Source organism: Zea mays, chromosome 10, assembly GCF_902167145.1.
Source record: "Zea mays cultivar B73 chromosome 10, Zm-B73-REFERENCE-NAM-5.0, whole genome shotgun sequence".
Lineage (NCBI taxonomy): Eukaryota > Viridiplantae > Streptophyta > Magnoliopsida > Poales > Poaceae > Zea > Zea mays.
In genome coordinates, this window is record NC_050105.1 from 115,727,255 (window position 1) to 115,798,460 (window position 71,206).

At 52.0% G+C, this 71,206-nt stretch overlaps 1 protein-coding gene and 1 pseudogene across 3 annotated transcripts; one reads left to right on the plus strand and one right to left on the minus strand.

The window, feature by feature from the left end:
* Nucleotides 1–12,923: 12,923 nt before the first annotated feature.
* Nucleotides 12,924–13,145, plus strand: LOC111590409 (uncharacterized; annotated as a pseudogene).
* A 17,921-nt stretch (nucleotides 13,146–31,066) lies between these two features.
* Nucleotides 31,067–39,283, minus strand: LOC100279961 (uncharacterized). 3 transcript variants are annotated; one of them, XM_008663599.4, is made up of 13 exons: nucleotides 39,057–39,283; nucleotides 38,687–38,934; nucleotides 33,405–33,542; nucleotides 33,183–33,264; nucleotides 33,001–33,077; nucleotides 32,780–32,886; nucleotides 32,535–32,646; nucleotides 32,337–32,453; nucleotides 32,147–32,238; nucleotides 31,965–32,031; nucleotides 31,777–31,855; nucleotides 31,435–31,670; nucleotides 31,067–31,355 (listed from the first exon to the last, which is right to left on the minus strand). In XM_008663599.4, exons 2-13 carry the CDS (start codon nucleotides 38,885–38,887, stop codon nucleotides 31,329–31,331), a joined length of 1,335 nt encoding a protein of 444 aa, XP_008661821.1. In that variant the 5' UTR covers nucleotides 38,888–38,934; nucleotides 39,057–39,283; the 3' UTR covers nucleotides 31,067–31,328. The 3 variants fall into 3 exon arrangements, with proteins under 3 accessions (XP_008661821.1, XP_020400604.1, NP_001146383.1); XM_020545015.1 differs by lacking the exons at nucleotides 38,687–38,934; nucleotides 39,057–39,283 and adding an exon at nucleotides 33,842–33,935; NM_001152911.1 differs by lacking the exon at nucleotides 39,057–39,283 and having other exon boundaries at nucleotides 31,083–31,355; nucleotides 38,687–38,976.
* Between the last annotated feature and the right edge of the window lie 31,923 nt (nucleotides 39,284–71,206).

The following is a 71,206-nucleotide window of genomic DNA, read 5'->3' on the forward strand; positions in this document are numbered from 1 at the left end:
CCCCAGGCTCATGGCAACGCACGGGCACATACCTAGTAGCTGATTAATTAGATGAACTTAGGGGTGTAGTTGGATTTGCCAGAGGGCCGTCAATGGAGGCCGGGCATAGTGCTTCCTCTACTAAGGGTGGGTGCCGAGATTCATTTGTTTTGGTTTTGTTAGTTACCTACCTTAGGGAGGAGTACCGTGTTTGTACGACTAGCGAAACCTAACAACCAACTGCACACCAGGAGAATCTTTATAAAGGCTACGTAGTGATACCCTACCAGGCCACCTAGGTAGTGATCAATGGGGAGTAACGCTCTTCGGGCAGAAAGGGAGTCACGGCTTGTGGGTAAAGTGTGCAACTAGGGATGGTAACGGGTTGGATTTTGTTCGGGTATAATAATACCCGACCCGAAATTGTACCCAAGACTTCTACAAATATCCATACCCACCAAGCCAATCGGGCGAGAAACTATACCCATACCCATGCCCATCGGGTATCCACCGGGTATCGGATATCCAGTGGATATGTTATTGTAGACTAAATAGCATTTGGTCAGTGTTATAGTTAATGCATAAAATATTTTAGTTTCCATCTAAGCACCAATGCAACACGAGAACGACTATATTTGGCTACACGTCGATACAATTTCCCAACTCAAAATTATGACATCCAATAGATTTAAATTCGAGTACAGAGAATAAAAACTTAATGAGTTCATGGCAGTTGACAGTCATAACATTGTCAATGTCTCATTGATCTCGATTACATTACAGTTGACTGTTAACACAACACAAATTAATATTCATTAATCAACAACACATGCGGGTGAGTTTTTCTAGTGGATGTAGCACATTTTTAATGGATGTAGCACATTTAAAGAGGTATATTGATATCTCGGGTATCCCTTGGATACCCATGGGTAAAGTATTTTACCCATACCCGACCCGATAGGACCCGCGGGTGAGTTTTTCTACCCATATCCATATCCACCGGGTACGAAACCCGCGGGTATCCATACCCACGGGTCCTACTGCCATCCCTATGTGCAACCTCTGCAGGGGAAAGAAACTGATATATCAGTCATGCTCACGTTTATGAGCGGCTGTCACACCTAGTTTTGGAAGGTAAACCGAATGCGGACCATGTACGTGCCAGGATCAGAACTCACGTACACAGCGATTACATAATTGGACATCATCACACAATGCTCGAAATAAATAGCAGAAAGGTACTTTATTACAACAAGATGTCCAAGACATCCACATAGTCTATTACATAACCATTGTCTTTAACATAACTACCAAAGTGCAGAAATATGGAACGTAGAAGCTAAGCCTACACAGGCAGCTGACTAGGGGTTTGCCACTAAGAAAGAACTAGAACTCGTCGTAGTCCTAAAACTCCTTGAAGTCATCCATGTTGCCAGCATCACCTCCTGAGCACTGAGTGCAGTGGGGACAACCTGGGGTAGGGTGGTTTGTAAAGCAAGGGTGAGTACACATCAACGTACTCAGCAAATGTCCCATTTGGCTAAAGTGGACTAGCTATATATGGGGTTGAGGTTAAGCAGTTGCTTTTAGTTGGTCAAGTATTTATTATCATCAGTAGAGCCAAGTTTTTAGTAATAAACCCAGTTATTACCCAGAAGTACCCCCCTCAAAAGAGGAAATACTGGAGATCAGATTTTATAACATCATTATTAATCATCATCATAAAAGTATCCAAAGTTCTTCTAATCAAAGAGGATCCCAAGGCTACTCTTAACCGTGAGCTCGGCTGATATACCAGTTTCTAACACTCTGCAGAGGTTGTACACTTTACCCACAAGTCGTGATCCCTTTATGCCTCGGGTCGATCAAACCCTCAAACACTACCAAGGTGAGTCGGCAAGGTTTCACTACATAGCCTTTACAAAGACTCCCCGAGTGCATAGCTGCTCGTTAGGTTTCGCCAGTCGTACAAACGCAGTACACCTCCCCAAGGTGGGTGACTAACAAAACCAAATCAAATGAACCTCTGCACCCCAACCTTGGCAGAGCGAGCACTACGCCCCAGCCCCATTGACGGCCCTCCGGCAAAGCCAACTACACCCCCAGGTTCATCTAATTAATCAGCTAAGGGTGTCCCATGCCACCCTCATGGTTGCACTATTATCCCGGGTGGTCACTCCACGAACAGGTCCTTACGGAGAGGTACTCAGGAAAAAGGCCTGAGCCCCCTAGAGTATCACAAGTTCATCAACATAATCAGGATAATCGTATCGTATCATAAATGTTCACATCATGTTCATTGATTGAAGTTAAGGCAATAGCAAAATGCTAACCATGATAACCCAAAAGGTAAACAAGGATAAGTAAATACAGACTAGTCAATCCTTAGGTTTCATAAAGTAATATGAGACAGTGAATCATAAAGTATGTAGGACATAATAGGTTAGAGGACACTAGCCTTCACCAGGTTGTTGCTCAGGGAGGTCTCCAACAACACAATCAGGAACCTCGGACTGCTCGTTGTCTAAATAAAGCGAGCATGCATTCAATACATTTGGAAAGTACAAATGAACATCACACCAAACATGTACAAACATTGGAACTCGTCTTAAAAGGGACACATTACTACATAACGGGGATGAATTCAAAGTATAACATGAATTATAGCATAAATTAACTTCATTTGGTAATAGATTACTATTTTCCCTAAGTGTTACTTACAAGTACATAATCATAGTTCAATTTATTTTATTTGCGACCTAAAAATTAGAACAGAGGTGAACTCATGTAATACACATTATTAATCTCATAAGCTTAAACATGTCTAAATCCATAAGGTTTTCCCTTTTATTTATTTTATTAAATAAATAAATCTACATCTACATTAGTTCAAACTTAGTCATAAAAATTAGAATGTGCAGACAGTAAATGAAATCATTTTATTTAGACAGAGAATAATTCTATGAACATTTGGCAATTTGAATCACTAAATTTGGAGTTCATATGCAAAAGTTATGAAATAAACAAGTTTGGGGATTCAAAATATGAAATTAGGTCTAATTCTGTGAATATTTAAAAGTTCAGGGTTAAATCTGCAAGATTACAGGGGCCTGCGCACACCAGGGACGGCGGGTTGATTTCCAATAAACCGAGGGTCTCTTTAATAAAACTACCGCGCGAAGGGGTATCGGGTGAATCTAACCGTCAGATCTAAAACCAACGGCTGAGATTAGATCCGCGGCTGAGGGCGCGCGCGCGGGGGCTAGCGAGCACTGACAGGCGGGCCAAAGATGTCAACGACAGAGGGGGAGGGCGCACTGACCAAGCAAGCCCAGCGCTAGGGGACTTGGGCGCTGACAGGCGGGCTAGGGCGTCAGGCGCGCGTGCGCGAAGCGTTATCCGTGATCTGAGCCGTGCGATGAAGATCGAACGGAGGGGATCAGACCGGGGAGGGGTGAACGGCTACAGGCGGTGCTACTCTTCTCCACGGCGGTGAGGTCACCAGAGTTGAGGCTGGCACGAGCTAGGGTGGCTCCGGGGTCGCCGGAGTCGGGCAGAAAGGGAGAGAACGCCATGGCGAACTCAATGGTGGGGAAGAGGCCATGAATCCGAGGGCAGAGAGGGGAGAACGGCGGAGAGAAGGTCTCGGGCGGGCCGGAGTAACTCCGGTGAGGCATTCCGGCCACGGGGAGGGGGCTTAAGGTGCGCTAAGGCCTGGGCTAGCTTTAGCAGAGGCAGAGGCACCTTAGGGACTAACGCCGGGGAACTAGACCGGGCTAAATCGGCCGGCCACCGCGCGAGCACGGCGGTCCGCCGTGGCCGAGCACCGGCGAAGCCAAAATTAGCCGAGCACAGAGCACAATAGGGAAAATTGGGCACGGGGACAGGTGTCTCACCTCGGGACGGAGCTCGGGGAGGCCTGGCGCGGTCTCCGGTGGCCTGGACGGTCGAGAACGCGGGCACGGTTCTCCGGCGGCGGCTGGCGGTGTGGGCAGAGCGCGAGAGAGGGTGAGGCTGTGCGAAATGAGGCGAGGGGCGAGCGCGGGGCACTAGCGGGGCTCTAAGAAGGGAGCTGGGCGCGTGGGCGGGCATCGTGGCCGAGAAACCCGGCGACGTGCGCGAGTGCGCACTCGCCGGTCAACGGCGAGAGCGAGGGGGGCGGAACTTACAGGGCAGGCCCACAGCGCAGAGAAAGAAAAGGGGACGCGCGGGGCAACGGCTCGACAACTGGCGAACCGGGCCCGCGAGGCAGAGAGAGAATGAGCGCGCGGGTGAAGGAAACTGGTGCCGACAGATCGGCCCCACTGGGCAGCGAGCGAGAGAGGAGAGAGCGCGCAGGAGAGAGGGCTGCCGCTAACAGGCGGGGTCCGACTGTCAGGCGGCGCGGGCGCGCGGCCTGGCTGGGTCGAGTTGGGCCGGCTGGGCTGCATTTCCTTTTTCTTTTTCTCTGGATTTTATAATTCCTTTTCTATAGGGTTTTCAAATCCAAATTCAAACTAGGTTTCAAATTCAAATAAATTCAAACATGTGCAACACTTCAAAGAATATTTTAAGCTCAGCATGATGCAACATGTCATGACCCATAGTGTTTTGGCAAAAATAAATAATTAATCCTCCACTATTTTAAGCTAATTCTACTTAAAAGGAAGAGAGAGAGAGGGAGAGAGACAATATAGAGATAGATAGAAACTAGCGAGAGAAGAGTAACACATGATTTTGGGTGATAATTAGAAAGAAATTTTATATCCCCAAAATCAGGGTGTTACAACGGCCTTGGGATCCTCTTTGATTAGAGATACAGATGATCTAAGATACAATGGTTCTATTGATGGTTTTGGTTACGATGATGATAATGATGTTCCTCGATGAGGAAATGATTCACGGGTTGGTTATTGCTAAAACTTGGTTTCCACTAATAATAAATATCTGACCAACTAAAAACAACTGCTTTTAGGTTAACTCTGTTAGAAATATGCCCTAGAGATAATCATAGAGATGAGCATATTTCTTTGTATCCATGATATATATATTGCTTAATTGAATATCCATGGAAGGCACCTTGTATTGATTAGCAATTATGTGAATTGTTTGTGAGATTCTTTACTTATATGGTTATTCTAAATGATGTCCCTAGTCAGAGTCGATGACTAGCACATGTATTAGTTGATGACTACATTTCACAAGTCATGAACATGGAGATGTTAAATTAATAATGTGGGCGCATGTATGACATGAGGCTGGACCGACCCAACGTGAGATATTGTAATATAGTTCTCTTCTTGCAACATGAATACTGTATCCTTAGACCTGAGATTGTCGCATGTTCTCAAGATGTGAATTGACTTACTTAGGGACTATCAAATGCTATCCCGTAACTGGGTAGTTATAAAGGTAGTTTTGGGTTTGTCAGGAAGCATGCTATGAGGCATGGTCAGTCAAGATGGAATTTGTTCCTCTCTTTGTGAGAGAGATATCTCTGGGCCCCTCGAGTGATTGGATCAAGAAATGCATGGCCGTGCTAGGGTTAAGGGTTAACCGTTGAAAGGATTCCAATTCACAGTATCGAGAAAGAGAGGTCAGCTTAGAGCCAGACCAAATATCGTGCGACAAAGGGAACAGCATGTACTTAATGTCGCAATGGTTCGTCTGATATGATCTTTACGTACACATAGGAGTTGACATGTCTTGCTAGAGGCCGCTGTCAATTATTGGGCCAAGTAAGAGTACTCGGGCTATGTCTATTTGTACGTGAACCTATAGGGTCACACACTTAAGGGGAAGGAAGCCTAATTCGGATTAGATCCGAAATTAGACTGGGCTTTAGGGTTAATGATGGGCCTCGGCGTCAGAAGCCCACCATAACGCCTATATAATGAGGGGCGGGGGCGCGGTTAAGGATAACCTAATTCGCCACCAGCGAACTAACAGCCGCCGCCCACCTCTCGCCCTCGCCAAGCCGCCGTCGCGAACCTAGCAGTTCGGTACGCGGCGCTTCCTCCTTGTACGTGTGGATACCTCGGAGGTGCTACATCTGGAGCACTTGGACGAACCGTGCGAGGACGTGAAGGACGCCGGCGACTGCACGGCACTGCTCGACGCGTTCGTCTACATCGAGACGTCTTCCGCTGCTCTGCGCATCTAGTGGTAATTCCATGACCTATAACCGCAGTAGTTCTTGGTATTATGGGGATGAAAATTTTGTTTTGCGCTAGCGTAGCCTCCCCGTAATCCTACAAACTCCACGTAAAGCTAGTCCACCTCAACCAAATAGGACATTTGCTGAGTACCTTGATGTGTACTCACTCTTGCTTTCACAAAACACCAGGTTGCTTTGATGCAACCTATGCTCAGGTAAATAAGAAGAAGAATACGTCGAGGCGAATCTCCAAGAGTTCCTGGATTTCGGCGAGTTCGAGGATTAGGCTAGCGACCTCCCCCATTCAACTGCTTGTGGTGGGTTTGTTTATGTTAGCTACGTTTCTATTATGTGCACTTTGATTTATATTATGTAGATGACTCTAGTCTGTAGTATTATTACTTACTCTTTACTGTTATTCGAAGCATTGTGCTATGGTGAGTCATTTATGTAATCGCTGTGTACGTGAATTTTGGTCCTACCACGTACATGGTTCGCATTCGGTTTACCTTCCAAAACCAGGTGTGACACCAAACCTTGTTAGTCTCTGATCGGCAATGAAGCTAAGGGTGCAACGCTAGAGACAATGAAGACAAACTTAAGAAAACAAAGAACCAAACTTAACACGGTGGTTTTTGGAGATGCGTACAGAACCGCAGCATTTTCTATAGATTGCTCCTTTTATTCTCTGATTATAAGAAAACAGGAACACATGGTGGCCAGCCGTACACAGTGGCGGCAGTGGCGAACCTAGGATTTTTACATAAGGTGTGTCGCAACAAAATTTTCATGTAGAATTCTATCTAATGTACGTATAATTTCATAGTAAATTTGGTGAACAATTTGATATATAGATATAAAGTTTGACACTCAACAAATAAGCATGAAAATGACATACATTAAACATAAAGATTGCAATAATACTACTTATCTGGCCTGCGCTTCCTCAACGCCATAAAAGTTTCAATTATATCTTCTTCATTCACTTCGAAGAAAATATCCCTCTCGATGTATGTAACAAGACAATCATCCAAAAGACTACCACACATCTTGTTTCTCAATTTAGTCTTCACCAAACTCATTGTAGAAAATGCCCTTTCAACACTTGCTGTCGCCACCGGCAAAAGCAATACCAATTTGAGAAGCAAATAAACCATATCAAACACCTTATGTCTCTTTGTTTCAACAAGCTTAACTGAGAGGTCCACAAGATTAGTTATGTCTTTGAATCTATCATCTTCTCTTATGCCATCAATATAATTGTCAAGTTGCAAGTCAAGTTTTAACAAGTTAATGCTTGACATGTCATTAGGATATAAATCAGCTAGCTTTCGTACCTTGTGTGCATCAAAAGAAGCAAAAGAGTTGGAAGGATCTAAGGCTGACATACAAGAAAGCAGCTCCATATTAGCCTCACTAAACTGACTATCAAGCTCTAGGCTAATTTGATCAATGACCCCAATATATACTTCTCTTCTGAAGTGTTCATCATTGGTTTGGTTATGAACAAATTGTGATGATCTTCCATAAGGCTTATAATTTCCATCCATAGCAGGAACTAGGATATCATGTTTGTTGCAAAATGAAGTGATTCTTTGAAGGAATTGATCCCAACCATCAAACCTTAACTGTCACATTCTTCTCTTTGCCACATTAACAAGTGAAATTGCATTAATAATATCTTGCTCCCTTCTTTGCAAACACACTGATAAATCATTTGTATATCCAAGAATAACAAACATTAAGTATGCATCAAAAACAAAGTCAAATGACTCAAATGCTCCAAGCATAGAATGTATCCCTGTCCAATCACTTCTAATTGTAGTATCCTCTCCAAGAATCATGAGAACATCTCAGATTACAGGATACATAGTAATTATGTTGCATATAGTTTTGTAATAAGAGCCCCATCGAGTCTCACCAGGCCTAGGCAACCCCATCTCTCGATTAAATCCTCTCCCAATTTCAAGTTCACCACATTCAAGCGATTTCATGAGATTCTCAACTCTAGCATCTCGAAGCATACCATGATGCTTACAAGAAACTCCAATGATATTCAATAAGAGTTACTTGATCAAAAAACCACACACAATCATTATTTCCCTTGGAAACAACAACAAGAACTAGTTGGAGTTGATGTGCAAAACAATGGACATAATAAGCAGAAGGTGACTCTTGCATGATCAATGTTTTCAATCCTTTAATATCACCTCTCATGTTGCTAGCCCCATCATAACCTTGTCCACGAATTCATGTCAAAGTCAAGCCATGACTAACAAGTAAAGATTCAATTGCATTTTTAAGTGATAAAGAGCTAGTATCATCTACATGAACAACTCCAATGAAGTGCTCACATGGCCTTCCCAATGCATCAACATAACGCAAGCAAAGAGCTAGTTGTTCTTTGTGTGATATGTCACTAGACTCATCCGCTAAAATTGCAAATGGCTCTTCCCCAAGCTCTTCAATGATTTTCTTTCTAGTTTCTAAAGCGCAACACTGAATAATCTGCTTTTGTATCTTTGGGCTAGTCAAAGTGCAATTACCTAGAGCGTTGTTAAGAACATACTTGTTGATCTCTTCACTATTTACAGCAAGAAATTTCAAGATTTCAATAAAGTTTCCTCTGTTGCTAGACTCTTCACTTTCATCATGTCCATAGAATGACAATCCTTGATGCAAAAGAAACTTCAAAAATCAAAGTGAATATGTCAACCTTATCTTATAAAGATTGCGATCATCATCACTCCACTTCTCAAATTTATTATCAATTGCTGCATTAGGATTTATAAAGCCAAGATATTTCTCTTCGGTTGTCTTATGTGACATAGAACCCACATGTTTTAGAAGTGCTTCGGACCCTTTATTCAAATTGTTCCAACCATCTGAAGTAAATGCAGAAGTCCCTTTGCCCCTATTTGCTTTAGTTTTGAATAAGTAGCACATAAAGCAAAATGCATCATCTTTCTTGACACTATATTCAATCCAAGGAAAATTTTGAAACCACACAAAATTAAAATGGCGATCTCTATCTCCAATTTTCCTATTTGTGAATTCATGTGCATATGGTTGAAATGGACCTCTAAGAATATGTGCTCTTCGAATTGCATCGTGATCATTAGCATGGTAACTTGCAATAGGTTGTCTCACTTGGATCATGTGGAAGACGACTGACATCATAAAGTGTTGGCGGTGGCGGTGCAGATGGCATTGGATTCACAATTTCTTCATTTATTCTCTCTTCCTCTTGTTCTTGAGGTGTTGACGCTTGAGTAACATCCGGAGATAACGAAGAAGCAATAAACTTCTGTTTCTTTGCAGCATGATTGCGAGAAAGAGAGGCAATATATCCTTGCTTCTTTATATTTTAGTCACTACAAAAATAATGGTAGTGAATCAATAATCAATAAGACAAAAATCAACAATAATATATATAGACACACACATTGCGTTAGACAAAATTCAACAAAAATGAAAAAGTTCTGTGACATAGATTTCATAGCCAGAAAAAGGCCCATGGCAAAAAAATCTCGTTGCACTTGCACACGAACACATCAACAAAACTCTATCCATTAATCCATACGGCCACACAAGTAGCAACTGGAGGACAGTATGGCTACCTCTTCAACATCCGTGACGTCTCCTCAAGGCTCAAGCAGACAAGCTACCAGTCAAGCTCCTCTTCCGGCCTTCCGCCAGACTTCTACGGTAGCAGGTTCAGCACGCCATCAAGTAGGTTCAGCGCGGCAGCGCGCTCGACTCTAGCGAGAAGCCGAGGACTCGCTAGCTTGCCCGACTGGCCATGCAGGAAGGCACAAGGCAGCCGCCAGCCCGTCGCCAGGAATAGCCCGCCAGGAAGCCAAACTGATCGGAGAGAAGTTGGAACGACCGTCGAGCTCGGGCATCGCGTTGGCCAAACGGGATGGCCAGGTGGGGTCCCCGGTGGGCCTAGCTTAGGGTGTGTCAGGGCCCACCCGGACCCTCCTGTGGGTCCGCCCCTGGCCGTACATCGCAAGATGAACATGTCCACCCCCATGCCCACAATGGCGCTAAAACACCGGAGATCCTAGGGTCATGCGAGCTAATAATTTCGTCATGCCCTCCTAAACACACGGCAGCCACATGTTGGTGCTCCTATGCATGCAAACTGACTGAACCTGATAAACATGCAACTTCTAACTAATATGTGTACATGCAACTAACGTGTCTCCTAAAAACACGGCAGCCACATGAAGAAGTTGAACTATGAGTGGTTCTAATGTTTGAATAAGTTCTATTTGCTCTTAGGATTTTTTTGAGCACTTTAGATTGTTTAATAATGCATATTCTCGAGAAAGTGTCTTTTGTTGCTTGTTTTGAGCTAGAACAATTATCTGAGTTGAAGAATGAGCTACAGGTATTAGACACGTTCGACATACTCTAAATATGTTTGTCTAAGTCATATGAAGCTCTCTAGCACAACCAATTCGAATTGGAGAATAAAAGAGCAAAGTTGCACTTTTTCAGCTGTAATGTGCCCCCACCGGGCTAGTGTCTGTCTAGAGAGCCTTGAAGAAGACCAGACGGCCTTGTGCATCGGGCTGTCTACAACGAACTCAACGCTCTCGACTTTGAAGATTAGATCATAGGACCTCGTTCCGATGGTGCACTAGACCTCAGTCCAACATCTACTTCTGGCTCTAATAATAACTGCAATGGCTAGATGACATGGCACACGGTCCGATCTAGTACCAGCACAGATGGTAGGTCCTAGTCAGGATCCCGAAGACGGTGGCACTATTGAAGATCTAGTGGCGCACCAGACCGGTCCGGTGCGCCTGTGCAGAGTAGAATTTTAGCAAATTTTCTAGCAACATTGTTGGATATTTGGGGCTATAAATACCTCCTCCATCAGCCATGTCGAGTACCCAAGCATCCCTAGAGCAAAGAAACACTACCATACACTTGCACAACACCTTTGATTCATTCTAGAGAGATCTGAGCACTCATTTTTGAAGAAGTAGACATCCTATCGAGAGTGTTCTCCTAAGATCTGTGTTTTGTATTGTGTGTTGTATTCTTGCTCTTTGTGTTGTGTTCTACTCCTCCATCTTGCTTCCATTGAAATAGACACCTCAAACTCTTGGTGCTTGTATGCACCATTGTAATCCATCTGCACTTGTGTGTGCCATTGTAGTTATAATGGGAAGGGTTGTGTCGTGCGGGACCATACCAACTGTGTTTGTGTTGTGATTGCCAAGGTGTACCGGAGGGAATGAGACCCATGACGTTTTACTCATAAGCTTGGTAGTGGAAAAGGCAGGGATCATCTAAGATGGTCTGGAATGGGAGCACCACTTAAACATGGAGAAGGCTCGTAACGGAGCACCACTTGTGCATGGAGATGGCCTACAGCGATCTACGAAATTATCTGACTGGGTTCTTGGCCCTCGCGTGGGCTTACCATTGCGTACGAGAACCAACGAGTATTAGTAAGAACCTAGTGTAGTTTTTGGTACCTCGATAAAAATACATGTGTGTCAGTCGAGGTTCGCTTCTCTATCCCATTTAACCTTCCACATTTATATTGCTACCTTTGGTTGTGTTATTTTACATTTCCTAGCTTCGCTACAAGCTAGTTGGTAAGACTGGAACTTAGGTTGCATAACTCTGTTTTGCGATAGAGATAACAACACTTAGACAAAACCTCAGTTGCACTAGCTTGCTTGGTTATCCTCATACGTTTTGTTTAAGAGGTAAAATTAGATGTCTAGATTAGCGCGAAAAATAGTTGTCCTAATTTACCCTACCCGTCTTAGCCTCTTAGGTGTCCATGTTCTTTTCAACTGGTGATAGATCTAGAGGTTTATTAGGAACCTTTTTGGTTTAGTCGTGGTTGAGCCGACACTTAACTAAGGGACCAATGGATGCAAGTAGGTCCTTCACTTTAATAGCACTAACTTCCCTTACTATAACGATTGGCTTGCTACCTAGAGTTCGGTTATATAGGTATTTGGAGAGTCACTCACTGTGGGAGTAAAACCCTCTAAAAATACTAAGAAACGGACCACAAGTGAAGAAATAGAAATTTACTTTAGTGCTTGTGCTCAAAATTGTTTATATGAGCTCCATGGTATTGATATATTTAATCGAATGTTCACATTGAAATTTGATAATGAGATTTAACTTAAATTGAGCTCCATGAATTAGCGGACTGCAGCTTGAAAACTCATCGGAACCAGAAAACTAATCGGAAACTACCGTATCGAACTTGTATCTTTTCATCCGCACAAGTAGCTAGGGAGAGATAGAAAAAATAGGTGTTTTTTACCTTTAATATTAGACTAGGCTGTGCCATTGCTGCCATTTGATTGGAATCCCATCTATTATTTGGATGGATCAACCTCTCTCTCTTCTTGTTTCTTGACGTCGCTTTGCTTCTGGAAAATGGGAGGGGAGACACTGGAGGTCATGCATGGGAGAGGTGAAGAAGAGGCTTGTTTTCATTCGGCTATTCTTAGTTGTGTGGATGAGAGGGATAATAGACGGGAACATGCATCTAACGTATATAAATTTGAGCAAAATTAGAGATGCAGCATCCCCGTTTTGTCCGGATTTTATCAGTTGGGCCAAACTAATAAGTATAGGAGGCAACAACGCCCGCTGGGCTGCGGCCCATCAACATAGCACTAGACACACACCGCCGCAGTGAGCGCTCAGCCGGATGCAGTGCGGTCGGCTTCATCCGTTTAGTCCCACCTCGCCTGGGCAAAGCCGCGCGGAGGCGCGAACTCGCTACAAAAGGAGACGGAGGCTGGCTGCTTAGAGCATACCTTTCTCGACCTTTTGGCTAAGATCAAGTGTAGTATCTGTTCTTATCAATTTAATATCTGATATGTGGACTATGTGTTCACTTTGATATTAAATTTATTTTTTGTGGGGGAGAGTCCACCACCGTGGCTTGCCACTGGGCCCCTTGAGCGTCGCTCGGACTGGGCCCCTTGAGCGTCGCTCGGCCGTTGCACTACTGGCTGAGCCTGGCGCACCCCAACCAATCCAATTCGAGATTTTTTCCCCAACCAATCTAATTTGAGATTTTTTATTAACTAGCTCAGTGCCCGTGGGTTGCAATAGGATCATATAATAGTTTGATAATTTATATATATAAATGTATGTTATACTATTATAAGATAGAGGATGACATCCACGAGCTGTTCGGGATGACGTTGAAGAGAAACTCGGGCGTGAGACGCACGAGCACTCACCTAGTCATGTAGTATACAATATTTAACAAGACAATTTAAAGGCAAAAATTCAAGAATGATCTTTTATAGACTACTATAAATTCTTAGCTCACTGTAATTGACTTGTTTGAAGAACACAATAATACGCACGAGCACTCACCTAGTAATGTTGTATACAATATTTAACAAGACAATTTAAAGGCAAAAATTCAAGAATGATCTTTTATAGACTACTATAAATTCTTAGCTCACTGTAATTGACTTGCTTGAAGAACACAATAATACTACTGTGAATATGTGATATAACTTAATCACAGTAGTAAAATTACATCTGATGTTGTATTTGGTAAAAAAAATATTTTTTCAGAGTTCAGAGCCAACAACTAAACTCAAGTGTTACAAGGTATAACGAACCTTACTATTCAGATTATTAATATAAAAACTCAAGACAGGTGTAATCCTCAAATAATCATAAGCAATGTGTATAGGAATTTTAGACATAATGGTGCCTACCACATGCTTTAGTATTCAGATTATTAACACAAACTCATGACATAATGACCAAAAAATATTAACACACAAACATAGACATAATGTTGTTTAGGAATTTCAGACATATATAGAGGTCAAATAGAGGAATTTCAGACAATGAACAATTATCATCATCAATAGGCTAGAGTTCAAATTCTTAATATATGAACTTGACATATAATAGTGCCTCTAGCAGTGTCGCTCTAGTTTAAAAGCAGTAATATGGCATAGAGAGGAGAGGAGAGAAGAGAAGAGAAGAGAGGAAATAAACAATATCTATTGCTTCCCATATAAACTCACAAAGTTATATATATTCTAATCCCATGGAGAGATGAGGGGAGGAGAGCTACAAAAATCAATCCTGGTCTGTTTCTCCTTTCCGGCCTAACCCTATGCAGCAGCATATTCATCCAAGAAACCAACAACCTGTAACATATCCCTTATTATCCTACCCATTACAAACTTGTCATTAAAATTAAATTCAGTACTGACTAATATTATCTCGATCAATCTTCAAGGATATCGAGCTTGTATTTTGCTATGCCATAGAGAATGGTGCATGTGGACCATTCTTTCTTATATGCATCAGGTGGTCTAAAGTTGGCTTTAACCTTTAGCCCATCTTACATTAGAGATTTGGACATCAAAAGAAAGCTAAAACATTCTAAAACTTTTAGATCTCTAAGTTTAGAAGAGGGAGGCAAACATGCCCTAAAATATTGGAGATCGCAGCTGCTGCTATCACCAAGTAACACACTAAGATATCGAAGACCACAACTGCTGCTATCACCGTTTAAAGTACAGGATTCAGTGGTGGTGCTTTTGCTTCTACCTTAACAACTAAGATCTGTACAAGATCCCCTCCTATCTGATAGAAAAGGGTCCCATGATCCCAAGCCGGTCTTATCTTGGCTCGCAAACCCCAAGTTTGTCTATGAAGAGCTAATCTAATTGTATTAGTTTCTATAATGGATTTCTTATGTGGAATACTAATGGATAGGGCCTCGTTGCTAAGTGCTACAAGATCTAGTGCACTGGAACTCGTGGTTATGGACCCGAATCCTTTAGTATGGAACATTGTCTTTTCCAAGTAAAAACCCCTAGTATATGAAAGAATGAAAAGGTGCTTTCGTTCTTGTGGAATAAGAAGCCCTCGTACCTTAATGAAAGGAAAATACAACCGAACTCTGAATGAAAAAAGGAATCGCATTTTAGGAATGATTGACGAGTTAGCACAATGCAAGTTCAGAACCTTTGGTTATTTCCAAAATAAAGACTTGCATGTATGGCTATAACAATTTATACTTTTAAAAATGGATACTTATTGAGACCTGATAACCACATTTAGCTAGCTTAGTAAAAGGGAGCATGCTAACTCATAATGCCTTGTAATTACTGAATACTGATGAACCAGCGGAGCCATACCTCATTGACATCCTCAAGTAGCTCTGACAAACAAATTAGGGGACATGACAAACAAATTAGGGGACACTACCTCTGCGTATCTACACAAGGGCCCAAGAGAGGTGGGGCCTGGCCATAGGAACGGAGCTCTCAGCTCTCACACCGTGCACCAGTGAATGCGAACAGCTGGTCTGGCCTTCTAGTAATCCGATCTGCATGCAGTGTGATCCAGGATTCACGTGGATAAGGATGTGTCGGCGTTTCGAGACAGGGGGGTCCCTAAGCCGACGAGTGAGTGTGCTGCGTGCCCCAGCCCAGATGGGTCGAGCGCGTGGGCGAGCGCGAAGGGGGGAGAGGCGAGGTGGCCGGAGCCGAGCGTGAGAGAGGTGGAAGTCCCGCGGCCTTCGTGTTCGTCCCGCGCCCAGGTCAGGTGCGCTTGCAGTAGGGGGGTTACAAGCGTCCACGCGGGTGAGGGAAGCGAGCGGCCCCAAGAGAGCGCCTGTCCCGTCCTCGGTCCCGCGCGGCCAACCTTCTCTGAGAAGGCCCTGGTCCTTCCTTTTATAGTCGTAAGGAGAGGATCCAGGTGTACAATGGGGATGTAGCAGAGTGCTACGTGTCTAGCGGAGGGAGAGCTAGCGCCCTAGGTACACGCCAATGTGGCAGCCGGAGAGATCTGGGCACCCTGCTGGCGTGATGTCGTGGCTGTCGGAGGTGCGGCGGAGCCTGATGGAGGGACAACTGTTGGAGCGGTCGAGTCCCTGCTGACGTTGTCCTGCTTCCGTAAGAGAGCTGGGGGCCGCCGTCGTCATAGAGCTTGTGGAGCGCCATCATTGCCTCTCTGGCGGAGCTGGCCGGATGAGACGTCGGTCTTGTTCTCCGTGACCCGAGTCGATTCGGGGTGGGATGATGATGGCGCCTCCTGTTGACGTGGCGGTCTGTGCCCTAGGCAGGGCGACGTGGGGTTTCCTCCGAAGCCGAGGTTGAGTCTGCCTTCTGTTGCCGTGGCCGAGCCCGAGCCAAGGGGTCGGGCGAGGCGGAAGTCGTTCGGCCGAGGCCAGGGCGGAGTCCGAGCCCTGGGGCCGGGCGAGGCGGAGTTTCGCCGTCTTCCGGGTCTTAGCCCGAGTCCGAGCCCTGGGGTCGGGCGGAGCGGAGTTCGCCGTCTTCCGGGTCTTAGCCCGAGTCCGAGCCCTGGGGTCGGGCGGAGCGGAGTTCGCCGTCTTCCGGGTCTTAGCCCGAGTCCGAGCCCTAGGGTCGGGCGGAGCGGAGTTCGCCGTCTTCCGGGTCTTAGCCCGAGTCCGAGCCCTGGGGTCGGGCGGAGCGGAGTTCGCCGTCTTCCGGGTCTTAGCCCGAGTCCGAGCCCTGGGGTCGGGCGGAGCGGAGTTCGCCGTCTTCCGGGTCTTAGCCCGAGTCCGAGCCCTGGGGTCGGGCGGAGCGGAGTTCGCCGTCTTCCGGGTCTTAGCCCGAGTCCGAGCCCTGGGGTCGGGCGGAGCGGAGTTCGCCGTGGCGCCTTTGGCAAGGCCTGACTGCCTGTCAGACTTACTCTGTCGAGTGGCACTGCAGTCGGAGTGGCGCAGGCGGCGCTGTCCTTCTGTCAGACTGGCCAGTGGAGCGGTGGAGTGACGGCGGTCACCTCGGCTCTGCCGGGGGCGCGTGTCAGGATAGAGGTGTCAGGCCACCTTTGCGTTAAATGCCCCTGCAATTTGGTCAGTCGGTGTGGTGATTTAGTCAAGGTTGCTTCTGAGCGAAGCCAAGGCCTTGGGCGAGCCGGTGATGTGTCCGCCATAAAAAGGGGGCCTCGGGCGAGACGGAAGTCTCTCGAGGTCGGCTGCCTTTGGCCGAGGCTAGGCTCGGGTGAAGCGTGATCGAGTCACTCGTGTGGACTGATCCCTGACTTAATCGCGCCCATCAGGCCTTTGCAGCTTTATGCTGATGGGGGTTACCAGCTGAGAATTAGGCGCCTTGAGGGTACCCCTAATTATGGTCCCCGACAGTAGCCCCCGAGCCTCGAAGGGAGTGTTAGCACTCGCTTGGAGGCTTTTGTCGCACTTTTTTGCAAGGGGACCAGCCTTTCTCGGTTGCATTTCGTTCCGGTGGGTGCGCGCGAGCGCACCCGCCGGGTGTAGCCCCCGAGGCCTCGGAGGAGTGGTTACACTCCTTCGAGGTCTTAATACTTCGCTTAACGCTTCGGCTGGTCTGGTCGTTCCCTCATGCGAACTGGCCGTAGCCCGGGTGCACGGTCGGGGCCCAAGCTCTCGGGCTGGTATGTTGACGCTGTCAACGATTTGGCCGGAGCCGGTTTTTGCGAGAGCAGCCCCCGAGCCTCTGCACAGGGCGAGAGGACGATCAGGGACATACTCGGCTTTTTACATACGCCCTTACGTCGCCTTTCCGCAAGGAGGAGGGGGGAGCGCGCCATGTTACCCTCGATGGGCACCGAACATGGTGTCTCCAGTGAGCTGCAAGCGGGTAATCCGAGTGGACGTCCGTGCCCCGTTCGTTGGGGGTCGGCTAGGGGCCTAGAGGCACGCCCAAAAGTACCTGCGGGTGATTTGCCAGACCCGGTCCCCTGGCGACGGGGTCCGAGGGCTCGATGCCTCCCTCCGATGGGATTCCGTTACAAGATCGTTCCCGCTGGTCTCGGAAATGTCCTAGGGTACCTCGGGAGCGCAGCCCGAGCCTCGGTTATGTATCGAACGTACCCCTGGTCATCCCTTGCTCGGCGTCTGAGGCGACTGTGAACCCTTCGGGGGCCAGCCTTCGAACCCCTGATCAGTAATGGGCGCGGAGCCCGAGTAGCCTGAGGCGGCCATGGAGCCCTTCGGGGGGCTGGCCTTCGAACCCCTGACCAGTAGTGGGTGTCGGGCCCACGCGATCTAAGGCGACTGTTGAACCCTCGGGGGGCCAGCCTTCGAACCCCTGATCAGTAATGGGGGGCTCGGAGCCCGGTTCCTTCGCGGAGAGGGATCCCTTTCGGGGTATCCCCCTTTCCCGGTCCCTGTTGCAAGAGATAGAGAAAGAGGAAAACGGAAAAGGATACGAAATCGGACGACGTGGCGTACCTTTTCTGAAGCGGTCATTACGGCGAAGGTGAAGCGCCGCGCGCTCCTCCTGCCAGAAGCGCCGCGTGTCCTGCTACGGAGTTAATGCGACGGGGCGAGTGGTTGGCGGGACGGCCGTTGCGCGCGTGCGATCCGTTCGAGGAACGGGTCACGGGTGCACCGTCTTCACGCCGTGAGAGGAGGCTCTCTCGCTGTCTCAGGATGGGACGTGAGCCTGGCTGACGACGTGACCGCTGCGCCCGCCCGCCTGCCACCGCTATTACTGCCGGCCCACTTTCGGTCGCTTTGACCGGCGCGCCAGTCTGGCGCTGTTGGGTCGCCTCGAGTCGTGGCATAGGCTTCGCAACCGAAGAGGCGCGATGGTGGCACAAGTGGCGGTGCGGTTGCTTGCATGCAGCAACTGGCGCGCCGATTGCTCGACGCGTGGGCCTGGGTTCCAAGCTGGCGTGTCAGAAGTCGGAGAAGCGCGTCCATCTGGCGCGGTTGCATGCCGTCTGCATGGCTGCCCGCTCCTTCTGCCCGTTGGTCTGGGCGAAAATGGGGGGTCGCCTGTAACCGCTGGACGGTCGTGCGCACCATGCGCGGCGGTTTAGCTTCTTCTGCCCTGAGCCGGCTTGCATGACATGCGGGACCCAGCCCCCGAGTCGCAGGGGAGGGCCTTGGGGCGTGTTGGAGAAGACTCGGCCCGCGGCGCCTGGGGGCGCACGTAGGGGGAGTTGCCTTTAAAAGGAGGGAGGCTCCTTTCGTAAGGCAACCATGTCTTCTTCCTCCCTTAAGCGTCGGGTCTTCCCGTCTTCCAAGCCCCCGGATGGGGGGTATCCGCCGCCTTTCCGCCTCCTCGTTGGAGGAACACAACTCCATGGGAGTTGGTACCTCTCAGCCATCGTTCGGCTTCAAGGATTTTCATCATGCTGCCCGGCTGCTTCCCTCCGCCGGCGGTCACCTGAGATGGCGACCTCCGACTCGATGGTGAGGGAAAGCGAGTCGGGCCGCGGCCTCTTCCCCTCCCTCAGCCTCAAGGATTTTCATCACCAGGGCTGGGGAGGGGAGTGCGCCGAGTTGAGGTCGGCCCCCGCGTGGGCGGCGGCCCGCTCCTTCACTCAGTGGTCGGAGGGAAAGGCGGCCGTCGTCCGCGGCGCTGGCAGCTGCAGCGTGCCTGGCCTTCAGGCGCGAGTGGCTTCGGAGCCACTCGCGGTGCCGACATCCGCCACGGCAGCTTGAAGAGGTTCTACTGCCGGCGAGATGGCCGGGGCCGGCCACGGGCTGACCTCCAACTCTATGGCCTTCTGCCCGTCCTTGCCTCACAAGTTTTGGCACGGGCGGGGGCCTCCTGGCAGCGGCATCGAGCCTGAGGTCGGCGTTGCCGCTGCTTGGTCCCTCGGAGCAGAAGGCGTCGTCGTCGCCGCTGCTGGAGCGGGTGACGGCGCGCCATTCGTCGGCCTTCCGTTGCTCCGCAGGCCTTCCCCCTCGGAGTGGGGTTGTTCGTACCTGCGGAGGGGGAACCGGAGTTCCGTTGGTAGTGGCATCTCGTATGCCAGTGAGTTCGTTCATTGTGGCTGTCGAGGCCTGAACGTGTATGTAATTTTGGCACGGAGCCGTGTTTTTTCCTCATTTTCGAGCACTAAGTCTCGCCTGTTTGATTATCTGAACCGCTTTACCAAGCATGAGTTGCCCCGTGTCAAGGTGACGGGTGAGGTATCCGTATCCCGGAGGCGTAGGAATCCCTCGGCCCGTTCGGCCTTGTTATGTGAGGCTCCTCTAGCTTAGTTGAAGAGACCCCTCGGCCGCCCTTCGGTGGATCGAGGCCGGGGGTAGCGATATCAGTATGAACAGAGGCGGAGTTGGCTCGAGAATGGGGAACCTGGTTGGCCGGAGCCTAGCCGTGTTGTCCGTCAGCGGAGCCGACGCCAAAGTCGGTCAGTCGAGGCCTCGGATCGGGCTGGCGCCCTTGGAAGCCGGTTGACCGAGGCCCCAGGGGTAACCGGTTGAGCCGCCTGCTCGGGCCGGATTCCCGGAGGAGCCCCTGGACCGCGGCGCCGCCCGAGGCTGGGTCGGGCTTTGCTGAAGACGTCGTCGATGCCGAGGGTGCTACGGCTCCCTTCGGCGTGAAGACCCGAGCCTGCAGGATCAGATCATCTTGTAGCGTGTGCTTTCTACGGCCGCCGAGGCCAGAAGAAAACGCCCTCGCCGCGCTTGCGAAGCTGCGTCTTTTTTCCTCCTGTTTCAAGCATCTGGACTCTGTCGGTAACAGGGATGTTTGTGTGAGCGAGAGTTGCTTTTCGCGGAAGGGACGAGTGAGGTATCCGTATCCCAAAGGCGTGGGAATCCCTCGGCTCGGTCGGCCTTGCCGCTTACGCGTACTTTCACCCGTCCATGAGGCCCTGTCCCTGACTTAGTCGAGGAAGCTTGAAGGACTGCTTCGGCAGGAGAGCTTCCGAACGTGATGACTCGTTCGGTCCACGGAGTCGCTTTACCCGAGCGCAAGTTACTTGTCGCAGAAAGGGACGAGTGAGGTATCCGTATCCCGGAGGCGTAGGAGTCCCTCGGCTCGGTCAGCCTTGGCTGCTTACGTGTACCTTGTCGTTTCCAGGATCCGCTTTCCGAAGTAGTCAAGAAGCACGAAAGAGATCCTGCTAAAAAGAGATCCTTTTTCGAGGAAAAATTCGACGCAGAGGGGGTCTCCCCCCTTTTAGCCCCCGAGGGAGGGTCGGGCTTTGCCGAGGCTAGGCCGACCCTTCCTTGACAACTAAACTTTGCGTAGGTGCGAGGTATATGAACAACTTGAAAACATCTTAAGGGTAGAAGCGACGTAGCTGTTTGATGTTCCAAGCGTTGCCGTAGATCTCGCCTTGATTGCTGGCCAGCTTGTACGTTCCGGGCTTCAGAACTTTGGCGATGACGAATGGCCCTTCCCAGGGGGGCGTGAGCTTGTGCCTCCCTCGGGCGTCTTGTCGCAGCCGAAGCACCAGGTCGCCCACCTGGAGTTCTCGGGACCGGACCCCTCGGGCGTGGTAGCGTCGCAGGGACTGTTGGTACCGCGCCGAGTGTAGCAAGGCCCTGTCCCGAGCTTCCTCCAGCTGGTCCAGCGATTCCTCTCGGCTGGCTTGGTTGCTTTGTTCGGTGTAGGCCCTCGCCCTCGGGGAGCCGTATTCCAGGTCAGTGGGCAAGATAGCTTCAGCCCCGTAGACCAGGAAAAACGGCGTGAAGCCCGTGGCACGACTCGGCGTCGTCCTTAGGCTCCAGACCACCGAGGGGAGTTCCTTCATCCATCGCCTGCCGAACTTGTTGAGGTCGTTGTAGATCCGAGGCTTGAGCCCTTGTAGAATCATGCCGTTGGCGCGCTCTACCTGCCCATTCGACATGGGATGAGCCACGGCGGCCCAGTCCACCCGGATATGGTGATCTTCGCAAAAATCCAAGAATTTTTTGCCGGTGAACTGGGTGCCGTTGTCGGTGATGATGGAGTTCGGGACCCCGAAGCGATGGATGATGTTGGTGAAGAATGCCACCGCCTGCTCGGACCTGATGCTGTTCAGAGGTCGGACCTCGATCCACTTGGAGAATTTGTCGATGGCGACCAGCAGGTGCGTGTAGCCCCCGGGCGCCTTCTGCAAGGGACCGACGAGGTCCAGACCCCATACAGCGAAGGGCCAGGTGATGGGTATTGTCTGAAGAGCCTGAGCGGGCAGGTGTGTCCGCTTCGCATAGAATTGGCACCCTTCGCAGGTGCGGACAATTCTAGTGGCGTCAGCCACCGCCGTTGGCCAGTAGAAGCCTTGCCGGAAAGCATTTCCAACAAGGGCTCGGGGTGCTGCGTGGTGGCCGCAAGCCCCCGAGTGTACTTCTTGCAGCAGTTCCCGACCTTCGGCGATGGAGATGCATCGCTGGAGGATGCCCGAGGGGCTGCGATGGTAGAGCTCCTCTTCGTCGCCCAGCAAGACGAATGACTTGGCGTGTCGCGCTACCCGCCGAGCCTCGACTTGGTCGAGGGGTAGCTCTCCTCGACGGAGATATTGCAGGTACGGGGCCTGCCAATCTTGGTCTGGCGTGGCCCCGCTCTGCCCTTCCTCGACGTTCAATGCCCCGCCCTCGGGGGCCGAGGGTGCCTCGGGCTGAACCGAGGGTACTTCGGGCTGAGCCGAGGGTACCTCGGGCTCGGGCGCGTCGTCGAGCTTGACGGAGGGTTGATGCAGATCCCGGGAGAAGACGTCCGGGGGGACTGTCGTTCGCCCCGAGGCTATCTTAGCCAGCTCGTCTGCGGTTTCGTTGTAGCGCCGAGCGATGTGGTTGAGCTCGAGCCCGAAGAACTTGTCTCCCAGGCGCCGAACCTCGTCGCAGTAGGCCTCCATCTTCGGGTCGCGGCAGTGGGAGTTCTTCATGACTTGGTCGATGACGAGCTGCGAATCACCGCGGGCGTCGAGGCGTCTGACCCCTAGCTCGATGGCGATCCGCAATCCGTTGACCAGAGCTTCGTACTCGGCCACATTGTTGGACGCCGGGAAGTGGAGGCGCAGCACGTAGCGCAAGTGCTTTCCGAGGGGCGAGATGAAGAGCAGGCCCGCGCCGGCCCCCGTCTTCATCAGCGACCCGTCGAAAAACATGGTCCAGAGCTCCGGTTGGATCGGAGTCGTTGGCAGTTGGGTGTCGACCCATTCGGCCACGAAATCCGCCAACACTTGGGACTTGATGGCCTTCCGAGGGGCGAACGAGACCGTTTCGCCCATGATCTCCACCGCCCACTTTGCGATCCTGCCCGAGGCCTCTCGGCACTGGATGATCTCCCCCAGGGGGAAGGATGACACCACAGTTACCGGATGGGACTCGAAGTAGTGTCGTAGCTTCCGCCTTGTCAGGATCACAGCATACAGCAGCTTTTGAACTTGTGGGTAGCGGATCTTAGTCTCGGACAGCACTTCGCTGATGAAGTAGACCGGCCTCTGAACGGGCAATGTATGCCCTTCCTCCTGCCTTTCGACTACAATCGCGGCGCTAACCACCTGAGTGGTCGCGGCGACGTAGACCAAGAGGGTTTCCCCGTCCGCCGGCGGCACCAAGACTGGCACCTTTGTAAGGAGCGCCTTCAGGTTGCCGAGGGCTTCCTTGGCCTCAGGGGTCCAAACGAAACATTTGGCCTTCCTTAAGAGGCGGTACAGAGGCAGACCTCTTTCGCCGAGGCGTGAGATGAAACGGCTCATGGCCGCGAGGCATCCCATGACCCTCTGTACCCCTTTTAAGTCCTTGATGGGTCCCATGCTGGTGATGGCCGCAATCTTCTCCGGGTTGGCTTCGATGCCTCGCTCAGAGACGATGAACCCTAGGAGCATGCCTCGGGGTACCCCGAAGACACACTTCTCAGGATTAAGCTTGACTCCTTTCGCCTTGAGACACCGGAATGTCACTTCAAGGTCGGAGAGGAGGTCGGAAGCCTTCCGTGTCTTGACTACGATGTCATCGACGTAGGCCTCGACTGTGCGACCGATGTGTTCGCCGAACACATGGTTCATGCACCGCTGGTACGTCGCGCCTGCATTCCTCAAGCCGAACGGCATGGTGACATAGCAGTACATGCCGAACGGCGTGATGAAAGAAGTCACGAGCTGGTCGGACTCTTTCATCCGGATCTGGTGATACCCCGAGTAGGCATCGAGGAAGGACAGGGTTTCGCACCCAGCAGTGGAATCCACGATTTGGTCGATGCGAGGCAGAGGGTAGGGAACCTTCGGACATGCTTTGTTGAGACCAGTGTAGTCTACACACATCCGCCATTTCCCCCCTTTCTTCCTCACAAGCACAGGGTTGGCAAGCCATTCGGGATGGAATACCTCTTTGATGAACCCTGCCGCCATTAGCTTGTGGATCTCTTCGCCAATCGCTCTGCGCTTCTCCTCGTCGAATCGGCGCAGAGGCTGCCTGACGGGTCGGGCTCCGGCCCGAATATCCAGCGAGTGCTCGGCGACATCCCTCGGTATGCCGGGCATGTCCGAGGGACTCCACGCAAAGACGTCGGCGTTTGCGCGGAGAAAGTCGACGAGCACTGCTTCCTATTTGGGGTCGAGCCCGGAACCGATCCAGATCTGCTTGGTGGTGTCGCCACTGGGGTCGAGGGGGACGGCCTTGACCGTCTCCGCTGGCTCGAAGTTGTCGGCATGGCGCTTCACGTCTGGGACCTCCTTGGAGAGGTTCTCCAGGTCGGCGATGAGGGCCTCGGACTCGGCGAGGGCCTCGGCGTACTCCACGCACTCCACGTCGCATTCGAACGCGTGTTTGTACGTGGGGCCGACGGTGATGACCCCGTTGGGGCCCGGCATCTTGAGCTTCAGGTAGGTGTAGTTGGGGACGGCCATGAACTTCGCGTAGCATGGCCTCCCTAGCACGGCGTGGTAGGTTCCTCGGAACCCGACCACTTCGAACGTCAGGGTCTCCCTTCGGAAGTTGGAGGGTGTCCCGAAGCAGACTGGGAGGTCGAGTCGCCCGAGGGGCTGGACGCGCTTCCCAGGGATGATCCCGTGGAAGGGCGCAGCGCCTGCTCGGACGGAGGACGGATCGACGCGCAGAAGCTTGAGGGTCTCGGCGTAGATGATGTTGAGGCAGCTGCCCCCGTCCATCAGGACCTTGGTGAGCCTGACATCGCCGACAACGGGGTCGACGACGAGCGGGTATTTCCCCGGGCTCGGCACATGGTCGGGGTGGTCGGCCCGGTCGAAAGTGATGGGCTTGTCGGACCAGTCTAGGTAGACTGGCGCCGCCACCTTCACCGAGCAGACCTCCCGACGCTCTTGCTTGCGGTGCCGAGCCGAGGTATTCGCCGCATGCCCTCCATAGATCATGAAGCAGTCGCGGACCTCGGGGAACCCCCCTGCTGGGTGATCTTCGTTCTTGTCGTCGTCGTGGGCCCTGCCACCCTCGGCGGGTGGCCCGGCCCTGTGGAAATGACGCCGAAGCATAACGCACTCCTCGAGGGTGTGCTTGACGGGCCCCTGATGGTAGGGGCACGGCTCCTTGAGCATCTTGTCGAAGAGGTTCGCACCTCCGGGGGGCTTCCGAGGGTTCTTATACTCGGCGGCGGTGACAAGGTCCGCGTCGGCGGCGTCGCGTTTCGATTGCGACTTCTTCTTGCCTTTCTTCTTGGCGCCGCGCGGAGCAGACGCCTCGGGAGCTTCTTCCGATGGGCGGCCCTGGGACTGCTTGTCCTTTCGGAAGATAGCCTCGACCGCCTCCTGGCCGGAGGCGAACTTGATGGCGATGTCCATCAGCTCGCTCGCCCTGGTGGGGGTTTTGCGACCCAGCTTGCTCACCAGGTCGCGGCAAGTGGTGCCGGCGAGGAACGCGCCGATGACATCCGAGTCGGTGATGTTGGGCAGCTCGGTGCGCTGCTTCGAGAATCGCCGGATGTAGTCCCGGAGCGACTCCCCCGGCTGTTGCCGGCAGCTTCGAAGGTCCCAGGAGTTCCCGGGGCGCACGTATGTGCCCTGGAAATTGCCAGCGAAGGCTTGGACCAAGTCGTCCCAGTTGGAAATCTGCCCCGGAGGCAGATGCTCCAACCAGGCGCGAGCAGTGTCGGAGAGGAACAGGGGGAGGTTGCGGATGATGAGGTTGTCGTCGTCCGTTCCACCCAGTTGGCAGGCAAGGCGGTAGTCCGCGAGCCACAGTTCCGGTCTCGTTTCCCCCGAGTACTTTGTGATAGTAGTCGGGGGTCGGAACCGGGTCGGGAATGGCGCCCGTCGGATGGCCCGACTGAAGGCCTGCGGACCGGGTGGTTCGGGCGAGGGACTCCGATCCTCCCCGCTGTCGTAGCGCCCCCCACGCCTGGGGTGGTAGCCTCGGCGCACCCTTTCGTCGAGGTGAGCCCGACGGTCACGTCGATGGTGCTCGTTGCCGAGGTGGCCCGGGGCCGCAGGCGCGGTGTTGCGCGTGCGCCCGGTGTAGACTGAGGCTTCCCGCATGAATCGGGAAGTCGCGGCATGAGGTTCCGAGGGATATCCTTGCCTCCGGGATGCAGTGCTCTCGGCCCGCCGGGCCGCAGCGCCTTCCAGGAGATTCTTGAGTTCTCCCTGGATTCGCCGACCCTCGGTGGTTGACGGCTCCGGCATCGCGCGGATGAGCATCGCTGCGGTTGCCTGGTTCTGACCGACCCCGCTGGATGCGGGCGGCGGCCTGATCCTGACATCGTTGGCGACGCGGTGCTGGAGACCTTGGGGCAGATGACGTATTTTTCCGGCCAGGGGTTGGCCCACCCATGCCTGTCCGACGTCCCGACGGATCGGCTCAAGCGCTCCTGTTCCCTCGTTGAGCCTGGCCTGCGCCTCGCGGACTTGCTCGAGTTGTGGGTCGTAACCCCCCGCCGGAGCGGGGACCACAGCTAGCTCCCGTGGGATGTCGGCACGAGGCACCGGCCTGGGGAGGTCACCATCCTCCGGCATGCCAAGATGGTTGCCTTCGGTGGGATCCCCTAGCTCGATGTGGAAACATTCACGGCTTGGGCCGCAGCTCTCGTCGCCAAGGCTGCGGCTTCCATCGGAACAGTCAGATAGACAGTAGTCACATGCGGTCATGAAGTCCCGCACGACACTGGGGTTGCCAAGTCCGGAGAAATCCCAACCGATGCTGGGATCATCATCTTCCTCGGACCCAGAGGGCCCGCAGGTCGAGACGTCCGTCAGTCGGTCCCAAGGCGACCGCATACAGAACCTCAGTGGGGTTGCACTCGCCTCAATGAGAGCGCCCGCCAAAACGAGGTCGTTTGGCGGGTTGAGGCCGAATCGAAATGACGCAAGATGGGAGTTAGTCGTTACCTTTTGGTCGACGAGGAGCGACGTAGTCACATCGGGGACTGGTTGCGCCGTCATCTCTGGTTCGAGGGCGACGTCCTGCAGGCTTTCCGCGAGCGCGCCGGCGTCGTCTTCTTGCTCAAGGTCAGCGTGCCGCGGGGGGACGGCGCTCGCCTCCGTCTCGAACGCGAGGTCGACGTCCGGCGTGCCTTCCGTCGGGGCGTCGGGGGCGTCGATTCGCTCGACGGCCGACGAAGCACGGCCTCCCGTCTGGCCTTGACGGCTCCGCCTCCTCCTCCGTTGGCGGGGGAGAGAACGGAGCGAGCCCGAATATTGCTCTTCCATCACGCGGGGAAGACGTCGTCGATTCCGCCGCCGGCGGGCGGGTTGTCGGCCGCCATTGTCGTAGTCGCGCGGCGGTGGAAGAAGTGTCATGTCATAGCTGCCGTCGAAGGACATGAACTCGAGAGTCCCGAAACGAAGCACCGTCCCGGGCCGGAGAGGTTGCTGGAGACTGCCCATCTGGAGCTTGACGGGGAGCTGTTCGTCAGCACGCAGCAGGCCCCTACCTGGCGCGCCAACTGTCGGCGTTTCGAGACAGGGGGGGTCCCTAAGCCGACGAGTGAGTGTGCTGCGTGCCCCAGCCCAGATGGGTCGAGCGCGTGGGCGAGCACGAAGGGGGGAGAGGCGAGGTGGCCGGAGCCGAGCGTGAGAGAGGTGGAAGTCCCGCGGCCTTCGTGTTCGTCCCGCGCCCAGGTCAGGTGCGCTTGCAGTAGGGGGGTTACAAGCGTCCACGCGGGTGAGGGAAGCGAGCGGCCCCAAGAGAGCGCCTGTCTCGTCCTCGGTCCCGCGCGGCCAACCTTCTCTGAGAAGGCCCTGGTCCTTCCTTTTATAGTCGTAAGGAGAGGATCCAGGTGTACAATGGGGATGTAGCAGAGTGCTACGTGTCTAGCGGAGGGAGAGCTAGCGCCCTAGGTACACGCCAATGTGGCAGCCGGAGAGATCTGGGCACCCTGCTGGCGTGATGTCGTGGCTGTCGGAGGTGCGGCGGAGCCTGATGGAGGGACAGCTGTTGGAGCGGTCGAGTCCCTGCTGACGTTGTCCTGCTTCCGTAAGAGAGCTGGGGGCCGCCGTCGTCATAGAGCTTGTGGAGCGCCATCATTGCCTCTCTGGCGGAGCTGGCCGGATGAGACGTCGGTCTTGTTCTCCGTGACCCGAGTCGATTCGGGGTGGGATGATGATGGCGCCTCCTGTTGACGTGGCGGTCTGTGCCCTAGGCAGGGCGACGTGGGGTTTCCTCCGAAGCCGAGGTTGAGTCTGCCTTCTGTTGCCGTGGCCGAGCCCGAGCCAAGGGGTCGGGCGAGGCGGAAGTCGTTCGGCCGAGGCCAGGGCGGAGTCCGAGCCCTGGGGCCGGGCGAGGCGGAGTTTCGCCGTCTTCCGGGTCTTAGCCCGAGTCCGAGCCCTGGGGTCGGGCGGAGCGGAGTTCGCCGTCTTCCGGGTCTTAGCCCGAGTCCGAGCCCTGGGGTCGGGCGGAGCGGAGTTCGCCGTCTTCCGGGTCTTAGCCCGAGTCCGAGCCCTGGGGTCGGGCGGAGCGGAGTTCGCCGTCTTCCGGGTCTTAGCCCGAGTCCGAGCCCTGGGGTCGGGCGGAGCGGAGTTCGCCGTCTTCCGGGTCTTAGCCCGAATCCGAGCCCTGGGGTCGGGCGGAGCGGAGTTCGCCGTCTTCCGGGTCTTAGCCCGAGTCCGAGCCCTGGGGTCGGGCGGAGCGGAGTTCGCCGTCTTCCGGGTCTTAGCCCGAGTCCGAGCCCTGGGGTCGGGCGGAGCGGAGTTCGCCGTCTTCCGGGTCTTAGCCCGAGTCCGAGCCCTGGGGTCGGGCGGAGCGGAGTTCGCCGTCTTCCGGGTCTTAGCCCGAGTCCGAGCCCTGGGGTCGGGCGGAGCGGAGTTCGCCGTGGCGCCTTTGGCAAGGCCTGACTGCCTGTCAGACTTACTCTGTCGAGTGGCACTGCAGTCGGAGTGGCGCAGGCGGCGCTGTCCTTCTGTCAGACTGGCCAGTGGAGCGGTGGAGTGACGGCGGTCACCTCGGCTCTGCCGGGGGCGCGTGTCAGGATAGAGGTGTCAGGCCACCTTTGCGTTAAATGCCCCTGCAATTTGGTCAGTCGGTGTGGTGATTTAGTCAAGGTTGCTTCTGAGCGAAGCCAAGGCCTTGGGCGAGCCGGTGATGTGTCCGCCATAAAAAGGGGGCCTCGGGCGAGACAGAAGTCTCTCGAGGTCGGCTGCCTTTGGCCGAGGCTAGGCTCGGGTGAAGCGTGATCGAGTCACTCGTGTGGACTGATCCCTGACTTAATCGCGCCCATCAGGCCTTTGCAGCTTTATGCTGATGGGGGTTACCAGCTGAGAATTAGGCGCCTTGAGGGTACCCCTAATTATGGTCCCCGACAGGATGAAATCAAGAGAGAGCTAGCTAGGATCACATGCCAATAGCACAAGGAAGGAATGAGCGAGCGAACCTTGAGGAAAACATCGCCGACGGGCTTCTTTGTGTGGCTCTCTGTCGTTGGTCGCAACCCCCGTCACCGCCCTCACTCGTCGCACATCGCGTTGTGGTCACGGTCGGGGCTGCCCTTCCGTCCGGTCGACCGGTCGAGCATGGGGCGATCAAGCAGGACTCGAGGAGGAGGTAGCGGATTTATGGCGACGGATCGGGGTAGCAGGGCCAAGTGTGGGTTGTTGGCTTGTTGCGCCCGTGGGCGTGGAAGGCGGGGGGTGGGGGCGGGCGAAGGGATCATGAGCTAGAGGGGGAGATCGTGGAGGGAGTGAGCAGTTTGGAGGGAGATCGTGGGGGATTCCTTTGCATGGGCGTCTAGGAGTGAGCGGGTGCTCCTGAGATGGCTGAGATCGACAATGAACAGGAGAGCACGGGACAATGAATAGGCGCTAGCAGGAAGAGCTAGAGGGCGAGGGCTCGCTGGGCAGAGAAAGCAAGGGAGACTGACCCTAAAGCCAAGCTGGGTCAGGGTAGGAAGCGTGCGGCCTCCTGGCAGCTACTTGGGCCGCACCAAAGAAACACAGCCCACGCGACCTATGTCGTCGTCACGGCTTGCATATTTTTATGACCATACCAGCCAACCAACATAGCTTCTACCGGCTTATAAGCCTTCCTTCTTCAGAGAAAGCAATCGTGGTCAAATGCTCCTGCCAGTGTCAAATTGAGGCAACTTTTTGCGTGAGCAGACGTGGATCCGGTGTGTGCAAAACTAAGGGTGGCTGTCACGTGGGCGTCCGTAGTCTGCAATGTGGGCCCAACGTCCGGAGTGTGTGATGGCTTGCACGATAGGAATGGCTGAATGGGAATGGGGGATTTTGTCACATGGGACCGGAGTGCCCCAAGTCAGGAGTTGCTCGACGTCCCACGTCACAGAATGTGATGTTTTGCCGGACAGCAGCGGAGGAGGAGCCATTATGGGTTAGTGTGGCATCAGCCATACCTTACTTTTAATAACTCTCATATATTCTACTATAATAATAAAATAAGACGTGGTGTGGTGGATATGTTGTCTCTAATCTAGCAGTAGGTCTTGAGTTCGACTCATAATTCTTACAGATTTCATTTTTTACTGCCAGACAGGGATGAGGGCAAAACAGAAAACGAAAAAAGGCAGAACAGAAAATGACAGATATAGATATATATTATAAAGAGCAAAGGATTTAAATAGCTAGTAACTGTTTTGTAATACCAGGGATGAGGGCAAAACAGAAAACGAAAAAAGGCAGAACAGAAAATGACAGATATAGATATATATTATAAAGAGCAAAGGATTTAAATAGCTAGTAACTGTTTTGTAATACTAAACCTGTTAAAATGTCATCTGGTCAGATTAAATTCAGGTTGTGCAACGGTGTTGCGCGCCTCGTCCCCATGCGGCCCCGCGCGGAACAATTTTGCTAGTTCGGTGACAATTTCCACCGTCATTCACGTAAGATCTCTATACTACTGTATTATGTATATATTTTTTCTTTCAAATCGTGTCGTCATTATATGCAACACTCTTTTTTATCATATATACAAGAGCTCACAGAGAAAGGCGCTCTGTGCAGCAACAATGATGCGCTGCAGCTGCAGCACTGGCCGTGTAGCAAAACTTGGCCTGCTGAACGCACGCGCTTCTCTATCTCTGTCCAAATAGACTCCTAAACAATATCCGTACTCGTGTACCGTCGTCAGTCCATCGCCTCACGCTCCAATCCCGATGAACTTCAGCTGCAACACAAAACCATCAGGTCAAGCACGTAGATGCCGACAGAAAGGAAGGTTTTACAGAGCATCGGTCAAAACTCACCAGGTTGTTCTTGGGCTCCTTCCAGTAGAAGCCGTGGATGAATATGGGCAGGACGTTGCAAGCGATCAGGACGTATATCATCAGCGCGTGCATCCCCATCCATTCCATGGCGACGGTCGGCCGCCGGTACCCGTAGATGTCGACCAGCGTGTAGATTCCGGAGAAGAGGAGCCCCGCCGCGCCGGCGGTGCCTAAGGTGTAGCTCAGGGTGTACAGTGGCTTGTTCATGTGTAGTCCTGGCGAAGAACACGAGCGCTCGGTCAATGACTCAATGGTGATAGATGTTCTTGATGATCAGGAAAGAGAGATGTGCGGCCTCACTCGATCTATACTAGTGCTTACCAAAGAAGTCCATGGCGAAGGCTAGGACCAGCATGCTGAAGGAAGGGATTAGCCAGTTCATCATCCTCTCCCTGTGTTTCTGCAAAAAAAAAAAAAAAAACAGATTCAGGAGAGAGCAAAATTAGGGACTGCTGCACTGGTCAACGGTACGCTGATCAAACAGGTACTGCAGTTTGCAAGTACCGTACCTGAAAATGCACTATGACGTGTCCGTATTGGAGTCCAATCAAGCATGTGACGATGGCCATCACGGAACTGATGAGAGCAGAAAGAAAACTACAGTCAGCATTTTTCCGTGGCTGCAGAGCTTTGCATTACGTCTGCAAAAGGAAGATTTTTTTCAAGGAATAGTGGAGAGTAGTTTGCTGACCTAAGAAGCCCTTCAGGGTCAAAAGGGGCCTGGCACCAAGAGGGTGCATCAGAAGGAAGGGGCCCATTTTGTGGCGAGTCGATGCTGCATTGCTGCCACAGGAGAACAGAAATCAGAGATCGTACAGACAAGAGCAAGAGAAGTCTCCTGAAGAAAAAGGAATAGAAATGCTATTAAACAAAAAAAGAACCTTGGATCGTGCATAAACAGGTCGGCCGTAGAGATGCTGGATGCCCAGGATTTTACGGTCGATCATGCCAACCGCATTGCAGCCTGGGCTGGTGTCACCTCTTACTCCACATTTCACCTAAGTAAGAAAGATTGCGAATTTGAAGCTCATCAGTAATAAAACCTCTTAGCATAAAGAAATGATGGAAGTAGAACCTACAAAGAGATGCTTCTCTGTGGAACCAGGAGCTGATGTCTGGTACTCCCAGTCAGGAACATAGGTACCGTACAACAGGGACATGTATGTGATTGCCACGACTGCACCTACGAACCTGGATATATATATTTAAAAAAGCAGTATATTACAGCGTTGGAAACACAAGAACCACCTAATACCGAACAAAATGGCTCGTGATCCTTCCCATAGTGCAGAAAGGGGAGCACTTTTGGTCTAACTAAACTCACAGTTGGTAGCGGTATCGCTTGAGCAAATCGTATCCATAGTCTACATCTTCATCTCCTCTGATCCAAATCTCACAGAGGGCGGTCAGCAAATAAGCTATTGCAATTCTCTGCAATCAAGAATGCCAGGCATCAGTTTTACATACTTACCAAGCACCAGTTTTATGTTGTCCATATGGAAAAAATACATAGCTCATAACAAAAACACGCATTACTACATATACCTGCAGTACACCCATCAGCCGTATTTCTTGAAGATCAACCCCGAAACTTAGACTGCGAACACCATGAAAGAATCCACCTGCTCAGCGCGTAGTGCAGCAAAAAAAAAAGCATCAAACACATTTTCATTTCCACGAGTGTACTTTTGGTTAGTTGAAGAAACATAGCTCAGCTGCCATCACACCTTGTAGAACAAGACCAAGACAAAACAGCTTCAGCGCACGGAGCAATGCCTTTCTCGAAGCGTCCAACTTGTCCGGAACTCTCTGTAAAACAAATCAATAAAGGTGACACGCGATCATTAATTAGGTTTCAGCCAGTCGTAGAGGTCACCGTTGGCAAGGGTGAGCATCGTCATCTCGCTTTTTTTTCTTTTTTTTTTTTTTTTGCCGGCGGCGTGTACTACCTTGTACGCGAGCGCCAGGGCGACTCCGACGATGAAGAGGAAGAAAGGCATGACAAAGTCGGCCACCGTTACGCCATCCCAGGGGGAGTGGTTCATCGCCGGAATGAATGCCCCGGCGTCATCCACGATGATCATCAGCTACAGCACGAAAAGGGACCCTTTGTTTACCTTTGTTTGAGTTATATATATAAACAAGTGTTTTGTTTCAACGAGAAAATGATAGAGAACCAACGAAACGTTGTTATTCGAGAAGTGACAACAACTTCGCACTACATATTCGTTTGGAGAGAGAAAAAAAAAAGAGAAGAAAACATGGCGGTGTGGCGCGCGCATCAGATTCCGGGCCCCAACCAAATGCATTTCACGATCGAAAGAGAATCCAACGACCGGGGGAGAGAGCGCGCGCACGGTAGCCATTACCGTCGGCAACACCGTACCATCAGATAGAAGAAGCAAAGTGTGGCACCGCGGTGGCAACGCCAAAGAACACTGCGCGTGATATACGGTGCAAGTAGCCTAGCACACGCACTATTTTAATTAGTACTGAGCCAAGGATCCACTGAACAAAAAGAGACGAGCTTCTCCGTTTGTCGAAACGTACGTGGCGAGCAACTTAGCAGAGAGCAGTCGGTGGTGAATCACCATTCACCAAAGCTAGCTAGCTAGCTGCTAAGAGCTTCACAGCGACGACGCCGACGGGGACCTAACCCCGCGCCGCGGCGGCGCCTACCGTGTCCGCGCGCGTAGTGGTGAAGGAGTAACTGACCAACCTCGACTAGATTATCTGCAGGCCATGCCGTGCCGTGCCGTGCTGCTCCGCTCAACAGACAAGCACAACAAAAAGAAAACACCAGTGATGGTGGCATGGTGCTCGATATTTTAATTAATTAAGAGAAAGCATTCGGGTCTCGGAGATGCGCTAGGCTAGATCGAGTAGAGGTAGTCAGCTAGCTAGACCGGTCACTGTCGGCAAGGTATGTGCATACACGTACTACGTCGTATGCCCCACATAGTACGACGTAGTACGTGTATGCACATACCTTGCTGTTGGGGGCGTTGGCATCTGCTGCTGATGAATCGAGGTCCGGGCCGTCGGCACTAGCATGGACTTGGGCAAACTGGGAACGTTGAATCGTGGTCCAAGATCATGTTATATTGGTGTGGTTGTGGAAGACTCGTTCTTCCTGACAGGGTAGAACGGGTGACGTCACTCACACCTGTAGGTCGCTCCACTTCACTTTTGATGAATCCGTCCGAGAGACTTCAGTTCAAGCTTACCACTGGATCTTGACTGACTGACCTACGTTTTCGCAGTCCTCTTTATTATTTCAAGATGTCGGAGACCGTGTGTGGTGAGCCTTCAAGTCCGCGTGTGAGTGACGTCTCCCGTTCCATCGATGAGCCTGAACTGAAGTGTTCGGCTTCGTCGCGCGCACCGACACTGGCGTGGCGCCGGTAGATCAACAAGAGCGAGCAAGCAACAGCTGCAATATCCCATCTTTCTCGGGTGGTGGGGGGCTTTTCTTCAACCCATGCCAAGGAATTTCGGCGGCGTGTTGATCGTGTCTGATGATCGCGTTCATCCCATGTGTGTGGTGTGGTGTGGGTGTGGCTCACAAGAAGCGGCCGGATGGGAAGGCGTTTCGAACATTTGGTTCGATCCATGGCGACGAGGTACGGTGTCCCCTTAGGTGCCGGATTGATGGGTCGGAACGATTCCTAACCGGATTGCTTCTCTAATTTATATAAATTTTAATTAGCTGAAATGATCTCGGATGCAATCCGACAGAAACGAAAGAAACGAGCAAGGCCTTAGCCTGTAGCTCACGCATCCGACGATACCCGCGTGCGTTTCGTGGTCGGCCGCGGCCCCCCCGGCCTTATATCGTAATTCTGCCCCTGTCTCCTGATGACGCGGTGCACCGACCCAACGATCGCTGGAGCACGGAACCGAGACACCCAGAGGAAAAGGATGGCCAGAAGGCAGAAGCTAACGAGAGGGACGACGGACACCACGCTCGCGTACTGCAGATGCCGGCGCTCCCGGGGCCGGATCCCGGGGCGGAGCGCCCGTCAAGCGTCACATGGCAAAAGGCACCGCTCGTCTCATGGTGTCATGGGCTTTGTCTCGACGTGGAGAGGCCACCAGCCGCTCGCCGACGCGACGTGGGCAGGAGCACAGGATCACGCACGTACGCATATGCTTTTCGGCGCACCGCTTTCCTGCTGGGGTCTCCCGGGAATATGGCCCCCCCACCGCCCTGTCGCCCGACGCGACCACGCCCAAATGCGGCTCATGCTCTAGCTACTACGTTGTTTTCCTCCTCCTGCAGCTACCCAACATTCCTATTCAGCTGTTTTCTGAACGCCGCACAGGCCGGGCTCCAGCGACCAAACACTCATGCTTTTGTCCTACTGTTCCAGACTGGTTGGCCGTTGGCATACTGTAAGGGTGGCAGGTATAATCAATCGCTTGACGTAGGCGAGCTGGAACCGGACGGGACGGGACGGGAGACCTGAAACTTAACATGACGGGAGCAGGGCTACAAATTCTCCCGTGAGGATTCGATGGGAACCCAAATTCGAAGTTTGGCCCTCCCTACGTGACAATCCCTGTTTATCTATGTCTATCATAATTATTTGTACTCAACAATTGATCCCGACAGAGAACGGGAACAACGGGAGCAGGGATGAAATCCTCTCCGTTAATCTTTTCGGGGCTGGACGAGGGAAGCACTCTCCTAGCCCCGACCCGCCCCTGTTGCCGTCTCTATTTTGAAACTCCGGGAGTAGAAGATAGAAAGGCATACGATTAAATAATTTTTTAGTTTAAACATATGGTTCCTATTTGTAGTATCTACTTGAGTTTATAAGCACCGTAGAAAGTAGAAACTATCTCATGGACTTTAGGCTGAGACTACAGTTAGAGCTAGTTGATACAAAGATTCGGAAATATGGTTCCTGTTTGTAGTATCTACTTGACTTAGGCCATGTTTAGTTTCTTTAGTCTAGGGACTAAAATTTAGTTAGGGGACTAAAGTTTAGTTCTTAACATGTTTGGTTATAGGGACTAAAATTAGTAAGAATATAATAAATGACTCATAAGAAGACTAAAATGGCCTTCAACATTCTCCTGCTATTAGTACAATTGAACTAAATGAGGGCAAATGTGGAATTAATATGATTTAGTCCCTTTTAGCCACATATTGAGGGACTATGGACTAAAGCAGTTTAGTCTCTGTTTTAGTCCTACCGTTTGACAATTTAGGAATTAAATGAGACTAAAATGGAGGGGACTAATCTTTAGTCCCTCAAACCAAACGGGACCTTAGTGAGCACTGTAGAGAGTATAAACTATCTCATAGACTTTTAGGCAGTTATAGCTAATTGATGCAAAGACTCTAAAAACCTTTTTGTAAGAGAGCAAGTGGCCGGGCTAGCTAGATATGAGTAGTCTAGCGATACGGTTTTCCTAATTTAGATATTATTATCCATGATTCTAAGCATATTGATAAGTCAGAGTTAGAAAGGCACAAGATTCTAAGCATCAAATAAAAGGGAACAGAGACGAAAATGCTGGCACATTATTTACAGCATCTTGCACTCTTTTTCTATTCTTTACTCCCTTTCTAGAAAATAATAAAAATGATCACGATTCCACCTTTAATCTCTTCACCACGTTATTTGCAAATAAAAAAAGTACAGATACAAATGCCCACCTACGTATAGCTAGGGCTAGTCTGGGAACAACTTTTTCCAATAGATTTTTATTTTTACAAAGAAAATTAGTTCATTTTTCCTACCGAAATAAAAATCTTTTAAAAAAATGGATTCTCAAACTAACCCTAAGCATATATATAGGCATACAAACTACTTTTAAGAGCACCTGGACTATTGTTCACTTCAGATCTAGCCCTAATTTTATATGATACTTTTAGTACGCATTATGTCGCTCCACTTTGTTGCGAGGATGTCTCTACTATTACAGGTTCAATGAATCATTTAGGGGGTGTTTGAGAGTGAAGTTTTTTCACAGTTTTGGAAGAATACTGCAGTATTCTTAAATACTACAGTATTATATACAGAATAGTGTTTGGCAAACTGACTAAAATCTCTGTTTTCAAAACTGAAGTATTGCAAATACTATAGTTGTTTTAAGGTATTCTAAACTTAGGTCTGGACCTCAGTTTTCAAAATTGTGGTATTGTAAACTGTGGTATTGTCATGACTAAAGTATGCTGTAGTATTTCAAAAAATTGTGGTTTTCAAAAACTTTGTTTTCAAATAGGACCTTAATCTGTTGTATATTGTAAGCTGCATCCTGATATACATATATATCTGTCAATTATAAGTTGGGAACATGTACTCGTCCTCTATCAAGATCGCATGGACAGGTGAGCTAGAGTTGACAATCACGAATATTTTCTATGGGGTTCCTTTTTTTTCCCTACCAAGTTAACGCAAGAAGCTAGGTAAGCAACACTGCAACAGCGACCGGAGGCCACTAAAAAAAGTCCAATCCGTGCAAATGCGGTTCGAGTCTGACATCTTATGAACTTCCGTACGGTGTTGAACGGGGCCTTTCTTATTGCCTGGACCACACAGCCCAGCCGAGCCGAGCACCGACGGTTCGCACCACGTTGGTGCCGAGCTGGGTGATGCGATGCGACAGGAGCAAGCTATACTCACCCTTGCGAACCCGGCAAGCCAAGCCGGTGATTGTTAATCTTGTTCAGGTGTAAACAACAATATCTCCACGGGCACCATTACGGCGATCTGACCTAATAAGCTTCTGCCTATCGATAATGCATGGCTACAGCCGAAAGAGAACAGACAAGTAAATAGACCGGCAGAAAAGCTCGGAACGGAGGGTTTGGTTTAATTGATGTTTCAGGGGAAGAAGAGAACGGAGGGTTTGATTACTCCCATGTTTAAGTACGAACAAAAAGGGGCAAAAAGAAAAAGGCCAACTTAACTTAACTAGCGCCGCTTCTGCTACCACCACCACGCGCACCACGATTCTCCATGAACATGTGTGGTTGGTTGGCAGTAGTGGTAGTGTGGTGTGGTGGCACCAAGGCCATAGCAGAGTCGATCGTTCGACAGCAGAGAACCCACTCGGCAATCAAGCAAAGCAGTTCGATTTGTTAGGGAATTATTAAAACGTATTGCCATGCGCCGGTAAGGAAGATCGGCCAGCCAGCCAGGCAGACAGCCATTCAATGAAATAGCAGAGGAGCGAGCGAGCGAGCAGAGGGAGGATGCGAGTGGTTCTGACGTACCAGGACGGTGATCCCGCGGAACACGTCGAGCGAGACGAGGCGCTGCCGGTACCGGGTCGACGCCGGCGCCGGAGACGGAGACGGAGAGGGCGTGAACACGCGGCGCTTGGGGTAGCCGTCGCACGGCGCGGCGGTGCCGGCCTCCAGATCCGCGGCGACGGCAGGCGCGTCGTCGCTGCGGACGAGCTCGTAGCGCCCCATCGGCCCCGCTCCCGGCCGCCGGCCGCCGCACGGCTCCGGCAACGCCCCTTCATTGGCCGCAGCAGCAGCGCCCATGAGCACAAGCCAGGGGCGGCAGGCAATACATACAATACAGCTACAACAAGTGCGTGACAAGATGCGGCGCGGAAGGTGCGGTGCCCCCCCTCACCTGACAACTTGCGCCAACCACTCGCCGGTCGACTCGTGGTCGTGGTGGCGCGGCTCGGCTCGGCTAGTGCCTCTGCCTAGTGTTCTCGGTTTCCACCCTTCACCGCTGTTCTGCACCTCCTGATCGCAGCTTTGCAGGGCCGCCGCGAGATTGGCGAACGGGGGATGTGTGCGATATAAATTTATATCCGGGCGGGCGTGCTCCGGACTCGATCCCTTGTCCGCCGCATCTGGCTTCCTCGTGACAGTTTTTGTGCGTGCCGTCCCGTGGCCGTGGTGGCTACAATTGCGCACACGGCAGGTACGCACGCGTCGCGCCGTCTGGGCCCTTGGATCGATCACGTGACAAACACTCTGTTTCATCATCAAACAGAGTCTGCAACTGCTTGCTATGGGTCGATCAGGCTACCGGTACACCAGATCATCATGTACTGCAAGCAACAGCCCCGTTATTCATACTTGGGCCACGGTACGGTTTCATCATCAAACAAACGGCCACGAATCGAAAATGCGCGCGGGTCTTAGACGAAAGAAATGCACAGTTCGGGATCCAATGTCTTGGCTTGGCTATCATAACTGGCATATATATGGGATCGGGATGGGAGGCAGAAATCCCGACGGCACGCTCGCCTCAGCCGCTGAGGCTGTGTGTGGGTGGGCACGAAAAGGCCACATGGAGGCCTGTTGGAGCTAAGATAAGTTTAAGCCTGCCTAATGTGAGGCTTCATGTCAAATGGATCAGTTTTGCGCTCAACGTTGGAGGGGCTTGTGGCTTCCACGCCTGGGCCCATCACCAGAGAGTTTATGGGCTTCAAAACCTCAATTCCACCTCACCTCGAGGTTTCAAGAGCAACTCCAAAAAAAATTTCTCTAAAAATTGGTTATTCGGGGCATTCTAAATACACCATATTTAGGCTTGGATGGAAGTAATACCCGAGAAAGGTGGTAGCTTTCACTTTATCATGAAGCTACAGACAGACCCGTGTCATCGGTCCCAGCCGAACGATTGACTTTTCAATTGACTTTTCGAGTGATATCACATCTAGATGACGTCAACTCAGATTAGGTAGTTCTTGCAATTTAGTATAAGCTCTACGAAGCCAATTTTGCTACCTTTGATCATAGCCTATCACATAAAAATTAACTTCGGATCAATTAGACATGCAAATTATCCATACAATACCTTAAATGGTCGTACGTAAAAATGATTTTAAGCATATATTGTTCTATTTATTATTTTTAGTAGGAAAACAATGAATATTTAATACTAGGGAGCATACAAACAATTTGAATATATACTAAATATTTATTAAACAGATTCAATAGAAATTTATTTTAAGTGCAATAGTTGTAGCATAAAAATAATTAGGTCAACGTAAAAAGGTTAAAACAATCTAAAAAGAGTAAATTTCATATCATAGAGAGAGAGAGAAAAATTGATGACTTAGGCGTGCCCCACAATGACTGATTGGCGACCTAGCAGGGCTCGCAGAGTCGCAGTGATAGTCCATCAAGACGTGACCCAACATAGAGGGCGGACACATCCCAACATATTTAGGTGACAGTATAGCAGGGCTCACGGTGGCAGCCTATTAGGACACAACCTAGTATAGTGGGTAGACACGCGCAACGGGTGTGATTGGTACCACGATAAAGCACGATTGATAATGGTGATAGTGCACGTGCACGAAATCAATCTGATCATGAGAATTCAATCTACAACATTATTTAGGAGTCAATCAACATGTACGACAAAATGGCCTAATGGGCTATGTATCTATAGATAAGTATCAATCCGTTAGGTTAGTTAGGAAGTGTATGCCTCTTAGAGCTTATGGACTATAAAATATACAGTTTTCATTATCAACAATCAAAAGATAGATGTTCACCATGCAGCGCGTGTTTCTCATCCCTTTTTGATATATTGTCACCCCTTTTCAATGGTTTTCTAAGGTAAGCGTCATGTTGTCCTGATGTGGTCTTTAGTACAACGCATCAAGACAACATAGTGTATCACCTTACTTCTGATAGATCTTATACAAAATGTTGTTATTGGTAAAATATACTAGTTATCCTATGTAGCATCAATCTACTGTTTTGTTCAAACTTCATGTTATAAATTGTGTTTGTACGATCTCACTCGTCTGATTGCTACATTCCAACTTATTGCCTTACGATGACAAACTAACATGCACGATCCGACAATACACTTGAAACAATAGAGACACAACACACTAACTTATTTGATAACAATGACAAACTAACATGCATGATCCGACAATCCACTGCGTTGAATAAAAAGTCAACACACTAACTTATTGGTAAACTCCCATAGAACATGACATGAAACAAGCTTCTACTAAATGTCGGCTCCGAGATGCGCCCAGTGATGCTCAATGAGGTCCTTCTATAGTTGCATGTACTTCCTTGGATCTTTAAGCTTCTCGTGTTGTTTGATGATAAAACAGTTGTGTTCTTCAAAATATTCGTGTGTTGGATCAACAGATTCACCTGTGTTGTCGAAGGCAGCGTTCGCGGACATGGGCCCTTTGTCCTCAACTATCATATTGTGAAGTATGATGCATGCTTCATTATGTCTTGGATGTTGGGTGGCGACCAACCGTAAGTAGGTCCATGTATCACTGCCCACCTAGCCTGAAGCACATCAAACGCTCTTTCTATATCCTTTTTAGCAGACTCTTCCTTCGCTGAAAAGTGTTTTATGCGAGGGTTAGCAGGGTGGCAGACTGTTTTCACAAAAGCTAGCCAATAGGGGTAAATACCGTCCACAAGGTAATACCCCATGTCACATTGGTTACTGTTGATCGTGAAAGCAACCAGAGGTTCCTCCACATTTAGATGCCTAGAGAATATGTGCGAATGATGCAAAATGTTGATGTCGTTACTGCTACTGGGCATGCCAAAGTATGCATGCTAGATCCATAAGTCATAAGATGCAACCACTTCTAGGATCATGGTCGGGTGTTTCCTTTGCGAATTCATTGTTTTTGGAACATGTTGTTCCTTAACGAATTGTATTTTGCCTTGGGAGTCTCCAAAAGTTGTGGATGACTCCAAGAACAATTTGTATCACCCACTCTTTGTGAGCACTTGAGTAAGGGATTGCCTTGACCTATGTGGCCGACAAAGAAGAACGCGGTTGAGAAAGACCTGACCCTTTGTGGGCACCTCATTAAGGAGTGGTGCACCTTTGTGGTGTGACCAAACCTTGGTAAAAATAATGTGTCTTATGTGCTTTTGTGTTTGTGACTCATCTCTGTTCATCTTAGATCTCAAGATTCATCGGTTTAATCTTATTCAATGCTTCCATTGCAATTTTTGATAGTAGATCCGAGATTTTATTCAAGTTTACAATTAAACTGGGGTAGTACGGTTCAACCGGCCTCTCATAGCGTTTGAACTGGTTATTCTCACAAAAGTTTGAAGCTTTTGTTGGAATTTTCATGTGTAGCCTATTCACCCCCGCTAGGCTACTTTCAATTGGTATCGAAGTGTCGTGCCTCGTTTATAGTGCTTAACCGCGTGACGATCATGTCGGCTCCAAGGAACAACTAGGATCCTGTTCTCGAGGAAATGTTGACCACAATGAGTGGTGAGGAGTTGGATCCTCAAATCCTCGACATCGCCATGAAGCTCGCTGAAAAGATGTTCCTCTAGATGAAAGAGGACGAGGCCAAGAAAAAGGGTGAAGAAGAATAAGCAAGGAGAAAAGACAAGGAAGAAGGAGGCAAGAAGAAGATCGACTACAACGATGACTTGGTTGATCTCTTGGTGTCTAAGGTAATGAGAAAAATCAATATCAACACCGAAGAGTCACCAAACAAGAGTAAGGGTAACGAATTCAATAAAGTTCTATTTTATTACTCTAGATCTTTTATGCCCAACTTCTCTTCAATGCCACTCGAAAAACTTCCACTCTCAGTGAGTTGAACTATGATGAGTGGATCGATAAGATGAAATCCCATCTAATCGGTGTACATCCGTCTCTGGGAGATTGTTCATGTAGGTATATGCAAGCCCAGGTTTGGCGAAGAGATGACCCCAGAGATGATGCAAGATCTTCACCAAAATGCTCAAGCAGTGAGCATCATTGAAGGAAGTCTGGGTGCAGAGGAATACAGTAAGGTTCAAGGACAGAAGGATGCTCGTGATATTTGGAGCATTCTAAAGATGTCACACGAAGGTGATCCCAAAGCCAAGAGACATTTATCAAGACTAGTTTTGATCAAAAACCACAACTTCCCCTTTTTCCATAAGAAAGGTTTCTCCCCATAAGATAGTAGTTTTGTAGTCAGAGGGCTCCTCTTGTTGTCAAGCGGGTTTTGATAAAAAAGACAAGTTCAAAACACACTAATTTTTTAAATTCACAAGTGGTAGTCGATCTAGTTGCTTTGGCCTTAATCCCCCCTTGGCATTAAGCACCAAAACAGAGAAACTTGTGGCATAAAACCTCATTGCCTCACCAAAATTTGTGAATTAAGAGCAAAAAGGCAATGAAAAACAAGAGAATTTGGAACAAGGTACATTGATACCGTTATGCAGTGGAATCCTTTTCCTTTGTCCAATTCCACAATTTCCCTTTCAATTCACCTTTGAGACTACATCAACACAACTCAGGCAAACATATTAGTCTCAAAGGGTCAAGTTGTAGCTTATCCCCCTAAATATATGCATCAATGCATATGGACTTGTGAGGTCCGGGGATGACATTCTTTAACTTGAGCACCAAAATAAGCAACTAAACACAATTAAGCTTAAAAGAACATGATCAAAGGCATAAAGACACATGTATGCTATAGATCAATCCAAGTTCCACGAATCTAAGACATTAAGCTCACTACGCAGCTCACAAAACCTTTTTCATCTAAAGGCTTGGTGATATATCGGCTAGCTGGTGATTGGTGCTAACATAGCAAATATCGATATCTCCCCTTTGTTGATGGTCTCTCAGAAAGTGATGTCGGATGTCTATGTGGTTAGTGCGGCTGTGTTCAATGAGATTATCCGCCAAGTGGATTGCACTCTCATTATCACATAGGAGTCAAACTTTGCTCAGGTTGTAGCCAAAGTCCTGGAGGGTTTACCTCATCCAAAGTAGTTGTGCGCAACACTGGCCTGCAGCAACATACTTGGTCTCGGTGGTGGATAGGGCAACAAAATTTTGTTTCTTAGAGCTCCACGACACCAGGGACCTTCCCAGAAACTGACAAGTTCCTGATGTGCTCTTCCTATCAACCTTGCACCCATCATAATCGGTGTATGAGTATCCAATCAAGTCAAAGGTAAACCCCTTAGGATATCAGAGCCCGAAGTGAGGCGTATGAACTAAATATCGAAGAAATCACTTCACGGACACAAGGTGACATTCCTTGGGGTCGAATTGAAATCTAGCACACATGCAAATGGAAAGCATAATATTCGGTCTACTTGCACAAAGATAAAAGAAAGGATCCTATCATAGACTGGTATACCTTTTGATCTACAGACTTACCTCCCGCGTTGAGGTCCAAGTGTCTATTGGTTTCCATCAGTGTCTTGATGGGATTTGCGTCCTTCATCCCAAACTTATTGAGAAGATCTTTGTCGGGGACCATAATTAGGGGTACCCTCAAGGCTCCTAATTCTCAGCTGGTAACCCCCATCAGCACAAAGCTGCAAAGGCCTGATGGGTGCGACTAAGTCAGGGATCGGTCCATTCGAGGGACTCGATCACGCCTCGCCCGAGCTCAGCCTCGGACAAGGGCAGCCGACCCCGGAGGATCTCCGTCTCGCCCGAGGCCCCCCTCCAGCGATGAACATACTTCCGGCTCGCCCGAGGCCCAGTCTTCGCCAAGAAGCAACCCTAGCCAGATCGCCACGCCAACCGACCAAATCGCAGGGGCATTTAATGCAAAGGTGGCCTGACACCTTTATCCTGACGCGCGCTCTTCAGTCGACAGAGCCGAAGTGACCGCAGTCACTTCGCCGCTCCACTGACCAGCCTGACAGAAGGGCAGCGCCGTCTGTGCCGCTCCGACTGCTGTGCCACTCGACAGAGTGAGGCTGACAGGCAGTCAGGCCCGGCCTCAGGCACCATAGGAAACTCCGCTCCGCCCGACCCAGGGCTCGGACTCGGGCTCAGCCCCGGAAGACGGCGAACTCCGCTCCGCCCGACCTAGGGCTCAGACTCGGGCTAAGCCCCGGAAGACGGCGAACTCCGCTCCGCCGACCCAGGGCTCGGACTCGGGCTAAGCCCCGGAAGACGGCGAACTCCGCTCCTCCCGACCCAGGGCTCGGACTCGGGCTCAGCCCCTGAAGACGACAAACTCCGCTCCGCCCGACCCAGGGCTCGGACTCGGGCTCAGCCCCTGAAGACGACGAACTCCGCTTAGCCCGACCCCAGGGCTCGGACTCAGCCCTGGCTTCAGCCGACGGTCTCCGCCTCGCCAGACCCAGGGACTCGGACTCGACCTCGGCCACGGAAGACGGACTCGACCTCGACCTCGGAGGAGCCTCCACATCGCCCAACCTAGGGCGCGGACCGACCGACCTCGTCAGCAGGAGGCGCCATCATTACCCTACCCCGAGCTGACTCAGGCTACGGGGAACAAGACCGGCGTCCCATCTGGCTCGCTCCGCCAGATAAGCAATGATGGCACCCCGCACGCTCTGTGACGACGGCGGCTCTCAGCCCCCTTACAAAAGCAAGAGGACGTCAGCAAGGACTCGATAGCTCCGACAGCTGTCCTTCCGCCAGGCTCCAGCGCTCCTCCGACGGCCACGACACCACACGAACCGGGTGCCAAAACCTCTCCGGCTGCCACGATGGCATGTACTTAGGGCGCTAGCTCTCCTCCGCTAGACACGTTAGCACTCTGCTACACCCCCATTGTACACCTGGATCCTCTCCTTACGCCTATAAAAGGAAGGACCAGGGCCCTCTTACAGAGGGTTGGCCGCGCGGGGGAAGAGGACGGGACGGGCGCTAGCGTGAGGCCGCTCGCTCCCTCTCCTGTGTGGACGCTTGTAACCCCCCTACTGCAAGCGCACCCAACCTGGGTGCGGGACGAACACGAAGGCCGCGGGATTTCCACCTCTCTCATGCCCGTCTCCGGTCGCCTTTTCCCCCCTTCGCGCTCGGCCTCGCGCCGACCCATCTAGGCTGGGGCACGCGGCGACATTTCACTCGTCGGCCCAGGGACCCCCCGGTCTCGAAACGCCGACAGTTGGCGCGCCAGGTAGGGGCCTGCTGCGTGTTGACGAACAGCTTCCCGTCAAGCTCCAGATGGGCAGTCTCCAGCAACCTCTCCAGCCCGGGACGGTGCTCCGTCTCGGGAGTCTTGAGTTCATGTCCCTCGACGGCAGCTACGACATGATACTCCTTCCCCCGCCGTGCGACAACGACAATGGCGGCCGACAGCCCGCCCGCCGGCGGCGGAATCGACGACGTCTTCCCCGCGTGGTGGAAGAACAACATTCGAGCTCACCCCGTCCTCTCCCCCGCCGACGGAGGAGGAGGCGGGGCAACCAAGGCCAAGCAGGAGGCGACCCCTCGTCGGCTGTCGAGCAAGTCGACGGCGTCGGCGCCCCAACGGGGGGCGCGACGAGCATCGACCTCGCGTCTGAGACGAAGACGAGCACCGTCTCCCCGCAACACGCCAATTCCGAGCAAACAGACGACGCCAGCATGCTCGCGAAAGGCTTGCTGGGCGTCACCCTCGTACCTGAGATGACGGTGCAGTCATCCCTGACGTGACTTCGTCACCGCTCGTCGACCAAGAGGTACCCACCGGTTCCCATCTCACGCCCTTTGGATTCAGCCTCGACCCGCCAAGCGACTTCGCTTTGGCGGACGCTCTCGTAGAGGCGAGTCCAAACCCTCTGGGGTTTCGAATGCGGTCACCCTGGGACCGGCTGACGGACGTCTCGACCTACGGGCCCTCGGGGTCCGAGGAAGATGACGAGCCCGACTTCTGTTGGGATTTCTCCGGACTTGGTAACCCTAGTGCCATGCGGGACTTCATGACCGCATGCGACTACTGCCTTTCCGACTGTTCCGACGGTAGCCGCAGCCTCGGCGACGAGGACTGCGGCCCAAGTCGTGAATGTTTCCACGTCGATCTAGGGGGTCCCTCCGAAGGCAACCATCTCGGTATGCCGGAGAACGGTGATCTCCCTAGGCCTGTGCCTCGCGTTGACATCCTACAGGAGCTAGCTGTGGTCCCCGTTCAGGCGGGGGGTCATGACCCACAGCTTGAGCAAATCCGCGGGGTGCAGGCCAGGTTCGACGAGGGAGCAGGAGCACTTGAGCCGATCCGCCGGGACGTTGGGCAGGAATGGGCGGGCCAGCCTCCGGCCGGAGAAATGCGTCATCTACCCCAGGGTATCCATCATCGCATCGCCGACGATGTCAGGGTGAGGCCGCCACCCGCTTCCAGTGGGGTCGGCCAGAACCTGGCTGCAGCGGCAATGCTTCTCCGCGCGATGCCGGAGCCATCAACCATCGAGGGGTGGCGAATCCAGGGAGAGCTCAAGAATCTCCTGGAGGGCGCCGCGGTCTGACGGGCCGCAAGCTCCGCCTCCCGAAGGCAGGGGTACCCCTCGAAACATCGCGTCGCGACTTCCCGATTCATGCGGGAAGCCTCGGTCCACACCGGGCGCACGCGCAACACAGCACCTGCGGCCCCGGGTCGCCTCGGCAACGAACACCATCACCGCGACCGTCGGGCCCACCTCGACGAGAGGGTGCGCCGAGGCTACCACCCCAGGCGTGGAGGACGCTACGACAGCGGGGAGGATCGGAGTCCCTCACCCGAACCACCCGGTCCGCAGGCTTTCAGCCGCACCATACGACGGGCACCGTTCCCGATCCGGTTCCGACCCCCGACTACTATCACAAAGTACTCGGGGGAGACGAGACCGGAACTGTGGCTCGCGGACTACCGGCTGGCCTGCCAACTAGGTGGAACGGACGATGACAACCTCATCATCCGCAACCTCCCCCTGTTCCTCTCCGACACCGCTCGCGCCTGGTTGGAGCACATGCCTCCGGGGCAGATCTCCAACTGGGACGACCTGGTCCAAGCCTTCGCCGGCAATTTCCAGGGCATGTACGTACGCCCTGGAAACTCCTGGGACCTCCGAAGTTGCCGGCAGCAGCCGGGAGAGTCTCTCCGGGACTACATCCGGCAATTCTTGAAGCAGCGCACCGAGCTGCCCAACATCACCGATTCGGATGTCATCGGCGCGTTCCTCGCCGGCACCACCTGCCGCGACCTGGTGAGCAAGCTGGGCCGCAAGACCCCCACCAGGGCGAGCGAGCTGATGGACATCACCACCAAGTTCGCCTCTGGCCAGGAGGCGGTTGAGGCTATCTTCCGGAAGGACAAGCAGCCCCAGGGCCGCCCACCGGAAGACGCCCTCGAGGTGTCAACTCAGCGTGGCGCCAAGAAGAAGGGCAAGAAGAAGTCGCAAGCGAAACGCGACGCCGCCGACGCGGACCTTGTCGCCGCCGCCGAGTACAAGAACCCTCGAAAACCCCCCGGAGGTGCCAACCTCTTCGACAAGATGCTCAAGAAGCCGTGCCCCTATCACCAGGGGCCCGTCAAGCACACCCTTGAGGAGTGCGCCATGCTTTGGTGCCACTTCCACAGGGCCAGGCCACCCGCGGAGGGTGGCAGGGCTCGCGACGATGACAAGAAGGAAGATCACCAGGCAGGAGAGTTCCCCGAGGTCCGCGACTGCTTCATGATCTACGGTGGGCAAGCGGCGAACGCCTCGGCTCGGCACCGCAAGCAAGAGCGTCGGGAAGTCTGTTCGGTGAAGGTGGCGGCGCCAGTCTACCTAGACTGGTCCGACAAGCCCATCACCTTCGACCAAGCCGACCACCCCGGCCACGTGCCGAGCCCGGGGAAATACCCTCTCATCGTCGACCCCATCATCGGCGACGTCAGGCTCACCAAGGTCCTCATGGACGGAGACAGCAACCTCAACATCATCTACGCCGAGACCCTCGGGCTCCTACGTGTAGATCTGTCCTCGGTCCAGGCAAGCGCTGCGCCTTTCCACGGGATCATCCCCGGGAAGCGCGTCTAGCCCCTCTGACAACTCGACCTTCCCGTCTGCTTCGGAACGCCCTCCAACTTCCGAAGGGAGACCCTCACGTTCGAGGTGGTCGGGTTCCGAGGAACCTACCACGCGGTACTGGGGAGGCCATGCTACGCGAAGTTCATGGCCGTCCCCAACTACACCTACCTCAAGCTCAAGATGCCGGGCCCCAACAGGGTCATCACCGTCGGCCCCATGTACAAACACGCGTTCGAATGCGACGTGGAGTGCGTGGAGTACGTCGAGGCCCTCGCCGAATCCGAGGCCCTCATCGCCGACCTGGAGAGCCTCTCTAAGGAGGAGCCAGACGTGAAGCGTCACGCCGGTAACTTCGAGCCAGCGGAGACGGTTAAGTCCATCCCCCTTGACCCCAGCAGCGACGCCTCCAAGCAGATCTGGATCGGCTCCGAGCTTGATCCCAAATAGGAAGCAGTGCTCATCGACTTTCTCCGTGTGAACGCCGACGTCTTCGCGTGGAGTCCCACGGACATGCCCGGCATACCGAGGGATGTCGCCGAGCACTCGCTGGATATCCAAGCCGGAGCCCGACCCGTCAAGCAGCCTCTGCGCCGATTCGACGAAGAAAAGCGCAGATCCATAGGCGAGGAGATCCACAAACTAATGGCGGCAGGGTTCATCAAAGAGGCGAAAGGCGTGAAGCTCAATCCTGAAAAGTGTGTCTTCGGGGTGCCCCGAGGCATGCTCTTGGGGTTCATCGTCTCCGAGCGGGCATCGAAGCCAACCCAGAGAAGATCGCAGCCATCACCAGCATGGGGCCCATCAAGGACTTGAAAGGCGTACAGAGGGTCATGGGATGTCTTGCGGCTCTGAGCCGCTTCATCTCACGCCTCGGCGAAAGAGGCCTGCCTCTGTACCGCCTCTAAGGAAGGCCGAGTGCTTCACTTGGACCCCTGAGGCCGAGGAAGCCCTCGGGAACCTAAAGGCGCTCCTCACGAACGCGCCCATCTTGGTGCCCCCCGCTGCCGGAGAAGCCCTCTTGATCTACGTCGCCGCGACCACTCAGGTGGTTAGCGCCGCGATTGTGGTTGAGAGATGAGAAGAGGGGCATGCATTGCCCATCCAGAGGCCAGTCTACTTCATCAGCGAGGTACTGTCCGAGACCAAGATCCGCTACCCACAAGTTCAGAAGCTGCTGTACGCGGTGATCCTGACGTGGCGGAAGTTGCGACACTACTTTGAGTCTCATCCGGTAACTGTGGTGTCATCCTTCCCCTGGGGGAGATCATCCAGTGCCGAGAGGCCTCGGGTAGAATCACAAAGTGGGCGGTGGAAATCATGGGCGAAACAATCTCGTTCGCCCCTCGGAAAGCCATCAAGTCCCAAGTCTTGGCGGACTTCTTGGCTGAATGGGTCGACACCCAGCTCCCAACAGCTCCGATCCAACCGGAGCTCTGGACCATGTTCTTCGATGGGTCGCTGATGAAGACATGAGCCGGCGCAGGCCTACTCTTCATCTCGCCCCTCGGAAAGCATCTACGCTACGTGCTACGCCTCCATTTCCCGGCGTCCAACAATGTGGTTGAGTACGAGGCTCTGGTCAACGGGTTGCGGATTGCCATCGAGCTAGGGGTCCGACGCCTCGACGCTCGCGGTGACTCTCAGCTCGTCATCGACCAAGTCATGAAGAACTGCCACTGCCGCGACCCGAAGATGGAGGCCTACTGCGATGAGGTTCGGTGCCTGGAAGACAAGTTCTACGGGCTCGAGCTCAACCACATCGCCCGGCGCTACAACGAGACTGCGGACGAGCTGGCTAAATTAGCCTCGGGGCGAACAACGGTTCCCCCGGACGTCTTCTCCCGAGACCTGCATCAACCCTCCGTCAAGATCAACGACACGCCCGAGCCCGAGGCACCCTCGGCCCTGCCCGAGGTACCCTCGGCTCAGTCCGAGGCACCCTCGGCCCTGCCCGAGGTACCCTCGGCTCAGTCCAAGGCACCCTCGGCTCAGCCCGAGGCACCCTCAGCTCGGCCCGAGGCACCCTCGGTTCAGCCCGAGGCACCCTCGGCCCCCGAGGGTGAGGCACTGCGCGTCGAGGAGGAGCGAAGCGGGGTCATGCCTAATCGAAACTGGCAGACCCCGTACCTACAATATCTTCACCGAGGGGAGCTACCCCTCGACCGAGCCGAAGCTCGACGGTTGGCGCGATGCGCCAAGTCGTTCGTCTTGCTGGGAGACGGGAAGGAGCTCTACCACCGCAGCCCCTCAGGCATCCTCCAGCGATGCATCCCCATCGTCGAAGGTCAGAAGCTCCTGCAGGAGATACACTCGGGGGCTTGCGGCCATCACGCAGCACCTCGAGCCCTTGTTGGAAACGCCTTCCGACAAGGTTTCTACTGGCCGACGGTGGTGGCCGACGCCACTAGAATTGTCTGCACCTGCGAAGGGTGTCAGTTCTACGCAAGGCAGACCCACCTGCCTGCTCAGGCTCTGCAGACGATACCCATCACCTGGCCTTTTGCTGTGTGGGGTCTGGACCTCGTCGGCCCCTTGCAGAAGGCACCCGGGGGCTACACGCACCTGTTGGTCGCCATCGACAAATTCTCCAAGTGGATCGAGGTCTGACCCCTAAACAGCATCAGGTCCGAGCAGGCGGTGGCGTTCTTCACCAACATCATCCATTGTTTCGGGGTCCTGAACTCCATCATCACCGACAACGGCACCCAGTTCACCGGCAGAAAGTTCCTGGACTTCTGTGAGGATCACCACATCCGGGTGGACTGGGCCGCCGTGGCTCACCCCATGACGAATGGGCAAGTAGAGCGTGCCAACGGCATGATTCTACAAGGACTCAAGCCTCGGATCTACAATGACCTCAACAAGTTCGGCAAGCGATGGATGAAGGAACTCCCCTCGGTGGTCTAGAGTCTGAGGACAACACCGAGCCGAGCCACGGGCTTCACGCTGTTCTTTCTAGTCTATGGGGCCGAGGCCATCTTGCCCACAGACTTAGAATACGGTTCCCCGAGGACGAGGGCCTATGCTGACCAAAGCAACCAAGCTAATCGAGAAGACTCGCTGGACCAGCTGGAAGAGGCTCGGGACATGGCCTTGCTACACTCGGCGCGGTACCAGCAGTCCCTGCGACGCTACCACGCCCGAGTGGTCCGGTCCCGAGACATCCAGGTGGGCGACCTGGTGCTTCGACTGCGACAAGACGCCCGAGGGCGGCACAAGCTCACGCCTCCCTGGGAAGGGTCGTTCGTCATCGCCAAAGTTATGAAGCCCAGAACATACAAGCTGGTCAACAGCCAAGGCGAGGTCTACACCAACACTTGGAACATCCAACAACTACGTCGCTTCTACCCTTAAGACGTTTTCAAGTTGTTCGTATACCTCGTTCCCACGCAAAATTTGGCCATCAAGGAAGGGTCAGCCTTGCCTCGGCAAAGCCCGACCCTCCCTCGGGGGCTAAAAAGGGGGGAACCCCCTCCACGTCAAAATTTTCAATCAAAAAAGGCTTCCGCGTTCCCCCGGCTATGTCTGTAGCAGGACCCCAAGAAGCGAACGCGGGTGCATGTAAGTGGCAAGGTTGACTTAGCCGAGGGACTCCTACGCCTCTGGGTTACGGATACCTCACTCGTCACCTACCACGAAAAATGACTCCTACTTGGGCAAGCCACCCTGCTACTGACGAGCGGAGCCGGACACGCAAAATGAAAAGGAAAAGGGGCATGACTTTATACTACGATAATAAAGTGTTCAAGCCTCAGCGGCCGCAAAAGACACACGTGCATTCAAAGGAAACTGCCCCGACAGAGTTAGGCGCCGCCCGGGGAAGGAGTCGCGCCTTCGGCTTCGTCCCCACCCTCGGCAAAGTCCACCCCGGCTTCGGACGATGGCGCAGGCGGGAGGATCTCTGCCTCGAAGGTGGTCGCCAGCACCGCGCTCGGGCCCGTGGCGGCCGCGTCGAGCCTCTGGACTTCAGCCAGGGCAGCTTCATCTTCGTCAGGAAGACAATATCCCTCGCTGACCCGCTCCAGATCCACGACATAGTGGGAAGCAAGCACGGCGAAGGCCCGCCTGACGCCGTGGTGTAGCGCCTCGCGGAGTCTGCCGCGCACGTGATCGCCCAAGGCCTACAGGCGACTTTGAGGGGAGCTCCCTGAGGGGACGTCACCGAAGCCAAAGACCCAGCAGAAGTTCGAGACGGCCTCGGACATGGCCGCATGGTCGGCCTCCCTCTGCTCGGCCGCCCCGGCAAGCGCCCTGGTGGACTCATCAAGGGCGGACTCGAGCTCTGCGAACAGCCAGAACGCAAGGCCTCAAACACAAGCGGAGGAAACAAGCTGAAACGAAAACCGAAAATGGCCGGGACATACCTCTGGCTCGGGCACGCTGCTCCGAGGCTGCGGCTTGGGCTACGGCTAGGTCTGCTGCAAGGGCTCCAGCCCGGCCCCGAGATTGGTCTCGCTCATTGGCGACCTGGTCGAACTCCGACTGCCGTCGTTGCACCTCTGCACGTGCCGCTGCCGCCTCTGCGTGTGCCGCTGCCGCCTCGGCTCTCAGATCGGCGTAGAGCAACAGAAGGTCCACCACCTCGGCGCCCTGCTAAGAGAGGCGCGCAGTAGCCCCGGCGAGCGAGGTCCTCAGGGATCGCAGCGAGCCCCAGATGTCGACCTTGTGGCGGATGAACGACGACTTGGCGGCGCTCAGATCCATCAGATCCTGAGGGAAGGAAGCGGGGCGTCACAAAAGACGCCTTGGTCACAAAAAAAAGGTATGCCTGAAACCATTACCTGGAGGATTTTGGGGACGTCCTTGCAGAAGACCTCCAGCGACGACCGGAGCGACCCCACCGTTGCTTCGGCACACTCGCGGAGCTCGTCCCAAGACTGCTCCTCCCGCTCATCGTCAAGAACGAAGAAGGGATCCGAGGCCTCACGGGTCCGGAACCGGAGCAACTGGCGCCGCCCCTCGGAGCTCCGCCGCGCAGGGACAAGGCTGCCGCTCGGCGGGACGGATCGCGTTTCCACGCCCCCCTCCTCCGAGGCACCGAGCGCCGACGCCTCGGCCATCTCAGCATCGGCAGCAACAAGTCGCTCCCCGACTAGGACGACAGCGGCTTCAGCAGCAACAGGTGCCAGCACCGGCGGCATGTCCGGTGGGCCCGAGGCCACGTCCGCGCCAGCCGCCTCCTCCAGCACGATGGCCGCCTCGGCAGAAGAGCCGGCCTCGGGAACTCGCTCCACGGCGACTGGTGCCGCCTGAGCCCCCCGCTGTGGAGCGCCTTGCGAGAAGGTCAGCTGAACAGCGAGGCCCGGCGCGGCACCGGCTGCGGAAGCCGAGGCCGTCTTAAGGGCCTTCCGGGGAGCCAGATCGGTCAGGCCATGGCTTCGCTTGCTGAGGAGGAAAGAAAAGTCGCGGTCGGGACATACGAATGAGAAGCCAGGACAAAGACGTTCCAAGATACTTACCCGCTCCGGGCCATGATCAACCGTGCCTGAGGAGAGGTCTCTCGGATCTCGACCCCCGAAGGCATCGCCGAGGTCCGCCTCGCCGCCAGCTTCGGCACCACCCTTGCCTTGGGCACCTTGGATGCCCGGGAGACAGACTACCCAGGCGCTACCACGGTGACCTTAGGGTCGCTCTCCTGCGCTGCCAGCGTGGGCGATGGCTCTCGGGGAACAGACGCCTCGGCCTGACTCCCCGGGGTCACCTCAACTTCCCCGGCCGAGGGGTCGAGTACCCTCTCGGTCTGCCCCTGCTCTTCGGGCCGGGACCTCAGCGTCCCGACTCCGGGGACTGACGGCGCCATCCCACTCGGGGGCTGGCTTGACGACTCCTGGCCTAGCCTCAGGCCCGGGCTGAAGCCGAGGCGGGCAGCCATGTCGTCATCCTCGTCATCATCTTCATCATCGTCGTCGTCGTTAGGCGTTTCCGGCGACGGCTCCCTCGGGAGTCCCTCCCTCTCCTGTCGACGATGGAGCTTTTCCAAGGCGTCTCGGGCCCGCATCCGCTCGCGGGCCCGGGCCTTCTCCGCGTCCTTCTTTTTCTTCTTCTCCTCCGCGGCAACCCACCGCGCTGCTCGGTCCACCGCATCCTCCGGGACCCGTGGCCGGGAAGGCTTGTGCCACCCTACCTCCTGGAGACGGATGGAAATCCCGACCGTAAGAACCAAGGGCAACCCGACGCAAGGAGAAGGAAGGAGCGGACACTCACCAGGGTCACGCACCCTTGGTCGGGGCGCATCAAGGGCTGGGAGAAGGCGCTAGCGTCCGGTTTTCCCAATGCGACGGCCACCCGCCTGTGGAGAACGTTGATGGGAAGCGGATCCGAGGACATCCGCGAGCCCTCCAAGTCAGCCTCCGGCGTCATCTCCCAAAGCGGCAACCGCCGCTCTGCCAAGAGAAGCACCCTCCGGCGGTGGATGGCGGCAATCACTCCCGCGGCGGTGAGTCCCCCTTTCCGCAGCGCCTCCAGGGCCTTGAGAAGGGGCTCGAGGTTCTTCTGTCTGTCGTGCGGGGTCCAGTGGCGCCAAGCATCGGCGGCGACGGTGACCACTCGCTGGGAAAACGGCGGGATCATCTCGCCGTCGTTCCGGAGGTAGAACCACTAGCGCTGCCACCCTTTATTCGAGGACGCAAGGATGGCGGGAATGTACAGCGACGCCCGCGACTGCCTCAGCTGGAGGATGCAGCCGCCAGCCCGCACTGCCGCGCGGACCCTTCTCTCCCCCGTCGGCGAAGCAAAAAGCTCCGCGGAAAAGAGATGAGTCCACAAGTCCCAGTGGGGGGCGATCCCCAAATACCCTTCGCACACCGCTACGAAGATGGTGGTTTGCGAGATGGAGTTGGGGCTGAGGTTGTGCAACTCCACCCCATAGTTGTGCAGGATCGCCCGCATAAAGCGGCTCGCCGGCATAGCGAATCCCCGCTCGTGGAAGGAGACGAAGCTCACGACGTACCCCGGCGGCGGGGACGGAGCAGCTCCGCTCGCAAGGGGAATCCACTCCGGCCGCCTCTCATCAGAGAGAGGGCGAAGTAAACCCTCAGCAACAAGATCCTCCAGATCACCCGCCGTGACCGTGGAGAAAGGCCATGGATCGCGCGGCGAGATGATGGTCACCCGGTCGGCCATCACCGAGCGAAAGGGGTGGCGGCGGAAAGGACTGGGTAAGCGGTTTCCTTTTCTCTGGCTAAACCTCTCGGGTTGCAAAAACCTAAGGGGGAGGCGAGAAGCGGAGCAAAGAACCGTCGCCAGACCCTCCTCCGAGTATATAAAGACCAAGACAAGACCCGTTCAACGTTTCGCCCGGACCCACCGCAGGATTCAAAAACCCAAAGCGAAACGGCCGTTCCTCGAACGGCTCGTGCACGCGCAACGGCCGCCCCGCGAACCGCACGCCCCGTCGCATTAACTCCGCGGCGGGAAAGGCGGCGCCTCTGGCAGGGGAAGCGAGTGACGCTTCGCCTTCGCCATAATGACCGCGTCAAAAAAGGTACGCCACGTCATTCGATTTCGTATCCTTTTCCTTTTCCCTCTTTCTCTCTCTTACAACAGGGACCGGGAAAGGGGGATACCCCGAAAAGGATCCTTCTCCGTGAAGGAAACAGGCTCCGAGCCTCCCTACTGATCAGAGGTTCGAAGGCTGGCCCCTCGGAGGGGTTTAACAGCCGCCTCAGAGCGCGTGGGCTCCACACCCACTACTGGTCAGAGGTTCGAAGGCCGGCCCACTCGGGCTCCTTAGGCCGCCTCAGGCCACTCGGGCTTCGCGCCCACTACTGATCAGGGGTTCGAAGGCTGGCCCTCGAAGGGTTCACAGCCGCCTCAGACATAGAGCGAGGGATGACCCTGGGTACGTTCAACACATAACCGAGGCTCGGGCTACGCTCCCAAGGTACCCTAGGACATTTCCGAGACCAGCGGGAACGATCTTGTAATGAAATCCCATCAGAGGGAGGCATCGAGCCCTCGGACCCCGTCGACAGGGGACCGGGTCCGGCAGATCACCCGCAGGTACTTTTGGGCGCGCCTCTGGGCCTCTAGCCGACCCCTAACAAATGGGGCACGGACGTCCGCTCGGATTACCCGCCAGCAGCTCACCGGAGACACCATGTTCGGCACCCTCCGAGGGCAACATGGCGCTTCCCCCCTCCTCCTTGCGAAAAGGCGACGCAGGGGCATATGTAAAAAAGTCGAGTTTGTCCCTGACCGTCCTCTTGCCCTGTGCAGAGGCTCGGGGGCTGCTCTCGCAAACCCGGCTCCGGCCAAACCGTTGACAGCGTCAACATACCAGCCCGAGAACTTGGGACCCGACCGTGCACCCGGGCTACGGCCAGCTCGCATGAGGGAACGACCAGACCAGCCGAAGCATTGCGCGAGGCATTAAGACCTCGGAGGAGTCAAACCACTCCTCCGAGGCCTCGGGGGCTACACCCGGCGGGTGCACTCGCGTGCACCCACCAGAACAAAACGTAACCGAGAAAGGCTGGTCCCCTTGCAAAAAAGTGCGACAAAAGCCTCCAAGCGAGTGTTAACACTCCCTTCGAGGCTCGAGGGCTACTATCGGGGACCATAATTAGGGGTACCCTCAAGGCTCCTAATTCTCAGCTGGTAACCCCCATCAGCACAAAGCTGCAAAGGCCTGATGGGTGCGACTAAGTCAGGGATCGGTCCATTCGAGGGACTCGATCATGCCTCGCCCGAGCTCAGCCTCGGACAAGGGCAGCCGACCCCGGAGGATCTCCGTCTCGTCCGAGGCCCCCCTCCAGCGACGAACATACTTCCGGCTCGCCCGAGGCCTAGTCTTCGCCAAGAAGCAACCCTGGCCAGATCGCCACTCCAACCAACCAAATCGCAGGGGTATTTAATGCAAAGGTGGCCTGACACCTTTATCCTGACGCGCGCTCTTCAGTCGACAGAGCCGAAGTGACCGCAGTCACTTCGCCGCTCCACTGACCAGCCTGACAGAAGGGCAGCGCCGCCTGCGCCGCTCCGACTGCTGTGCCACTCGACAGAGTGAGGCTGACAGGCAGTCAGGCCCGGCCTCAGGCACCATAGTAAACTCCGCTCCGCCCGACCCAGGGCTCGGACTCGGGCTCAGCCCCGGAAGATGGCGAACTCCGCTCCGCCCGACCCAGGGCTCGGACTCGGGCTAAGCCCCAGAAGATGGCGAACTCCGCTCCGCCCGACCCAGGGCTCGGACTCGGCTAAGCCCTGGAAGACGACGAACTCCGCTCCGCCCGACCCAGGGCTCGGACTCGGGCTCAGCCCCGGAAGACGGCGAACTCCGCTCCGCCCGACCCAGGGCTCGGACTCGGGCTCAGCCCCTGAAGATGACGAACTCCGTTTCGCCCGACCCCAGGGCTCGGACTCAGCCTTGGCTTCAGCCGACGGTCTCCGCCTTGCTAGACCCAGGGGCTCGGACTCGACCTCGGCCACGGAAGACGGACTCGACCTCGACCTCGGAGGAGCCTCCACATCGCCCAACCTAGGGCGCGGACCGACCTCGTCAGCAGGAGGCACCATCATTACCCTACCCCGAGCTGACTCAGGCTACGGGGAACAAGACCGGTGTCCCATCTGGCTCGCTCCGCCAGATAAGCAATGATGGCGCCCCCGCACGCTCTGTGACGACGATGGCTCTCAGCCCCCTTACGGAAGCAAGAGGACGTCAGCAAGGACTCGACAGCTCCGACAGCTGTCCTTCCGCCAGGCTCCAGCGCTCCTCCGACGGCCACGACACCACACGAACCGGGTGCCAAAACCTCTCCTGCTGCCACGATGGCATGTACTTAGGGCGCTAGCTCTCCTCCGCTAGACACGTTAGCACTCTGCTACACCCCCATTGTACACATGGATCCTCTCCTTACGCCTATAAAAGGAAGGACCAGGGCCCTCTTACAGAGGGTTGGCCGCGCGGGGAAGAGGACGGGACGGGCGCTCGCGTGAGGCCGCTCGCTCCCTCTCCCGCGTGGACGCTTGTAACCCCCTACTGCAAGCGCACCCGACCTGGGCGCGGGACGAACACGAAGGCCGCGAGATTTCCACCTCTCTCACGCCTGTCTCCGGCCGCCTTTTCCCCCCTTCGCGCTCGGCCTCGCGCCGACCCATCTGGGCTGGGGCACGCGGCGACATTTCACTCGTCGGCCCAGGGATCCCCTGGTCTCGAAACGCCGACAATCTTGTGTGTACTTCGTTTGGGAGATGAAGATGCCATCCTTGAGTAGTTTGACTTGAAAGCCTAGAAGGAATGTCAGCTCCCCCATCATAGACATCTAATTTTTTTGCATGATCACCATGCTAAACTTCTCACAAGACTTTTTATTAGTAGTACCAAATATTATGTCATCGACATAAATTTGGCATACAAACAAATCACTATCATATGTCTTAGTGAAAAGAGTAGGATCAGCTTTTTCGACCTTGAAAACATTAGAAATACATAAATCTCTAAGACATTCGTACCATGCTCTTGGGGATTGCTAAGTCCATAGAGCATCTTAGAGAGCTTATACACATGGTCAGTGTACCTATCATCCTTGAAGCCAGGGGGTTTCTCCACGTATACCTCCTCCTTGATTGGACCGTTGAGGAAAGCACTCTTCATGTTCATTTGGTACAACTTAAAGGAATGGTGAGTAGCATAGGCTAATAATATATGAATAGACTCTAGCCTAGCTACAGGAGCAAAAGTGTCCTCAAAATCCAAACCTGTGACTTGGGCATAACCTTTTGCCACAAGTCTGGCTTTGTTTCTTGTCACCACCCTATACTCATCTTGCTTGTTGCGGAACACCCACTTGGTTCCCACAACGTTTTGGTTTGGACATGGCACCAAACTTCAGACTTCATTTTGCTTGAAGTTATTGAGCTCTTCCTGCATGGCCATCACCCAATTTGGATCCTGTAAGGCTTCTTCTACCCTAAAAGGCTCAATAGAAGAAATAAATGAGTAGTGTTCACAAAAATTAGCAATACGTCAATGCGTAGTGTCTCCCTTGCTGATCACCAAGGATTTGATCCACTAGATGATCCCTTTGAATGTTGGTGTGGACTTGGGTTGGAGGTGCCTGTGGTACTTCTTCCTCCTCTTTGTCTTCTTGTACTTGTGCTCCCCCTTGATCCATGCAATCATCTTGAGGTACATGTTCCTCATCTTTAGTTGGGTGTTGCACCATCACCATAGTCTTCATTGCAGTCGTCAGAACCTCATTCTCATCTATGTCATCAAGATCAACTTGTTCTCTTGGAGAGCCATTAGTGATTTCAACTAAACCTATGCCTTTATTTGAATAATAAATAAGTAAAAACCCTTCAACAACATGTGAGCAAACTTTGAGTGCCTACCTTTCTTAACAAAAATTTAGCATTTGCTCCCAAATACACGAAAGTAAGAAACATTGGTTTGTTACCGGTTAGGAGCTCATATGTCATCTTCTTGAGGAGGTGATGAAGATAGAGGCGATTTATGGCATGTCAAGCCTTATTCACGGCTTCCGACCAAAATCGTTTCGACGTCTTGTATTCTTCCAGCATAATTCTCGACATGTCGATGAATGTACTGTTCTTCCTCTCCACTAAGCCATTTTGCTATGGAGTGTAGGGGGGAGAACTCATGCTTGATGCCCTCCTTCTCAAGGTACTCTTCCACTTGAAGGTTCTTAAATTCCGATCCGTTGTCGCTCCTGATCTTCTTCACCTTTAGCTCAAACTCATTTTGAGCCCACCTTAAGAAGCGCTTGTGGATTCCTTGGGTTTCAGATTTGTCTTGCAAAAAGAATACCCAAGTGAAGCGGGAATAGTCATCAACAATAACGAGACCATACTTACTTCCCCTGGACTGAAGAGATCCATATATAGCAACTCCAGTGGTCTTGATGTTGTCATTATGTTCTTGCTCAGATGACTTGTTCCCACCTGTTTCCCTGCTTGACATGCTGCACAAGGTCTGTCTTTCTCAAAACAGACATCAGTTAGTCCTAACACATGTTCACCCTTTATAAGCTTATGAAGGTTCTTGGTACCGACATGTGCTAGAAGACGATGCCAGAGCCACCCCATATTAGTCTTAGCAAGTAAACATGCATCTAGATCGGCATTCTCTTTAGTAAAATCAACCAAGTAAAGCTTGTCGTCAGATACACCTTTAAATGCTAATGAACCATCACTTCTTCTAAAAACAGTTACATCAACATTTGTAAACAAGCAATTATATCCCATATGACATAACTGGCTGATAGAAAGCAAATTATAACCAAGTGATTCTACCAAAAAGACATTAGAAATAGAGTGCTCGGTAGTAATCACTATTTTACCTATCCCCTTTACCTTGCCTTGGTACCCATCTCCAAAGATGATCGTGTCATGGGAATCCTTATTCTTGATGTAGGAGGTGAACATCTTCTTCTCCCCCATCATGTGGTTTGTGCATCCGCTATAAATGATCCAGCTTGAGCCCCGAATGCTTAAACCTACAAGAAATTTAGGCTTAGGGTTTAGGTCCCCAACTCTTGTCGGGTCCTGTCAGGTTAGTTACATAGGATTTTGGTACCCAAATGCAAGTCTTACCCTTCTTGCTTTTGGGTCCCACATTAGATGCAACAATTCTATTATTCTTATAATAAAGCACATAGGATGCATCAAAAGTATGAAATAGCATAGAAGGACCATGAGATGCATTTCTATCATTAGGCGCATGAGAGAAAGCATGAGATGCATAACACATGGGTCTACTCCTACTATGAGCATATGAATCACTAGATGAAGCAATCGTAGTGCGAGGAGTAAAAACAACATCATGACACATAGGTAAAATAGAATGATCATTACAAGTATCATGATGAGCATTAGCATTCTTAACATGAGTATAAATGAAAGCATGGTTCTTCTTATCATGAAAAGAATGTGAGCTACTAGCCATAGGTGTTTTCCCCTTCTCCTTAGTGAATTTGGGGGCCTTTTGACTCTTTGCGTCCTTGGTTCCCTTTTGGAAACCAAGTCCATCCTTAATGCAGGGATGTCTACCAATGGTGTAGGCATCCCTAGCAAAATTAATCTTATCACATTCATCTTTGCAAATTTTAAGTTGAGCATGAAGTTTAGCAATATCATCATTCAACTTGAAAATAGTAAAGGCATGATCATCGCAAGCATCAACATCAAAATCCTTACATCTATTACAAAATAGATACATGCTCCATGGGAGAACTAGAAGCATTCATTTTTTCTATTCTAGCATTTAAATCAACATTTAGATTCTTAAGACTAGAAATAGAAGTATGGCAAGAAGATAACTCAAAAGCAAGCATTTTGTTCTTCTTTATTTCTAAAGCAAGGGATTTTTCTACTTCGACAACTTTATCATGTTCCTCATAAAGTAAATCCTCTTGGTTTTCCAGCAATCTATTCTTTTCATTAAGAGCATAAATTAATTCATTGATTTTATCCACTTTTGATTTTTCTAAGCCCTTAAAGAGATCATTATAGTCTATATCATCATCCGAATCATCATCACTATAGGAAGTGTACTTGGGGGGTATCATGAGAGCGTACCTTCTTCTCTTTTGCCATGAGGAAAGTCTGATGCTCGTTGGGGAAGAGGCAGGATTTGTTGAAGGCAGAGGCGGCAAGTCCCTTATTGTTGGAGTTGGAAGAAGAGCAGTCCAAGTCCCATTCCTTTCTCATGTGCGCCTCGCCCTTCTTCTTCCTATAGAATTTCTTATTCTCCTTCTTTCTTTTTTTTCTCTTGGTCCTAGTCATTTTCATTATCGGGACATTGAGCAATAAAATGACCGGACTTACCATACTTGAAGCATGAATGCTTTCCCCTTGATTTGTTCTTGTTAGGGTAGTCCTTGCGTCCCTTCAAAGCGGTCTTGAAGCGCTTGATCACAAATAAGATTTACACGATTAGGATCAATAACCTTCGGGCGACATTTTCGCGTACCTATGGTTCTCACGAATAATATTTACAAGATTAGGATCAATAACAGTAAATGACCTTAGTATTAGGTGTACGACATCATGATCCATCCATCTATGCTTACATAGCTTTGGATCTTGTTCACCAGGGTCTTGAGCTTGTTGTATGTGTCGGTTGGCCCTTCACCCCTCTTCATGGCGAACCTCCCCAGCTCTCCTTCCACCAACTCCATCTTGGTGATCATTGAGATGTCGTTCCCCCCACGAGCGATCTTGATGGTGTCCCATATCTCCTTGGCGTTGTCTAAGCCACTGACCTTGTTATATTCATCCCTACATAGAATTTGCTCATGAATATGAATAGCATCATCATTGTTATCGTAATCAGTCCATTTTCTACTATGTCCCAAATGCTAGGGTGGAGTGAAAATAAATGACTACACATCTTATGACTCCACCATGAATAGTCTTCCCCCATCAAAGTGAGGAGGCTTGCCAAGCGGAATGGATAATAAATGAGCATGTGAACCATAAGGAATGCAGGTGTCTTAGAGTAGTTTTATTTGACCATTTTTTCTTGGAGTCATTGTCATCATCCTTCTTTGGTGAAGCTGAAGAAGCGTCGTTGTGGTAGTACACTATCTTCTTGATGCACTTCTTCTTCATGTCCTTTTTGTTCTTGCTGGACCTAGAGTCGACAGTCTCCCCATTGAGTGTTTCGTTGGAGGGGGTCTCCTTCTCCTTCTCGTCGGTCACCTTCCCCTTGTCTTTAGAATCCATCTCTTCATCCGGTTAGTCCCTTGATGAAGAGAACGACTCTGATACCGATTGAGAGCACCTAGAGGGGGTGAATAGGTGATCCTGCAAAACTTAACTCAACCAACACAAACTTGGTCTAAAATTTGAGTTAGAGAGAATTAAAACCAAGTTTTAGAGTAGAGAGGAAGAGAGAAGCTCCTTTCACTTGATTGCTCTATCAAGATTTAATTTAGACTTAGAGCAATATCACAAGTGAAGAATCAGAACGAGGGAGAGATAAAAATTGCAATAAAGTAAATAGCACAAGAGAAACGATAATTTTTATCCCATGGTTCGGTCAAGCGTAATATACTTGCCTACTCTATGTTGTGGCGTCCCAATGGCTGAGGGTTGCATTCAACCCCTCTCAGGTGATCCAAAGATCAAACCTGAGTACCACGATTCTTCCTTATATCTCACAATATCCCAGTTGTGAGGAATCTCCACAAGTTGGAGTCTCTCATGCCTTACACAAGTGATCAGAATCGAAAACTGGAGTAAGTGAGGGAGTAGAGTACGCACACAAGAGCACAATACAACAAAACAACACGCACAAATGCAAAGAATAGAGCGCAACAACAAAGTGAAAGAGTAACGACTCAGAAAATGCGCTCAAATCTCTCTCAAACACTACATAGGCGTGGCCGCTGAGTCTCGGAGTTGTAGTGTGCTCAAAGTATGCTTGGTGTTCTGCTCCATGTGCTTAGGGGTCCCTTTTATATCTCCAAGGGGCCTAGGAGCCATTGAAGTCCCGTTTGGAAGGCCCTGGGTGCCTTCTATGTGCGTGTGCACGGGACTGCCTGATGGCGCACGGACAACTCATGTGCAACGACCACTGAATCGTCTGATTGGTCTCCTTCCATTTTGGGTGGGCACTATACTGTTTGGTGACCCTCCCAACCATTGTCCTGCTGACATGGCCGGCGTTGATCGCGCGATCGACCGTTGGGGTGCGCGAAGAGTCGTTGCTCACCTAGTGCACTGGACATGTCCAGTGCAAATCGGACTATCTGGTGATTTTTAGCTAGCGAGCCTCAATGTTTTCCCAAGAGCGGCAAGTTGGACAGCCGACCAGGCTGGGCACCAAACATGTCCGGTGCACACCAGACTGTTCGGTGAGGCCCAGTCTGGCCCAACTTCTCTTGATTTATGCCAAACTTCTTTGCTTCTTTTTGGCTCAACTTGAGGAGTTCCCTAGCACTTAGATAAACATTGTTAGCAACAAAAACAATTGACTAAGTGTAGGAATGAAAGCTCTCTTATGGGTTTTGGTGGTTTGGATGACAACCTAATTAAATGACTAACATGTGTGCTAAGTGTTGAACAGGTGCTTAATGCAAAGCTTACAAGGTTCAACACAAGTGAACAAGTGTGATGGTCCAAAGACTAGAATATCTATAGATAATGGACATCACAAGTAAGATGGACATTGCTTAAGTGAGCCTCGGTGTGCGTAACTCGGAGACAACTTGTCGGAGAGGAAAATCTCCGGCCGGGTGGCAGAACGCACCCGCCCTAAATCCTAAGATGAGGAGGAGCCTAAGCGTTTTGCCTGTCTACTAGATGGTTGATGAACACGAGGATTTAGAGTGGTTCAGGCCGCCGGAGCGTAATACCCTACTCCACTGTTTGTGTGTTGTATTGAGTCTGTGAGCTTGTCTGAGGGTCTGTCTTGTAACGTTGTGTGCCTTCCCTTTTATAGCTCAAGGGAGGCACATACAAGGATGTTGAGCCCCGACATGTGGGCCTAGGAGCATAACAGAAGGAATACATTATAGGAGTAACTAATGCAAGTAACGCCTGAGCAATCTCCAGGCGCCATGATGTCTGCAGTCTATGTAGTATTGATATGCGGCGGCTGCTTCCTTGGTAACGTGCGAGTAATGATGAGCGTAGTGCACGCGACAGTATGGGCGTGCCGCCTGCCAGTGGAATGGACAGGCACGCCGCCTGTCGCCTGTGGAAAGGACAGGTCACTGCCTGCCAGCGGAATGGATAGGTCTCAATAAATGCAGAGGCGACACACCGCCTGCCAGTGGAATGGATAGGTCTCAATAAATGCAGAGGCGACACACCGCCTGCCAGTGGAATGGACAGGCGGCGCGCCTTATCCTCAATAAATGCAGAGGCCGCGTAGCTCGGAGGCCTTACGTCAGGCTCCGCCCGTTGGCTTATGTCACGTGCAGTAGGCCACGCGACAACATCGGGTCTCCGCCTGGGAGGGGAGCAGAAGCGTATACGATAAGGTCCGGACACGTGTCGGATCTAGACCCCCGCCTGGCCTTGATTAAGGCCGGGGTATTCTCTGTCCCAGAATCTCGGGACCTTGCTGTGAGCGACCCGGACCCCACACAGATGGGTCCGGATCCCATCCTAGGGGTCCGGTTTGCGCCCATGGAGGTCTTGGACCATACCCGGAGGCCCGGACTGTATATACAGGGGTCCGGCACCTCCGCATGGGGGTCTGGGCCCACTGGTGATGCTCCAGAGTGTGCAGCTCTTTGGACATGTGGCGGTACCGGACCTGCCCAGGTGGTGAGGTTGGTGCCGTTGCTGGCCTAGAGTAGTCGCCCGACACTTGGGCGAGTCATGGCCTGGTCCCACGTACAACCTTTTTACCACTCGACTAAAGGTAGTCGCGTGGGTACTGCATCTTGATACAGTAGTAAGGGGTACCCTAGTTTTAGGGTACCGACACAACTGATCAAGCCAAGGATGGAGGCAAGAAGAGCTTCGAGGTACCAAGTGCACGGGAGAAGGTCAAAGAGACCGAGGAACCCAAAGCCAGGGGCGAAGAAGAAGACTTACAAAGTCAAGGTTGATCGAGTTGAGAAGAGATATGGTGCATCGAGGATCGTGACTTAAGAACGTGACTTATAACTAATGAGGTAATACTATGGTTATGTGGTGTAAGTCACAAGGCTCAAGATGAAGCTCAAGAATTGAACAAGGTCACTACAAGGAAGAGCAGTGTCAATGCAAGAACCTGGAAGTAGCCCGAAAGAGCTAAGTTTGGGTTGTTCCTATGTTTGGATATATTCTATGTGACCTTTACAGGGTGCTAGAGCTAAGATATGTCAATCTAGATCAAGTCAAGTTGACCTGATGGTTTAGAGTCCAATATCGACCTCAAACAAGCCAAAATGGGTAAAACGATGAAAAATGTTAAGTATGTAAGGTTTGAGTGTTCAACTATGTTGCATACACCTATTACTACAAGTTTGGTGCTTTGGTTTGCTCTCTAACTCTTTCTGTAGAGAAAGTGTCATTCTGAGCTCTGCTTGAGGAGAAACAAAGAAGCAAGGAGAAGAACGGGAAACAGGTAAGTTTCTAGGACTAAGTCAATTGGATTATACTCTAAATGCGTTTGTTTAAGTCTCAGGAAAGTCCTCCCAAAAGTTGAAGTCAAATGGAGAAAGAATGGAGGAAAAAACACTTAATGTGTTGTTGGCTCGTGCGTAGGACAGTGAATAGTAACGGTCCGGTGCACAAGACAGTGAATAGTAACATGTGAGGTGCACACGACAGTGAATAGTAACATGTCCGGTGCACCAACGGCTAGCCCTTTCAGAGAAGGAAACTGCCAATCAGATCCGTTACTGTGCACTGTACGGTGGTGCACCGGACAGTCCGGTGCACTCGCACACAGGGAAGGCTAGGAGCTTCCAACTGAAGCTCCAACGACTCCTAAGCCCCTTGGGTCTATAAAAGGGACCCCTAGGTGCCTCCAACAAGAGTACTAGTGCAGGCAACAAGTCCATACATCATTTGGATCAATTCTTTCTCTCCCTCTCTTGTGTATCTCTCTAGTTTGCATTGAGGCGAAGTTATAAGCCTTTAGAGAGAGGGGAAGTGTTGCTGAGAGCTAGAGCAAAATCTTAAGCGCATTGTTACTCTGCCGGAGTGCTATCGAGAAGATTTAAGCAGCCACGACATTGTTGTAACTGATATCAACATAGCGGAAGGCTCTATCTGTTACAGTGATAGATCTAAGCAAACAGAGGAAGGAGTTGAAATAGACTCCAAGCCAAGGTGTGGCTAACTCCAACGAGGACTAGGCAAGCTGGCCGAACCTCGGGATAAATCCCTGTGTCTATGTGCTCTGCTCTATGCTGTGTGATGTTTCTCTGTCTTATTTGCTTTTTATACTTGCACTTCAATACTTATCTGTGGTACAAGCTGTCTTTGAAGTGCAGGGTATTTTAAGACAGGAACTTCAATTTCGCTGCAACCTACTCGAAGGGTCTTTCATTCCACTGCAATCTAGTCTTCGAGTAGAGTTAGAATTTCTAGTTTTTTAAGTGTTAATTTTTATTCACCTATTCATACCCCTCTAGGCAACATCTAGATCCTATTCCCGGACAAAGGGAATGTTGGTCACTTGTTCTCAAATGCCGTGAATCAAGAACAAGGCAACACAATCGTTAAAGATTAAGGACCATTGTCTTCCGAAGCATTATCTCCACATGGGTGTAATGCTCATTAGACGAAGGTCAAGAGGGACATACTTTCATTATTCAATATGTGAATAAGAATGCGAAAGGATAAAGGTGATAACTGCATCTCATTAATTCATTTATATTTGCATTCCATAAAACATAAATGAATATTAACAGATTCCATATTACATTGATACCTTCGGCTTGATCGAAGGTGAGGATGCGGGAGAGCGATTACAATCCAATGTGAACAGTACGGTGCTGTTGTTCATGTATTTATAGGCACGAGATGCAGCCCGAGTAAAAGTACATTTATGTCCTTGTCATCCGTCTACAATTATAATACGAAACATTAAGGACTAAATAGTCTTTATCCTTTTTTGGTCACTGTTATATTTGGTCTTCGTCATCAACCCGAGCCGAAGTCCCTTGACTATAGCTTTGTCGCCCATTTTTGTCATCTTCGGGTTACACCTCTACTCTTGTCATAGAAGAAGATCTCTATTCCGAAGCTGAAGCCTCCTGCAATAATCTATGTCATGCTGAAGACATATGGTTAGTTATGTTTTTAGGACCTTGGGAGGAGGAAGGCCTCCAACAGTAGCCCCTCGTAGTATTGATTTGTTTCTTTGTAACAAATTTAGACTGCGACGTGAACGAAGGCTTTCAGCTGAAGGTCCAAAAAAACACCTTCCCTTCGCTAGAATAGCGAATGACACTGACCGGCGGGACCCACCAAACTGTGGGGCTTTGGACATATAAATAGGAGCTTGCATTGTAAGCATTTCTTGTGCCAGTTCAGTTGCTTACATTGCGCTTGTCGTTTTAAACTTTCTTGCTTTGTCGAGTTTAATTGGATTTCAAGCTTCGACATTTCAACAACCATCGACTTAATGGCCGACGAGAAGAAGATTGTTGATCCGGCGTTGTCCGGGTTTTATGAAGCTATGGAAAAAACCAACGCAGAGAAGATTGCAAACGAGATGCTGGCTAGGATATCTGAGAACTCCAGCGATAGTGAAAGTTTCAATGTAGAAAGTGGGAATGAAGATGTCGAAGATCGACCCTGGAGACCAAGCCATGTTGTCTTCGGGAAATCAACTATTAAGCAAGGGCAGTTTGATGCAATGAGGGGGAGGTACTTTCGTGATATCTTAATTATGAGGGCTGGAGGGGGAAATAATGTCCCTCTACCCGAAGCTAATGAAGTGGTAGTTTACAGAAGCTTCATGAAGGTAGGGCTTCGGTTCCCTCTGGATAAATTGCTGGTCGAAGTCCTGAAAACCTTCAAAATTTATCTTCATCAACTTACTCCTGAAGCTATCATTAAGGTGGGGGTCTTTATATGGGCCATGAGGAGCCAGGGACTGGAACCAAATGCAAAATGTTTCTGCAACATCCATGAGTTGTCTAATGAGACGAAGGCTACCAGAAAAGAGCAATATCACAACAACTTCGGTTGTTACAACTTCGTGCCTCGCTCTGAGGCGAGCTACCCAGTTCCCACAATTCGGAAGAGATGGCCAGGGGCCTGGATGCAGGAATGGTTCTACGTGAAGAATGACCTGAGTGAAAGGGAGGATATTAAGGGGATTATTCAACGTCCTATATGGTCTCGCTTCGGCATTAGAAGGCCATACACTGCCCTTGGGTATGATATACAAGCATACCGGGCGGCTTTCAATACAGTATGCACTTACATAGGTACAAGGGACTTAGTCCAGGAGCACATTGCTTATAGAGTGTGGGCACTTGCAAATGGGTGAGAGATACAGATACCAAAGGAGGCTGCTGCTGGCTCTAGCCAAGGTGGTTTAATCTACCTGAAGTACACCTTCAAATACATGAGCCAGTTTGATGAGCCAAATGATGACTGGCTAGATGCCATTGAAGCAACCAGTGATGAATTGCTTGGAGCCTACTCGAAGGCTAAAGATGATGCCATGACAACGGCCTTCGGGGCTTGAGGCAAAAGGAGGCTGAACAGAGTGTTTGATGTTATTGGATTTGTATATCCAGACTATTGTTATCCTTTGCGGAAGCAAGGAAAGAAAAGAAAGACGGCTACTTCGGCGACTTCTAGCGCGCCGAGGTCAAAGAAGTTTAAAGTTTTGACTCATCGGCCCAAGCGCATTGAAACGACCGAAGTGCCAAAGCTAATTGAAGGGTCTGCTTCTATTTCTAAGCCAAGTCGCTCTGTGCCTGTCGAAGCTAAGACAAGACCGACTAAAGAGCCAAGACTGAAGAAGGCGGTAGAGCAATTGAAGGCCCTGAATCCACCACGCGAGGCGGGATTTTCGAAGGCATCAAGGATCCCTGCAGCAACTCCGAGGAAGAGGAGAATGGCCAGCGTGCTAGACGCTGTCATGGAATCTGTAAAGGCATCAACTCCTGCTTCTGTTGAAGCGCCTACTACAGAAGGCAAAATTTTAAAGAAATCAGATGAAATTGGCACGACACAAGCTATTTCTGAGGCTGGACCCTCAGTTTTTGCCGAAGCAAGACCTTCGGAGGCTGCACCACTAATCTTGGGAAAAAAAGATGCCCCTGAGGTGTCCAAGTCTCCTGCTCCCGAAGCACCTGCCGAAGAATTGGAGTTTATTGTGCGACATGCTTTGGGGAAACAATTATCGGAGGAGCAGATTGCTGAAACAAGGCAATACGCCAAGGATTTGAAGTATCCACAAGGATCCTTGGTGTACAACGACAATGATGAGGATGATTTTCTCTATTGCCTACCAGAAAATAAAGAGATCTCTATTTGCCGAGAAATGATGAAGAACATGGGTTACCAGAAGCTTAAGCTCGGCCTATCTGCAATGTCGAAGGATGATCTTGCAGATAGCCTTACTTATAATAGCTTGAAAGTATATATACTTTTATTATAAAATTAACTATATTTGTAGCTTTTCTTGCTATC

Excerpts from the sequence above, each read along its gene's own strand:
- LOC100279961 (NM_001152911.1), bottom strand. The coding sequence starts at position 38,962 with ATGGGCGCTGCTGCTGCGGCCAATGAAGGGGCGTTGCCGGAGCCGTGC. Across the intron at positions 33,078-33,182 it reads TCTTGGTCTTGTTCTACAAG|GTGGATTCTTTCATGGTGTT; the intron begins GTGTGATGGCAG and ends CGCGCTGAGCAG. Across the intron at positions 31,856-31,964 it reads ACGTCATAGTGCATTTTCAG|AAACACAGGGAGAGGATGAT; the intron begins GTACGGTACTTG and ends TTTTTTTTGCAG.